The sequence below is a fragment of the Lolium perenne genome, chromosome 7 (assembly GCF_019359855.2).
Source record: "Lolium perenne isolate Kyuss_39 chromosome 7, Kyuss_2.0, whole genome shotgun sequence".
In the NCBI taxonomy this organism is placed as follows: Eukaryota; Viridiplantae; Streptophyta; class Magnoliopsida; order Poales; family Poaceae; genus Lolium; species Lolium perenne.
In genome coordinates this window covers 44,614,331-44,686,419 of record NC_067250.2, presented here as the reverse complement: position 1 = coordinate 44,686,419, position 72,089 = coordinate 44,614,331, and the positions used below count along the sequence as shown (strand labels likewise).

At 42.3% G+C, this 72,089-nt stretch overlaps 2 protein-coding genes across 2 annotated transcripts; one reads left to right on the top strand and one right to left on the bottom strand.

Annotated features, from left to right (window-relative positions):
* The first annotated feature begins 32,371 nt into the window (after positions 1 to 32,371).
* Positions 32,372 to 34,296, top strand: LOC127317657 (monooxygenase 2-like). Its single transcript, XM_051348247.2, has 5 exons — positions 32,372 to 32,603; positions 32,680 to 32,826; positions 32,918 to 32,986; positions 33,082 to 33,491; positions 33,584 to 34,296. Exons 1-5 carry the CDS (start codon positions 32,521 to 32,523, stop codon positions 34,096 to 34,098), a joined length of 1,224 nt encoding a protein of 407 aa, XP_051204207.1. The 5' UTR covers positions 32,372 to 32,520; the 3' UTR covers positions 34,099 to 34,296.
* A 1,015-nt stretch (positions 34,297 to 35,311) lies between these two features.
* LOC127313342 (protein PHOSPHATE-INDUCED 1-like) lies at positions 35,312 to 36,492 on the bottom strand. The gene has a single exon (XM_051343876.2). It carries the CDS (start codon positions 36,457 to 36,459, stop codon positions 35,506 to 35,508), a length of 954 nt encoding a protein of 317 aa, XP_051199836.1. The 5' UTR covers positions 36,460 to 36,492; the 3' UTR covers positions 35,312 to 35,505.
* Positions 36,493 to 72,089: the final 35,597 nt, after the last annotated feature.

The window sequence follows — 72,089 nt, the reverse complement described above, 5'->3', positions numbered from 1 at the left end:
TTGAATAGACAAATTAGATCCATAAGATGCAAGGAAGACACATGGGAGTCAAAGCACAACACATTCATGGCAATAAATAAGACAATTTAAACACAAGAGCCAATGTAAATATGATCAATAAATTTCTACCCAATAATAGATTGCCAATTGTCCTAGGACAAGAGGTATTAGGAAATATTTTCCGGTGGTAGTTTGTAAGTATATGTAAGATCATTTTTACACCAACTAAAGCATATGGTAAAAGATAAGAGTTAACCAACATGCAAAGAGAGTTTCTTGATAGCTTCAATTAGTCATACCAACATGCAAAGCAATTAATAGTATTCATACCAACATGCAAAGCAATTAATAGTACTCATACCAACATGCAAAGCAATTAATAGCATTCATACCAACATGCAAAGCAATTAATAGTATGACTTGAAGCACATGGTTTTCCAAAAATGTATTGAGGGACACATTGTGAAAAACCATGCCAAGAAAAACTTTCACAAATAAGATCCACAAAGATATTAGCAATGAAGCCATTTAAGCAAATTGGAACTTGTTTGAGAAAACATGTCACATATGAGAGACAATTTACAATATCAATTCTATGTGACACAACCTCAAATGTTCACATTTCCTAGGCTTGTAATATGCACAAAGCTTATTACTCCCCCATAATGTGATAAGGAATTTATTTTCACAAGAGGCAAATAAGATCCAACTAGAGATATTAATGGACATTAGAATTTGAATTTCTCATGAAGATGACATACCACATGGAGACTAGATAATCTTGCAATATCAATTCTAAGTGATATTCCTCATGTACACACATTGTTAGGATTGTGAAATTCCTAAAGGCATATCACTCCCCCAAAATGTTATAGTCCATTAATCTCTCGTAAGAGCCATATAAGATACAACAAGATGCAAAGAGGCTCCAACACAAGCACAAATACATGGTGTGCAACCTAACATACATAGACTTGATTTCTCAAGAAAAACAAGTAGGATGCACAACATATACAAACACATGTTAGGAACAAAACTAACACATGCAAAGGGGCGAGTAAGTTTCAATATAAATGAGTTGAGCACATGTTACCGCAAGGAGGAACATTGGGTGTATGATAGAAGTAAGATAACCAAAAGACTTGGCTTGAGATAATATAAATGATGAAGATCCCTTAATTCTTCATGATGTAGCCAAGTCTCCAATGCCCTCCAACAAGCACCTATTGATCAAGTTTTGGATTGTTGGTCCCCAACTAAGTTGGGTCCTAAGAGGTTAGTCACAATAGGCTTGGCAACCCAAATGGTTCTTTTCTTGACACCACTTTGAGCACCAACAAATTTGGCAAACACATTGCCACCCTCATCCTTACGAAGAGAATAAACATCATCAACGGTGATAGAGTTGGATGAGGTACCAATAGTGCAAAAGGAGGAGATGTGGCCCTTCTCGCGGCATATGTAGCAAGTTCTTTTCTTCTCCTTCTTCTCACTAGATTTCTCCACAATGGGAGCATTGGCTTGATTCTTCTTGGGAAGTGACATTTCTTCAACTTGAGGTTGAATATGAGTTTGAGCTTGAGGCCGCTTCCCTTTTTGCTTCTTCTTCAAAGGGCAAGATCTAACATGGTGCCCTTCAATTTTGCACTTGAAGCAAACAATCTTGGCCGGGTCTTTGACTTGTACTTGGCCCTTGTTGTTGTTGTTGGACTTTTTCTTGTTGTTGGATTTGAATCCAAGTCCACTCTTGTCATTGGGGGATTGTTGCACACTTAACATCGTGTCAAGTTTGCATTTCCCTTCATGACTCTTTACCAAGTCGGTCTTCAAAGAAGTGACTTGGGCCTTGAGCTCTTTGATTTCCTCTACATGGTTAGTAACAACACAAGTACTAGAGGAGGTAGAACCTTCATTGTTAGAGCAACAAGGCAAGGAGGATAATTCATCACAAGATTTAGCAATATTATGAGTGGATGAATTACTAGGACTAGCACATGGCAATATAGCATTTTGGGTAGTAGTGCTAGTATCCACATGAGGCTCACAAGGTGTTGCCTTTGATATGATAGCCTCATGAGCTAACTTTAGCCTATCATGAGAAGCTAGAAGATCCTCATGGGAGCTAGAAAGCTTTCCATGATTTTCTTCCAATTTCCCATAATTTCTAGTTAGCAACTCAAGTTGAGCCCTTAGCTCAACATTCTCCTTCAAGATAAATGCTTCACAAGAAGTAGAGTTAGTAGCACAAGCATCATTATCAATAGCAATAGGAGAAGGCAAGTTGGCATGCTCTTTTAGATAAGAAGCTTTAAGTTGCTCATGCGACTCGGTGAGTTTGGTGAGCGCACTCTCAATGACCCTTGAGCCCTTTTTGAGTTGCTCAAAATCCTCAAGGAGTTTAGCATTAACAAACACAAGCTTATCATTTTTTAGCTTTAGTTCATTTGCCATCTCAAGAGCTCTATCATGGTTTTCCTTTTCTCTAGACAATTCTAGAGCAAAAGTCTCCTCAAGAGCTTCCTTAATGGTTTGTTCTTCTTCAAGTTCATTCTTTAATGATGCTACATCATCGGCATACTCTCGTTCAAGAGCACCCTTTTTATCAATGGTGTTCTCATGCATCCAAATAAGTTTTTGGCTCTCAATAGCGGTAGTCAAGATTTCAAAGAAGTGAGAGCTAGCAATTTTATCTTTGTAAAGAACCTTGAATACACTCTTACCCTTATCGCGTAGAGAGACAACCCAATCCTCTTCTTCATATTCATCCTCATCCTTATCACCCCGAGAAATATTAGGTTCCATGGTAGGAGGTACCGTGGAACCCTTGGCCATAAGGCATATATGAGGGCCGTGAGATAAAGATGAGGAGTTACTTGAGGCTCCTTTCAAGATCTTGTCTTCACCAATAGAATTGTTGGTTTCCTCTACATTGTTAGTCACATAACAACTAGAGGAAATAGAAGCATTTTTATCATCGTCACAAGACAAAGAAAGCATATCATCTTGAGATTTATTCAACAAACTTACACATGATATGCAAGGACTAATAACACAAGCATGTAGATGATTTATAGTGCTATATGTGTTTATGTCCATAGATGAAGCATTGCAATGAGATAGAGATGAAGAATCATCAATATTAAGCTCAATATCAACATCGCAATTTTCATCACCACTCACCATATCATTACCTTGTGTCTTGCCACACATTGGTGAAGTGGAAGAAGATGAGACCTCATCACGGCCGGAAGTGGAAGCAATACAATCATCCTTAATAATATTGGACACATCATATTTATCTTGAATTTTTGTCCATAACTCATGAGCGCTCCAAAAAGGCAAGTATGGAAAAAGACCTACATCTCTCAAAGCATTCATAAGAACATAAGAAGCTTGAGAATTGAGATATAAATTTTTCTCATCCTCTAACGATAGATTTTGTGAATCCATAGGAGGAGAAAAACCTATATCTACAATTTTCTCCATATGAGGGTCAATGTCCCGAAAATGACTAAGCATGCAAATTTTCCAAACATCATAATTTGTGCCATCTAATATAAGAGTGTCATCGTGCACTAATCCTCTAGCAGACATCTTTACTCTCAAGGCGGTGAAGCCTAAGAATGAGAGACCTTGCTCTGATACCAATTGAAAGGACACGGATGTCGCCTAGAGGGGGGGTGAATAGGCGATTTAAAACTTTTACGAGATGGGCTTAACAAATGCGGAATAAAACTAGCGTTTACTTTGTCAAGCCCAAAGCCTATAAACTATGGTTCACCTATGTGCACCAACAACTTATTCTAAGCAATGGTTCACCTATGTGTACCAACAACTTATGCTAAGCAAGACAAGCAACTTATGTGATAGCACGATATATATATAACTTCAAGCACGATGGCTATCACAAAGTAAAGTGCATAAGTAAAGAGCTCGGGTATAGGAATAACCGAAGTGACGCGGAGACAACGGTGTAGCCCGAAGTTCACACTCTTGCGAGTGCTACTCTCCGTTGGAGCGGTGTGGAGGACAAGTCACTCCAAATGCACGAGGGCCACCGTATTCTCCTCGAGAATTCCCACCAAAAGGGATGTCCTCGATCCACTATGGGACCTTAGGAAGGTCACCGAACCCGCACAAAGCTTGGGGCTATCTCCACAACTTAATTGGAGGCTCCCAACAAATTGCCACAAAGGCCTTGCCCTTGAAGATTCTCCACAACTTAATTGGAGTCCCCAAGAACACCACAAAGATGCCACAAAGGCCTTGCCCTTGAAGATTCTCCACAACTTAATTGGAGTCCCCAAGAACACCACAAAGATGCCACAAAGGCCTTGCCCTTGAAGACTCTCCACAACTTAATTGGAGTCCCCAAGAACACCACTAAGATGCCACAAAGGCCTAGAATCCGTCTAGGGTTCCAAGAACCCAAGAGTAACAACCTTCTTGCTTTCACCTCCACGAATCACCGTGGAGAACTCAAACCGATGCACCAAATGCAATGGCAAGAACACCACAAAGATGCACAAGTCCTTCTCTCTCAAATTCCAACAAAGCTACAAAAGCTATTGGGGGAATAAGAGAGGAAGAACAAATAAGAGGAGGAACACCAAATTTCTCCAAGATCTAGATCTAGTGGATTCCCCTCACAAAGAGAGGGATTTGATTGGTGAAGATGTAGATCTAGATCTCCTCTATCTTTCTCTCAAATGGATGCAAGAATCATTGGAGGGAGAGGAAGATAGCAAGCTCAAAGAAGGTCAACAATGGAGGCAAAACGAGCTCAAACCGACCAGGAACTTTGGGAAAGAAGACCCCCTTAAATAGGGGCCAAAATATCTGACCGTTATGGCCAAAATCGCGTCCCAGCGGCAGTGCCGGAGTGCTCCCGGCGGCAGTGCCGGAGTGCTCCCAGCGGCACTGCCGGCCTCCCTGTTTATACCCAAACACCCGGTACGAAAACCTCAAGAACTTTTGCATCCGGACTCCGATTTCGATGATCTTGGGCTCGTTGGAATCACAACAACGAGCTCTACAATAATATGCATAGAAACATCATAGTCCAGCAAAGGAGGATAGAAACAAATGAATAAAGGTTTTACCTATCTAAAAAAGTCAAACCGGTAAAACCTCCAATATGGAAAATGCAACAACTTGTGTTAGGAAACTCGGATTTAGGTGAAACCAATTTTGTTGTAAAGAAGATGACAAGAGCTACCCCACAAAGAGTGAAAAGCTTAAGAACAAGTGGGGTAGGTTTTTTATGTATTTTAGAGTGAAACCTCTCAATACGAGAAACCGAGAAAGACTCCAATATCGAAAACGCAACAAGTGATTCATGCGGAATCCGTTTTCGATGAACTAGAGCTTGTCATGAGAATAAGCACAAGTTCTAAAACATCACATGGATAAGATCTAAATAACAACCAAGAAAGATGATGCAAGGATGCAAAGGTTTGAGCTCTCTTCGAATGATACGATCGAGTTACTCACTCGAGAGCCCTCTTGATAGTACGGCAACTAAACTATAAACCGGTCTCCAACTACACTATGAGACCGGTGAGAAAGAAACCCTATCAAGAGCAAACCTTATACTTGCGCATTCCACTTGAGCTTGATGACGACGATCTTGACCTCAACAAGATGGAACGCCTTTCTTGCTTGTGCTTGCTTGACGAAGTCTTGTAGATTGCTCCCCCATAAACCACCATGGGAGAGCTTCTTCTTCGGCGCATCTTCACATAAACATGACCACCATGTGGATTGCTCCCCCATAATCCACCATGGGAGAGCTTCTTCTTCGGCGCATCTTCACATATCCATGATCACCATATGGATGGCAAGACTCAAGCAAAGGATCTCTTCGAGATGGCTCATCTTGAACTTGCACATCATTTCTTCATTCTTCATCATGTTGATGTCTTGAAGTAACTTGAGGGCTCACTTCATCTTCATCTTCAAGACATACTTGACACTTGATATCCTTCATCAATTTCTTCTTATTGCAACCTTGAAGCCAACATATGATTCAAGAATTGCCTATGGACAACTCCTACAAATATAACTCAATGCAAACATTAGTCCATAGGGATTGTCATTAATTACCAAAACCACACATGGGGGCTCCATGCACTTTCAGACACTCTCAACATTGATCACATAACAGAATAAATAAATGCTATACTCTACACTCTCTTGTTGGATGATGAACACCACTAATTGTGTAGGATTACACGAACCCTCAATGCCGGAGTTAACAAGCTCCACAATATTCGATATTCATGTTTAAATAACCTTAGAGTACATGATAGATCAACACAACTACACCAAGTACTAACATAGCATGCACACTGTCACCATCACACTATGAAGGAGGCATAGATCACATCAATACTATCATAGCAATAATTAACTTCATAATCTACAAGAGATTACAATCATAACCTACGCCAAGTACTACACGATGCACACACTGTCACCATTACACCGTGCAGGAGGAATATACTACTTTAATAACATCACTAGAGTAGCACATAGATAAGTAGTGATACAAAACTCATATGAATCTCAATCATGTAAGGCAGCTCATGAGATTATTATATTGAAGTACATAGGAGAGAGATTAACCACATAGCTACCGGTACAACCCTTAGCCTCGATGGAGAACTACTCCCTCCTCATGGGAGACAGCAGCGTTGATGAAGATGGTGGTGGTGTCGATGGAGATGCCTTCCGGGGGCACTTCCCCGTCCCGGCGACGTGCCGGAACAGAGACTCATGTCCCCCAGATCTTGGCTTCGCGATGGCGGCGGCTCTGGATGGTTTCTCGTACCGTGGCTTTTTCGTATCGAAGATTTAGGTCAGGGACCTTTATATAGGCGAAGAGGCGGAGTCGGAGGGCTAACGAGGCGACGACACAACAGGGGGGCGCGGCCCACCCCCTAGCCGCGCCAGCCTGGTGTGTGGGGCCCCCAGGGCTCCCCTCTGGCGGCTCTCGTGTGGTGACCCGGCATACCACTGCATGGTGTAGTATGCAAGTCTGATATAACACCAATGAAACACCGTTCCACTAGTATTACATCGCTCAGAGTGGTACAACAGAAACATATGCGGGTCCAAGGCATGTCTATAGAATTACAACATTGACTCTGTTACATAAGATCATCACAACCTCCTACTTTACAATGAGGTAAATCTGCAAATAAACTCCAGAAGAATGACTCGTAGTCTAATCCTATCACGAACTCTATTTGTAGAGTATTTGACTAGCTATAGAGGCTATGAATAGATTCTAGCTAAGTAGGAGCTACGTTTAGGAAGCGAGTTCCCTTCTATGGCTAAACTAGTTGTTTCTCCTTGTTGTCTGTGTATCTGACTCCTCTGACATGGTCCTGTCTCTTGAAGTAGATGTTGACTCCTCGGTCTTCGAGTTGCACTGTAGATCCTCTTTTGATGCCTCCATATCTAAGCAGGGGATTTAAGAGTGGGATGAGTACGAGCGTACTCAACAAGTTCATTATAGGAAAGAGGTGTTTAATGCACTAGCTACAGCATTAGACCAGAAAGTCTAATACCAATGCAGGTTTTCATAATCATTTCTTCAAGAGATTGCTTTTATTCAGAAGAACTATGTCCGTCAGTCTTCACCGGTTTACTAGAACTTCATGGAGCTCCTTTCCGGCCGCGTTCGCAGTTCCATATCCCGGAACAGGGAGTGACAGGTCACGGTTCTTTACACTCTGCAGAGGTGTGTTGCTTTACCCATAAGAGATCTTAACCTTGGTGCCAACCGAGTCATGTTCTCGTCCACACTTCCTTTGGTGTGAGGCCCGGTATAAGGTCTAGCCAATCATGTTCCTCCGCTACCTCGAACACCCACCCTTTGTTGCATGCCCCGACCCTGGGTCCACGCCGGTCCCATTATTCCTGTAGATTTCAAGGTGGACCCCGACCACGACGTCAGTGCTGGGCTCTACCATACACTCCTACGCCGGTAGCTGCAACCCATCATAGACCGCAATACGGTGGGGACTTAGGACTCCCCAGCCTCACCATCTTGCTCCTTCGGGCGACAAGTGTACTACGGACTATGCCGTGGGGACTTAGGACTCCCCAGCCTCACCAGCTTGCCCCCTTGGATTACAAGTGTACTACGGTAGAGCGCATCCGTTGATGAACGAGAGGTGGAAACACTTTTGACTACTCCGTCCCACTCCGGATCTTATGGTTAACACGGGTATTACGGCACAAGAATCATCAAGACATTTGTTGTTTAATCCTAGATGGATATAAACCCTTGCAATGGAACCTCCACCATATCAACACAATCCATGGTTCCATTGCCCACCACATAGTCATATTCATAGTTATGAAAGTAGTGGTTTTGATTTTTATGCAATAGTGATAACCATAATACTTTGCAAGTAATTTGATAGAAATACTCAAATGACATGAGCAAGTGATGAACTTGCCTTTCTTGACTGCAAGATTATGCAGGCAAGGTCTTCGATACGCAATAACTCCAAATTCTGAAATAGCATCATCGTCCGGTAAGGACGATGTTTAAAAGATTGGCAAGGATGCAATAATGCATAAGAATGAGATGCAATCGCTCTAAGCGTGACCTAACCCCGATGATTTGGGATCAGTGAGTTGTAATGATTGGTTCAGGGTGTGTTGCACTTTTAGAGTGATTCATATACAAGGTTCTTATTCAGTTGTGATTTACTTGGTATTTTAAACAGGTAGATAATAAAGCATAATAATCAATTGAGCACACAAAGAATGACAATTGGCATAATGTTATCAAGTAAAAAACAGTGGTCAGTTTTAGTACTATATGGCATGGTTAATGATTGATTATCATATACTTTAAAAGAATAACTTTTAAAGAACATGTACTTTGATAAAGAACAAGTATGATAATTAGGTTTGTGGGGTTCTATGGTTTTCTATGGTTCTAATTGGTTTCTGGAGTAAGTAGTAGATGGATCACAACATAGTTGGATTCATCAGCAACTAGGCTTGATTGGTTAAGATAAGCCTAGGCATCCTAAGCAATTCATTATACATGGTTGTGGTCAAGGTTGGTTTATTTTGCTAGTGATGGCTGGCTAGGACTTATAGGTTCTTATAAGCAGGGTTGATGATGATTCCTTATTTTCTTCAAAAGAATAACTTTTGAAGAACATACTTCTTAAGTAATAAGAAGTATATCAATTAGAGTTGAGGTTGTCTAGGTTTTTCCTATTGGATATACTAAGTAAGGAATGATTGACTCCTAAATAGGATGGTTGATAATTATCCAACACTAGTGGGGTTTAGTGGAGAATGGTTAGGTAATACAAGATAATAAGCATAGTTGTTATTTGGTTTCCTCACAATGGTGTGATGCTAATCATGGATAGTTAAGGATGGTGATCTAGGAAATAGGAACTAGGGTTTTACACTTGGTTGATCCTACTGGATCAACAAGTTTTATTTAAATAAGAACATAGCATATCAATTAACTAGTAATAGGGTTCTTACATTTTATGTGGCCAAGACAAGTATTTAATTGCTACTACGGTTCTATGATTTGAAAGAAGTAGGTATCATGATCACATGTTCTAACCTAGGGTTTTAGGTTTAGGACAATTTAGGGTTCACATATACTAATGGAACTAGGGTCTAAATGAGTTGAGGGTTTAGTACTACACATGAAATGATGAGTTCCTAGTTTTCTTCCATATGGAACTAGGGTTTACTATTTACCATATAGTTCTATGATTAATAACTTCATTTTGAATTTGAAGTTATTAATAACTTCTAGGTAAAGAACAATATTGAATTTGGCATTTATTGTTTTTAACAATTAATAATTAGGGTAATTATTAATCAGGTTTTAAATTTCCACTAATAAAGATTTAACAAAATAATAAATAAAGAAAATTTAGTTTTAATGTTTTATTTATTTATTTACTGGTTTTTATTTAATTTGGAAAGTTTTCTTAATTATTGAGTTTTAATTGCATTTAGAATTAATAAATAAGGCTTAAATAACAAGTATTAAATAATTGAATTTCTATTAAAAATATAAATTTCATTTTATATTTTTATTGGATAGATTTTTCTTTTATAAGAATTTTGATATGTCATTTGTATTTTTCTGAGCTTTTATGAATTTTCTACAATTATTTGAAGTTGCAGTAATTTATGAATTTGAAAATTAAAACGAAATGACTAGTTATACCGGGCTAGTCTACCCACAGAGGCTGACTGGTGGGGTCATTGACCCAGTCAGTTGCCATGTAGGCAACGACTGGTCAAGGAACGCGGGATGGCCCCACTGCCACGTCGACCACGCCGGTCCACTCGCCGTCGGCGAGTCAACACACGGCGGCGACGCCGTTTTTCGGCCTACTGGGACGCGCGACTAAGATTTTCCGGACCCCCTCTACACGTTGAGTCTGATGGTAGGTTTGGCTGCTCGAATAGACCACCGAAGCATCGCCGGAATTCATGTCTGCGGCGCACAACTCCGGCGAGGTCACGAAATCGGGCTACTGTATGCCAAACGATAAAGATAAATGGGCTATGAGTGCATATTTGTACCCTGGATCGGATGGTGTGGTCGCCGGTGAGGGTTGGGGTCGGATTCGAGCCGAGTTTCGCCGATACCGGCGATCACCGGCGCAGGGAAATCCTCGAATTGGCTCGATAGAGGATGCTTCGATGCGATTCCTTGTATGGGCCGAGCTTGTCGAGGACGGTGAGGAAGGTGGTGTGCTCGATTTGGCTAGGGGAGGCTTCCATCGCTGGCGATTGAAGTCACTGGTGCGGCCAGGGTTCGGTGTGGGGAGGAAATCGAGCGGAGGAGGAAGAAATTGGAGACCAGGGTTCGTCGGGAGCTTTTATAGAGCTCCATGGCCTGCCTCGTCACGTCTACGGTCGCGGAGGAGCTGCCAGCGGCGAGGGAAAGACGGCCACGGCGTCGCGCTGTCCTCCATGCGTGCTGGAGAGGATGAGGACGAGCTCGTCCCGATATTTTGGGACGAAGGGGTAACGGGCTGCCTATGGGCTGTGGTGTTGGGCTGCTAGGCAGGCTGCTGCTGGGCTCATTCGGGCTGCTGTGGCCAGGTAAGTCAGGTAAGTCCTCTCTCATCTCTTTTCTTTTTCTATTTTTTTATTTATTTTCAGTTTTCAATTTCATTTTTGAATTCAAATTTGAATTCCATTCTGCTTGCAAATGTTTTTTGGCTATTTTAATTTCAATTGAGTTGTAGAGTAATGATTATTACACCATGTTTCTATTTGAAACAAGTATTTTACATTTGGTTATATTGCAAACTTTTGGCTTATTCAAAATATCAATTAAGCATGATTATAGGTGTTCATCTTAAGTTCCTTTTTCCTTTGGAATACCACTCTCCTTTGAATGATTAGGGTTGATGATTTCTACTCAAAGTATTTTAAGGATTATTATGAGGTCTTAATTAATTATAAGGATAAGTGGTGGATCCCACACATGGTTTTAATTATAGGATTTAGCTAGTGAGAAATTCTAAGGTTCTAATTATATTCATCTACTAGCAAATGGTTTAACTCTCAATTATGGCCTAGGTTTTAATTGTGATCACCCAAGTGATACACAAACAATAATTGAGATATGGTTAGGGTTTTACTTGTGATCATCAAATAATTCACAAGTTAGTTTGAGATATGGGCATAGGTTCTATATGTGACTTAACACCATATTACTCTGGCTAGTGTTGCTCTTTCTCACCACTTATAATATGAATCAATTCCTAGATCATTTAGATGGATATAGGGCTGAACTATACAAAGATTGTTAATATACAGTTGTCTCTATAATTAACCTTTGTGAAATGGTTTAGATTTGCTAGTAGTTCCCCTATGATTTCCTGTACTGGATGATATCTGCTTAACCCACTAAGTTTTAATTGGTAGTTATATATCTCCAAGGTTTGATCATGAATTAGACATGATCAACTTGTTCTTAATGGCTTCTACTACAAGTTCTTAGGGTTTATGCTCATTACTCAATTTATAATGATCAAGGTTTGGCTTCCTAAGGTATTTTTCATTAAATAGGTTTCTTACTTCCATTGTGTTGATCAACTAGGTATAGTACTTTTAATTTACCTTCTCGAATGGGACTACTATGGTTGCCTCAATAGATTATATCCCAGGAGAATGCCTGAGATATTCTGTTAGGGTTCTACTTAAAGAATGATGATTTAATCATCAGGACATATGGGTAGTTTTTCTCCCTTAGATTTAAGTGTTGCTTCAACTAACTTGAGTGTAGCATCATAGCTTGAGCTCTCTTTCATAGGAATAGTTATTCTAGAGTTTATGGTGTACTCCTAATATTTGTTTAAGTAGCTAAGCTGAAGATTCAATTGTTTAACTTAATTGAATTAGTTTCCTCCTTACTTTATCAATTCATGGATATCATCTTATTCCATGTGGTATTTGGTTATCTCATCATTCCAAGATGAAATGGTTTACCTCCTAATACTTTAGTTCAAAGGTTGTCCTTTATTCTTAAATAGGTAAATCTAAGATTGGTATGAATGGTCTCTCTCATTTGGAAGGACTTTAATACTAACTTAAGGTTAGGCTCCATATGGATTGATGTGATCATCAATATCTATGTTTAAAAATAAATGGTTTCTCTCTCCAGGAATGTCTTGAATAATATCCTAGGGTTAATCTTAAAGATGGTGATTGAATACTTGGATGTATATCCAAGGTTTAGCTCAAGGTTTGTTATTGCTTCTCTAATAATTATAATAGAACTCTCACCTCTCTAGGTTTGATGCTTAACTATTTGGAATAGAGAAGAATATATATTTCTAGAGTTGATCTCCTTGTCTTATTTCCAAGATTAAAGTAGAATGGATATCATAGGGTTTATGATAAGAGCATGGATTAGTTTAAGGCATGGAAAAGATAAGTGAAGAATGGTTTCCCAATTATTGTTACTTGATTTCCAATTAATTGTAGGTTCATATGTTATGGCAGGGAATTCCATATTATGATCTTTTATAAGATCAAGCAATTGATCATTGAGTAAAGTGTTGTTGTGTTGATTATTAGTTCCATTTGATCTAACCCCTTAGATCAAATCATCTCTACCCAAAACAAGGTTTTATCAAAGTCACATTGAGGTTTATAGCGCTTGACTTGATGAGCTACTTCAATTCCACCAAGGTCAAGTGAAACTTCATTTACTGTGACTGTTTTACTTTAAAGCGCGAAAATTCCCCAGATTTTCTATGCATGAATGCAATGCACACATCTATGTCCTATATTTTGTAACTGCATTACCTGGGATATTACAGTCGCTACCCCTTAAACTAAACTTCGTCCTCGAAGTTTGAACTCTCTCACGTTTCCGAAGTGTGGGTCTGACTTGTGCAGACTACGACTTTTCTCGAACTCCGTGGTGATCTCACTGGATATGATTGAATATATCCCTTGTCCAGATTCTTCCTGGAATCCATTATGGTTTATCTCTGAACATTAGTTTCTAACTCCAGTTCTATGATTTTCTTCCGGGAATCTAATAATACCTGTCTCTGAGCCATGGCTTCTAGCTTTAATTCCATTGATTTCTTTCAATATCATAATCTTGTTTCCTTTCTCATTGAAGATTCAATGATTGGGACTTATTCTGGTGCTGCTAGTCTTATCTGAAGACTAATTTGATAATAAACTCCTAATTGATAAATAGGTCTTTGTTTTCCCTTACTACCAAAACTGCAATAATGGTACTTGGTAAGGTACTTACTATGGAATTGATCATGGTGGTTTATTCCTCTAAGAATGGATTAGACTCATTTAGTCCATCCAATCGTGGTTTATAATTGATACCTATAACTATTTTGGGTTATTTAGGTTCCATGAAAGGAATCATTCAACTAGACTTTAGTTTTGGTATGGTCAATCTACTTCAGTCTTTGGCCTCCTTGAGTTGTATTTGGTCTATGGTATTTTCTTCATCCAACTTCTTTATGCTTGACTTACTTGAGCTTTCGTATTTTTGAGTAAATACTACTCACTTTCTCAAGTTAAAGTTCACTTCTTTTTCCTCGAGGTATGAATCTCGGCTTCTGGTCTGACATCTTTCTGAAAGTAATGTTCAACAATCTTATGAAAATAAGATCGAACATCCTCTCAGATCAGACCTTCTTCTTTGATCTAGCTTAAAGTATTGAGTACTTGTATATCCAACTCAACCTTTACTCTACCCCTTAGAGTTTTCTTATGGTCTTCAAATCCTTTTCTTATAACCATTGGACTTATGATTAGAATAATGGTCTAGGTATAGCTTTGGTTTATACTTCTTCTAAGGTCTCATGAAGAATGTTTGTGGTATATCCACTCAGTTGTGGACGTCCAATGTGAATCCTTCGACTAAATGATTATAAATCCTAGTTATTTGGCTAACAAAATTTTATTTGTTCACAACTTCTTGGTACAATTAATCCAATAATGGACTACTTGATACTAATTATGGCTATTTTTTTATCTAAGAATGGATTCTAATATAGGTTCTGATCAACTGATCAGGATATCTTCTACTTTATCTAGCAGTATTGATCCTATATCAACTGTGCTCTTCTGATATCAACTATGGTCTTCTTATATCTTCTATGGTTTCATATATCATCTTCCTTCATTCAGGGTTTATTGTTGCAAGAAAACCACTAGCTAACACTATGATTATAGTATTCGAAGTGATTTCCCATGCATTCCCTCTTCTATATTAACTATGGATCTGCTTGAGCTTCACCATAATCAACATATTTCTCACCTTCATGCTTCTTCCGTACTAAAGTACTCCTATGTTGAGGTAAAGCATGAGTTTTGATTGGTACTTCCTTCAGAGTATTGTGGTTACTTCCCACAACTTTACTTCCTTTTTCTGATGCACCTTCATCTTGTCTTCAGAATCTTCCAGAATTTGTCACTTCCTCACACGTATACTATTACCCTCTAGATCTATAGCATCAAGTAAAAACTTGATATTGCAACATGCATTTGCATATCAAAGTCAAACTTCATGTATGGATCTAGTCAAACAATAAAAATCCATTAAAATCCAAGAAGATTCAGCTTTGTGTTTATAGTACACACCATCATAAGCCTGAATAAAGTAGTTGAGTAAGACATCTCTAAACATCAGGCTCTGATGTGTAGTATATAACACCACATAATATAGGTTTATATTGTGATACTTAGCACATATATATTGGATTCTACTATTTGTCTCAACCTTTACCTTAATTGCACAATTGCAATGAGATAAACTTGAAACAAATTGGTCTAGGATAGTTAAGGTTAACCTAATTTTCTTTGAAAGTACTAACTTAACTTCCATTATGTTGAGGACTACTTCACATGATATGTCTGTTTCTAGCATCATTAATCTAGACACATAACTATTGGAATATACTTGCTATATTTCCAAGTATTTCTACCATAAGACTATGGTCATGATGTGCTTGGCACACTTCCCATAGTGTTGGGAACACAATTCTTGCACTATTGTTTAGCACTTGGCTTCTTATTGTACTCCTCCTAGATACTTTAGATGTTCATCATCCATCACATAACGATTCCCAGGTGAATCATATATGATTAGCAACTCTACTCTGTAAGTAGACATGATTTATTTCCATTTCTCTTCCTTACCTCCCATGATTGACTCATCATGGTCTATATAAACTACCTCATATGATTCATAGTTACCACTTACTATCAATTGTTTCACATGTCTAGATAATTTTACTTACTCATTACTTATCTTGGTCTACATCTTCTATAAGGATATCTTAATTACCTTCATCTTTTGATATTACTCCTATTACAGGTCTGGATAATTTTATTTAATAATAAATGTGTTGGTACACATCTTCCAATAGGATATCTTCCTTATGGTTGTATCCTCTCTTTGGACTACCATGTATTGTATACCAACTGTGATCTACTCATATATTGTTTTAAGGACTTAATGGTATGCTACATACTTGGGATTAGCTAACTAATCTCCCTTAGGAAGGATAGGTAGGAAATGTTGACTCAAGTGTGTCAGGATTATTCTCAAGTGAATATCCATCTCAAGTCATAAGAAGATTTGGTTTAACTAACACAACTTCCTATAGACACTATCAATCCTATAGGTCTCATTTAAAGGGTTTTAATCCTAGGGTCAAAGCATTTGCTCTGATACCAACTGTGGTGACCCGGCATACCACTGCATGGTGTAGTATGCAAGTCTGATATAACACCAATGAAACACCGTTCCACTAGTATTACATCGCTCAGAGTGGTACAACAGAAACATATGCGGGTCCAAGGCATGTCTATAGAATTACAACATTGACTCTGTTACATAAGATCATCACAACCTCCTACTTTACAATGAGGTAAATCTGCAAATAAACTCCAGAAGAATGACTCGTAGTCTAATCCTATCACGAACTCTATTTGTAGAGTATTTGACTAGCTATAGAGGCTATGAATAGATTCTAGCTAAGTAGGAGCTAGGTTTAGGAAGCGAGTTCCATTCTATGGCTAAACTAGTTTTTTCTCCTTGTTGTCTGTGTATCTGACTCCTCTGACATGGTCCTGTCTCTTGAAGTAGATGTTGACTCCTCGGTCTTCGAGTTGCACTGTAGATCCTCTTTTGATGCCTCCATATCTAAGCAGGGGATTTAAGAGTGGGATGAGTACGAGCGTACTCAACAAGTTCATTATATGAAAGAGGTGTTTAATGCACTAGCTACAGCATTAGACCAGAAAGTCTAATACCAATGCAGGTTTTCATAATCATTTCTTCAAGAGATTGCTTTTATTCAGAAGAACTATGTCCGTCAGCCTTCACCGGTTTACTAGAACTTCATGGAGCTCCTTTCCGGCCGCGTTCGCAGTTCCATATCCCGGAACAGGGAGTGACAGGTCACGGTTCTTTACACTCTGCAGAGGTGTGTTGCTTTACCCATAAGAGATCTTAACCTTGGTGCCAACCGAGTCATGTTCTCGTCCACACTTCCTTTGGTGTGAGGCCCGGTATAAGGTCTAGCCAATCATGTTCCTCCGCTACCTCGAACACCCACCCTTTGTTGCATGCCCCGACCCTGGGTCCACGCCGGTCCCATTATTCCTGTAGATTTCAAGGTGGACCCCGACCACGACGTCGATCTTGGGCTCTACCATACACTCCTACGCCGGTAGCTGCAACCCATCATAGACCGCAATACGGTGGGGACTTAGGACTCCCCAGCCTCACCATCTTGCTCCTTCGGGCGACAAGTGTACTACGGACTATGCCGTGGGGACTTAGGACTCCCCAGCCTCACCAGCTTGCCCCCTTGGATTACAAGTGTACTACGGTAGAGCGCATCCGTTGATGAACGAGAGGTGGAAACACTTTTGACTACTCCGTCCCACTCCGGATCTTATGGTTAACACGGGTATTACGGCACAAGAATCATCAAGACATTTGTTGTTTAATCCTAGATGGATATAAACCCTTGCAATGGAACCTCCACCATATCAACACAATCCATGGTTCCATTGCCCACCACATAGTCATATTCATAGTTATGAAAGTAGTGGTTTTGATTTTTATGCAATAGTGATAACCATAATACTTTGCAAGTAATTTGATAGAAATACTCAAATGACATGAGCAAGTGATGAACTTGCCTTTCTTGACTGCAAGATTATGCAGGCAAGGTCTTCGATACGCAATAACTCCAAATTCTGAAATAGCATCATCGTCCGGTAAGGACGATGTTTAAAAGATTGGCAAGGATGCAATAATGCATAAGAATGAGATGCAATCGCTCTAAGCGTGACCTAACCCCGATGATTTGGGATCAGTGAGTTGTAATGATTGGTTCAGGGTGTGTTGCACTTTTAGAGTGATTCATATACAAGGTTCTTATTCAGTTGTGATTTACTTGGTATTTTAAACAGGTAGATAATAAAGCATAATAATCAATTGAGCACACAAAGAATGACAATTGGCATAATGTTATCAAGTAAAAAACAGTGGTCAGTTTTAGTACTATATGGCATGGTTAATGATTGATTATCATATACTTTAAAAGAATAACTTTTAAAGAACATGTACTTTGATAAAGAACAAGTATGATAATTAGGTTTGTGGGGTTCTATGGTTTTCTATGGTTCTAATTGGTTTCTGGAGTAAGTAGTAGATGGATCACAACATAGTTGGATTCATCAGCAACTAGGCTTGATTGGTTAAGATAAGCCTAGGCATCCTAAGCAATTCATTATACATGGTTGTGGTCAAGGTTGGTTTATTTTGCTAGTGATGGCTGGCTAGGACTTATAGGTTCTTATAAGGTGGTTGATGATGATTCCTTATTTTCTTCAAAAGAATAACTTTTGAAGAACATACTTCTTAAGTAATAAGAAGTATATCAATTAGAGTTGAGGTTGTCTAGGTTTTTCCTATTGGATATACTAAGTAAGGAATGATTGACTCCTAAATAGGATGGTTGATAATTATCCAACACTAGTGGGGTTTAGTGGAGAATGGTTAGGTAATACAAGATAATAAGCATAGTTGTTATTTGGTTTCCTCACAATGGTGTGATGCTAATCATGGATAGTTAAGGATGGTGATCTAGGAAATAGGAACTAGGGTTTTACACTTGGTTGATCCTACTGGATCAACAAGTTTTATTTAAATAAGAACATAGCATATCAATTAACTAGTAATAGGGTTCTTACATTTTATGTGGCCAAGACAAGTATTTAATTGCTACTATGGTTCTATGATTTGAAAGAAGTAGGTATCATGATCACATGTTCTAACCTAGGGTTTTAGGTTTAGGACAATTTAGGGTTCACATATACTAATGGAACTAGGGTCTAAATGAGTTGAGGGTTTAGTACTACACATGAAATGATGAGTTCCTAGTTTTCTTCCATATGGAACTAGGGTTTACTATTTACCATATAGTTCTATGATTAATAACTTCATTTTGAATTTGAAGTTATTAATAACTTCTAGGTAAAGAACAATATTGAATTTGGCATTTATTGTTTTTAACAATTAATAATTAGGGTAATTATTAATCAGGTTTTAAATTTCCACTAATAAAGATTTAACAAAATAATAAATAAAGAAAATTTAGTTTTAATGTTTTATTTATTTATTTACTGGTTTTTATTTAATTTGGAAAGTTTTCTTAATTATTGAGTTTTAATTGCATTTAGAATTAATAAATAAGGCTTAAATAACAAGTATTAAATAATTGAATTTCTATTAAAAATATAAATTTCATTTTATATTTTTATTGGATAGATTTTTCTTTTATAAGAATTTTGATATGTCATTTGTATTTTTCTGAGCTTTTATGAATTTTCTACAATTATTTGAAGTTGCAGTAATTTATGAATTTGAAAATTAAAACGAAATGACTAGTTATACCGGGCTAGTCTACCCACAGAGGCTGACTGGTGGGGTCATTGACCCAGTCAGTTGCCATGTAGGCAACGACTGGTCAAGGAACGCGGGATGGCCCCACTGCCACATCGACCACGCCGGTCCACTCGCCGTCGGCGAGTCAACACACGGCGGCGACGCCGTTTTTCGGCCTACTGGGACGCGCGACTAACATTTTCCGGACCCCCTCTACACGTTGAGTCTGATGGTAGGTTTGGCTGCTCGAATAGACCACCGGAGCATCGCCGGAATTCATGTATGCGGCGCACAACTCCGGCGAGGTCACAAAATCGGGCTACTGTATGCCAAACGATAAAGATAAATGGGCTATGAGTGCGTATTTGTACCCTGGATCGGATGGTGTGGTCGCCGGTGAGGGTTGGGGTCGGATTCGAGCCGAGTTTCGTCGATACCGGCGATCACCGGCGCAGGGAAATCCTCGAATTGGCTCGATAGAGGATGCTTCGATGCGATTCCTTGTATGGGCCGAGCTTGTCGAGGACGGTGAGGAAGGTGGTGTGCTCGATTTGGCTAGGGGAGGCTTCCATCGCCGGCGATTGAAGTCACCGGTGCGGCCAGGGTTCGGTGTGGGGAGGAAATCGAGCGGAGGAGGAAGAAATTGGAGACCAGGGTTCGTCGGGAGCTTTTATAGAGCTCCATGGCCTGCCTCGTCACGTCTACGGTCGCGGAGGAGCTGCCAGCGGCGAGGGAAAGACGGCCACGACGTCGCGCTGTCCTCCATGCGTGCTGGAGAGGATGAGGACGAGCTCGTCCCGATATTTTGGGACGAAGGGGTAACGGGCTGCCTATGGGCTGTGGTGTTGGGCTGCTAGGCAGGCTGCTGCTGGGCTCATTCGGGCTGCTGTGGCCAGGTAAGTCAGGTAAGTCCTCTCTCATCTCTTTTCTTTTTCTGTTTTTTTATTTATTTTCAGTTTTCAATTTCATTTTTGAATTCAAATTTGAATTCCATTCTGCTTGCAAATGTTTTTTGGCTATTTTAATTTCAATTGAGTTGTAGAGTAATGATTATTACACCATGTTTCTATTTGAAACAAGTATTTTACATTTGGTTATATTGCATACTTTTGGCTTATTCAAAATATCAATTAAGCATGATTATAGGTGTTCATCTTAAGTTCCTTTTTCCTTTGGAATACCACTCTCCTTTGAATGATTAGGGTTGATGATTTCTACTCAAAGTATTTTAAGGATTATTATGAGGTCTTAATTAATTATAAGGATAAGTGGTGGATCCCACACATGGTTTTAATTATAGGATTTAGCTAGTGAGAAATTCTAAGGTTCTAATTATATTCATCTACTAGCAAATGGTTTAACTCTCAATTATGGCCTAGGTTTTAATTGTGATCACCCAAGTGATACACAAACAATAATTGAGATATGGTTAGGGTTTTACTTGTGATCATCAAATAATTCACAAGTTAGTTTGAGATATGGGCATAGGTTCTATATGTGACTTAACACCATATTACTCTGGCTAGTGTTGCTCTTTCTCACCACTTATAATATGAATCAATTCCTAGATCATTTAGATGGATATAGGGCTGAACTATACAAAGATTGTTAATATACAGTTGTCTCTATAATTAACCTTTGTGAAATGGTTTAGATTTGCTAGTAGTTCCCCTATGATTTCCTGTACTGGATGATATCTGCTTAACCCACTAACTTTTAATTGGTAGTTATATATCTCCAAGGTTTGATCATGGATTAGACATGATCAACTTGTTCTTAATGGCTTCTACTACAAGTTCTTAGGGTTTATGCTCATTATTCAATTTATAATGATCAAGGTTTGGCTTCCTAAGGTATTTTTCATTAAATAGGTTTCTTACTTCCATTGTGTTGATCAACTAGGTATAGTACTTTTAATTTACCTTCTCGAATGGGACTACTATGGTTGCCTCAATAGATTATATCCCAGGAGAATGCCTGAGATATTCTGTTAGGGTTCTACTTAAAGAATGATGATTTAATCATCAGGACATATGGGTAGTTTTTCTCCCTTAGATTTAAGTGTTGCTTCAACTAACTTGAGTGTAGCATCATAGCTTGAGCTCTCTTTCATAGGAATAGTTATTCTAGAGTTTATGGTGTACTCCTAATATTTGTTTAGTAGCTAAGCTGAAGATTCAATTGTTTAACTTAATTGAATTAGTTTCCTCCTTACTTTATCAATTCATGGATATCATCTTATTCCATGTGGTATTTGGTTATCTCATCATTCCAAGATGAAATGGTTTACCTCCTAATACTTTAGTTCAAAGGTTGTCCTTTATTCTTAAATAGGTAAATCTAAGATTGGTATGAATGGTCTCTCTCATTTGGAAGGACTTTAATACTAACTTAAGGTTAGGCTCCATATGGATTGATGTGATCATCAATATCTATGTTTAAAAATAAATGGTTTCTCTCTCCAGGAATGTCTTGAATAATATCCTAGGGTTAATCTTAAAGATGGTGATTGAATACTTGGATGTATATCCAAGGTTTAGCTCAAGGTTTGTTATTGCTTCTCTAATAATTATAATAGAACTCTCACCTCTCTAGGTTTGATGCTTAACTATTTGGAATAGAGAAGAATATATATTTCTAGAGTTGATCTCCTTGTCTTATTTCCAAGATTAAAGTAGAATGGATATCATAGGGTTTATGATAAGAGCATGGATTAGTTTAAGGCATGGAAAAGATAAGTGAAGAATGGTTTCCCAATTATTGTTACTTGATTTCCAATTAATTGTAGGTTCATATGTTATGGCAGGGAATTCCATATTATGATCTTTTATAAGATCAAGCAATTGATCATTGAGTAAAGTGTTGTTGTGTTGATTAGTAGTTCCATTTGATCTAACCCCTTAGATCAAATCATCTCTACCCAAAACAAGGTTTTATCAAAGTCACATTGAGGTTTATAGCGCTTGACTTGATGAGCTACTTCAATTCCACCAAGGTCAAGTGAAACTTCATTTACTGTGACTATTTTACTTTAAAGCGCGAAAATTCCCCAGATTTTCTATGCATGAATGCAATGCACACATCTATTTCCTATATTTTGTAACCCCATTACTTGGGATATTACATCTCGGGTGTTCTGGAAGCTTCGTGGGATTTTAAGATCTTGGGCGTTGATTTCGTCCAATTCCGAGAATATTTCCTTACTAGGATTTCTGAAACCAAAAACAGCAGAAAACAGGAACTGGCACTTTGGCATCTCGTCAATAGGTTAGTTCCGGAAAATGCATAAAAACGATATAAAGTGTGAACAAAACATGGAGGTATTGTCATAAAACAAGCATGGAACATAAGAAATTATCGATACGTCGGAGACGTATCACTCCGCTCGTCAGAAGTTAGCCTCTTCTTGGAATTTGGATCACAATATAACAGAAGGGAACAAAAATAATTATATCAGTGTTTCTTCAATTATTTTTTCATAAGAAAGGGAGATAATGCCTAAATACTAAACGACAGTAGAAACTCAAAGCCTAATAAATTTAATTATCTCTTCTATTTCATGGACCCAAGAATGCCACTATTAGCATGAATCATACCAAAATGTAACTAGGTATTCAAACGAATATTCAGAGTCGGCTTAGTTCTGACTATTAGTTTTTGGCAAAGTGAGCAATAAAAAGACCATATGGGTTGGCAAAGTGAGCAATAGTAATATTTTTATGTCACTACTCCTGATTGTCAAACAACCCAATCGATCTTTCTACTATCACAGGCATAATTTGAACATGTATTTGTTTCTTGTCGTTTCCGAGATCTGTGTGGAGTTGTTCATTTCACATTTAACATAACTCCATCTGGTAATATTATTAATGGGGTCTCGCTCCGCTCGTCAGAAGTTAGCCTCTTCTTGTAATTTGGATCACAATATAACAAAGTCCACCTTGAGATAAATTCCTTGTAGCATGAACTTCAACAATCACCTGAATCAACAAAGAAAACACTTGCTGGCGTCAATAGCCACTTCGGCTAAACAGTTATACCAACCAAGCTTGAGAAAAGCTCAAACTTGGACACAAGGACAGGCTTAGTCATCATATCAGCAGGATTATCATGAGTACTAATCTTGCATACCTTCATTTTACCTTTTGCAACCACATATCTGATTGCGTGGTACTTAATATCAATGTGCTTTGTCCTCTCATGGAACATCTGATCTTTAGGAAGATAAATAGCACTTTGACTGTCACTGAAAAACTTAATGCAAGAATTATCTCCACAAAGCTCAGCATATAAACCTTTCAGCCAAACAGCCTCTTTACCTGCCTCAGCAATAGCCATGTACTCAGCCTCAGTAGTAGATTGTGCAACAGCATCCTGCAAAGTAGCCTTCCAGCTAACAGCACATCCACCAACAGTAAACACATAACCTGTGAGGGACCTTCTCTTATCCAAATCGCCAGCATAATCTGAATCCACATATCCGGCGAGCCCCTCACCAATCCTGCCAAACCTTAAGCAAGCTTTTGATATGCCGCGAAGGTACCTGAAAATCCACTGAACAGCTTTCCAATGTTCTTTACCAGGATTAGCCATGTATCGACCGACCAAACTCATAGCATATGACAGATCAGGACGTGAACAAACCATGGCATACATCAAGGAACCAACAACACTAGAATAGAGAACTCGAGACATGTACTCAATATCATCTTCAGAGCTAGGACATTGCAAAGCTGACAACTTGAAATGAGAAGCAATAGGAGTAGTAACTGACTTTGCATCATGCATATTAAAACGATGAAGAACTTTCTCAATGTACTTTTCCTGACTAAGAAACAACAAACTAGACTTTTTGTCCCTTTTAATTTCCATGCCTAGTATTTTCTTAGCAGGACCAAGAACCTTCATCTCAAACTCACTACTTAATTGATTCTTTAAAATAGTGATCGCTTTCATGCTCTTGGCAGCAATCAACATATCATCAACATATAGCAGTAGATAAATAGGTGATCCATTAACAAACTTGATATACACACAATTATCATACTGAGATCTCTCAAAACCATGTGTAAGCATAAATGAATCAAACCTTTTATACCATTGTCGTGGCGACTGTTTCAGACCATAAAGGGACCTCTTTAATTTGCAAACAAGATCCTCCTTACCAGGCACAACATAACCTTTAGGTTGGTCCATATATATCTCCTCCTCCAACTCACCATGCAGAAAAGCAGTCTTTACATCTAGCTGCTCAAGCTCAAGATCATGCATAGCAACAATACCAAAGAAAGCACGAATAGAACTATGCTTCACAACCGGGGAGAATACATCATTATAATCAACACCTGGCATTTTACTGAAACCTTTTGCTACTAACCTTGCCTTAAACCGTGGAGGCTCATTAGGAGACAAACCTTCCTTTCTTTTAAATATCCACTTGCAGCGGACAACCTTCTTTTGTTTAGGCAAGTGCACAACATCCCATGTGCCATTCTACTCAAGCGATTGCATCTCTTCTTGCATCACACCTACCCACTTCTCTTTATCAACCGAAGCAATGGCTTCAGTATATGTAGCTGGTTCAATATCATGCTCCACCTGTTCAGCACAACTCAAAGCATAATCAATAATATCACATTCTTGAATTAATCGGGTAGGAGGTGCAATATTTCTCTTAGGGCGGTCAGCAGCAATAGATCGTCCTTGTCGCTGAACAATAGGTGGTGAAGGTGGAACACCATTATCATCATTGTTGGTTTCAGGAACCACATTTTCATTCTCCTTTGTGTGCTCCACCTGCACGCCAATTCTGTGCTGCTCATCATCAGAAACATCAGGAGAATCAATAGCATCAGAAATATCAGTAGACGGACTATCATTAAACATAACCGCCTAATTAAAAACGACATTCCTGCTCAACACAATTTTCTTAGTTTCAGGATTCCATAATCTATATGCCTTAACTCCTGAACCATAACCAAGGAAGATGCACTTAACAGCCCTTGGCTCCAACTTTCCATTATCAACATGAGCGTAAGCAGTGCAACCAAAAACTCTCAGATCTGAATAATCAGCAGGCGAACCAGACCACACCTCAATTGGAGTTCTCTTATCAAGTGGAACAGAAGGTGACCTGTTGATGAGATAACATGCGGTGGAGGCTGCTTCATCCCAAAAACTTCTATGCATCTTTGCATTAGACAACATGCAGCGAGCCCTCGAAATAATGGTCCTGTTCATGCGTTCAGCCACGCCATTCTGTTGAGGGGTGTACGGAATGGTATGATGTCTTACCATCCCATCATTGCTGCAAAACTCATCAAATTCATTTGAACAAAATTCCATACCATTGTCAGTACGGAGTATCTTAACCTTCTTTTCAGTTTGGATTTCTACCATAACTTTCCACTTCTTAAAAGCATTAAAAACATCAGATTTATGTTTCAGGAAATATGGCCACACTTTCTTTGGGTAATCATCAATAATAGTAAGCATGTAATTAGCACCACCATTACAAGTTCTACGGGACGGACCCCAAACATAAGCATGTACATAATCTAAAATGCCTTTGGTGGTATGAACGGAAGCATTAAATTTTACTCTTTTATGCTTACCAAAGATGCAGTGCTCACAGAACTCAAGCTTACCTAAATCGCAGCCATCAATTAGCTCTCTCTTTGCCAATTCTGCCATGCCAAGCTCACTCATATGTCCAAGACGCTTATGCCAAAGGTTAGTCTTACTAGATTCATCAGAACTAACAGCAGCAGCAATACCAGGCAAAGTGCTACCTCTAAGGATATATAATTTCGCAGAATTCATATCACCAATCATAATAATGAGAGAACCTGATGATACCTTCAAAAGTTTGTTCCCACCTTTGTACTTGTACCCGTCACAATCAAGGGTACTCAAAGAGATCAAATTCCTCGCCATGGAGGGTATGTGTTTCACTCCTGTCAACGTGCGTGTCATCCCATCATGGGTCTTGATCAGAACAGAACCAATGCCAACAATGCTGCACTGGTTGTCATTCCCCACACGCCCAAAATCTCCACTCTGCACAGACTCATAAGAACTGAACCAATCTTTGTTACAGCAAATATGAAACGAACATGCAGTATCAAGAATCCATTCATCATCACGTGAAACACATGCAGCCAAGACAGCTAAGCAATCTCCATCAGAACTATCACTACCATCATTACCAGCAACAACAGCAGCCTCACCCTTACCGGTGCCAACGACAGCCTTACCATTACCATCATTATTTTTCGGTTGGTAAGTTCCGTTCCTTTTCTCCTTGTTCTGCAGCTTCCAACAATCATCAATATTGTGGTTAGATTTCTTACAATACCTGCAGAACTTATCACGTCCTTTGGACTTTGAGCGACCTCTGTCGCCCTTGCTCTTATCTCTGTTGTTGTGGTAGTAGTTATCTCGCTGCTCAGGCCTGCCACGGACCTCTAATGCCTCCGCCTTGGAGGACGAACTTTCAGCCTGCACCATAGATTTCATTTTCTCCTTTTGTTGGAGAGCATCATAGACTTCCGCGAGAGTTAGTTTGTCGCGGCTCAATAATATGGTGTCACGAAAATTACTGAAAGAATTAGGCAGCGAGCATAAAAGAAGAAGACCTAAATCCTCATCCTCATACTTAACTTCTATAGACTGCAAATCAGAAACAATCTCTTTCCAGGAAGATAGGTGATTCATTACCGAACCTCCCTCTTGCAACTTATGCGAGAATAGCTTCATCTTCACGTGCAATCTGCCCGTGAGATCCTTGGACAAACAGATCTCCTCTAGTTTGACCCATAACTCGGTGGTGGTTTTCTCCTGCAGCACTTCCTGCAGAATATTATTGGACAGATGGGGTTGAATCAACGATAAAGCCTTACGGTCTTTCCGCTTCTCCGCATCGGTCCAGGTATCCTTCGCTTTCTCGCCGAAAGCATCGATCGCTTCATCCAGATCTGAAGATTGGGCGAGAATCGCCCTCATCTTCACTTGCCACAAAGCAAATCTCGTGGTGTAGTCCAGCTGCGGTAGATCGAACTTCAGTGACGACATCTCGTAAACCCTAGATCCAAAGAACACGGGCTCTGATACCACTTGTTATAATCGAGATGCACAATAAACGAAGAACGAAAAGTAAAACACTGCAGGGGACACGAGATTTTATCGTGGAAAACCCTTTCAACACACAAGGGAAAAACCACGGGCGCCAGCCAGTAAAACTTCACTATTTTGGTGGTGTTTACAAACGCCGTGGATGTACAATGATGCGAGAAAACCCTAGTGGCGGCTTACAGAGAAAATATATAGACGGTGGCAACGATCCGTACAAGCCTACCGGCGACGGGCCTCGCTCCGCTCGTCAGAAGTTAGCCTCTTCTTGGAATTTGGATCACAATATAACAGAAGGGAACACAAATAATTATATCAGTGTTTCTTCAATTATTTTTTCATAAGAAAGGGAGATACTGCCTAAATACTAAACGAGAGTAGAAACTCAAAGCCTAATAAATTTAATTATCTCTTCTATTTCATGGACCCAAGAATGCCACTATTAGCATGAATCATACCAAAATGTAACTAGGTATTCAAACGAATATTCAGAGTCGGCTTAGTTCTGACTATTAGTTTTTGGCAAAGTGAGCAATAAAAAGACCATATGGGTTGGCAAAGTGAGCAACAGTAATATTTTTTATGTCACTACTCCTGATTGTCAAACAACCCAATCGATCTTTCTACTATCACAGGCATCATTTGAACATGTATTTGTTTCTTGTCGTTTCCGAGATCTGTGTGGAGTTGTTCATTTCACATTTAACATAACTCCATCTGGTAATATTATTAATATGTTTGGAAATTGGTTGAATGATATTGAACACTTATCCATTCATGCTATATCTATTTGTTGGTTGGATAAGGCAACATATCCTATGCATCTCGGGTTTATGTGTATCCGTGCATCCATCCATCCATCCACCACTCTCCGATTTAAATCGCACGCAGGACATGGGTATTGTGATTATTTTACACTTACACGCCCGCTAGACCCGTAAGCTACTAAAATCTTTGTAAATAAACCCATCCAATCGTTTAGGTCAGAGCTAGACCGTACAGTTCCGCGACGGGGGCGGTAGCAGCGGCGGAGAACTTCGGTGGTCGCCACCGCTCTCCACACCACCTGCTTTCCGTGGCCACCCCGGGCCGCTCAAGCGGGGCTGTCTGGTTGCCGAATGCCGACTCGTCGTCATCCTCCCCGTTGACCGTTGTGTGGTCATGGATCAATCGACATTTGTGCTACCAGCAGTTGCCATCCTGTGATCTAGAACTCGTATTGCAGCGACAGGCCGGAACCCAGAATATGGTATACGCGCATGTGCTAGGCATGAGCAGCTGTATGTACAAGCACGTAAGGTTGCATCCATGCATGTTGCAAGCCCTTCATGGTCATGGAGCCGTTGATGGTCGCCACCGGCCGTATGTCGTCGTCGCCGGCACGACCGCTGCAGACTGCCGCATTGGGAACTTCAGTGGTCTCCAGTCGCCACCGCTCTCCGCGCTATCTGCTTTCCCCTGCCACCGCCGGCTGCTGCAAGCTGCGCTGTGTGGTGGCCGACTCGCCGTCAGACTGTTCAATCTACGAAGGACAACCGATCCAGGGGTTTATTTGGAATGATACGCTAACATAGTTTCTAGGCAGGCGTGTAAATGCAAATTTAGTCACGTTTAGCAGTTGCGCGTGTGATTTGGATCAGACGGCCAGGCATGGATGGATGCACGGATGCACAAGAGGCCCGGGTGCATAGGATAGATAATTGTTTCCTTCCAACAACTTAAAAAAAATATTTTTTACACTAAGTAGGTAACTATTTACCTTAACTTCTTTGTAGTATCATTCAATTTGAAAAATAGACAGGCCTGGCAAGAGAGACTAACTGAAGATTGATCTAAACATATCAATGTGTCTTGTCTATTTACTGTAAATGTCCCAGCTACAGTTGAAGAAGATTGTTCTATCCCTTTAGGCATCCCTAAATTACCTAGGAAATTAACTGGCCATTGCTCAGTAAGCAATGATCATGTATGTTCCAGGAGTTAAAACGATCATCTACATCAAACTAATTTTTATCAGTGGACATTTACAAATTTACTGATATGAACTTCTTATGGAGCAGGGAACAGGTGGTGGCTGGCTAATGCAGTTGTGAGGGCAACAACAAGGTTCATCTTGTCCCCGCACCATATCGATGGCATGGCTGCTTCGGCGGAGGCGCAGCTGACGACGTGGTCAACCCTCTCCAGCCAGATCGATAGTGAATGGCGTGGCCCTATGGCTGCTACGCTTAATGGTGGTCAGGCGGTCCGCCAGTGAGAGCCAGGCTCCGATGCTGTCCGAGCCGATGATGGTCGTTGTTGTGGTAATTTTTTGTGTATAAAATTCACATTGCCTATCTGTTGTACATGTCTAGTGAGCGGCCGGAGATGTCACGAAGGTGCAAAATTTTTCAGGTAATATTTCATTTATATCTCTATTCTTGATTTAATTTTGTGGTATCTAATTATGAGAAAAAGACTTTGTTTACATTCCATGCGTCTATGTTTCATGTCGAATCAGGTGGTTAACTATGTTCCATACTATGTTTTTGTTGGAATCTGCTTGTGACTGTATAATTTTATAATACAAAAATTCATACAAGTGACTCACAGGATAATAGGCCAGCCACTGGAAAACCAAATATGTTTGCGGCCTTTTATCAATGGTAGTGACATAAATCTCTTATGTATGTCACAAGATACACCTACTATCCTGCCCGTCACTAGACACTATACATACTAGGGATGGGCTAGATGCTCGTCGTTAATGAGAAAAATGTGCTTGTCACTAGTAAGGATTTCTGCAGCAGTGCTTGCTCTTCGAACAAAAACCAATTGGGAACACGTGGGGATCCTCCTCTCGTGGTGTTGTTCTCGTCTCCCTCGCTATTTTTCTCATTGCCATACATGAGCTCGACCACTTGGTTTCCGGCAGATACATGCAAGGGCTTGAGCTTGTCCACAAAAGGCCAACTCACATGGGAGGGTAGCAAGCTCAAGCCCTTGCGTGCATCTCGGGTTGTACAACCAGTACCATCTCAAGCGCTGTGCTTGAGGAGTATATGTCTCCTAGCTCGAGTAGGTGGTGGCCGGCGCCCACGACTCGCGAGGTCAGTGCGGCGTAAGTTGCTTATCGATTTTAATTAACTTACTCACTGCTACTTTGTTAAGTTGCTTTATGGTAATGTTTAACATGGCTAAGAATTGATGCTAAGTTGCTTTCTAGGTAATATTAAAGTTGTCTTAACATTGATGCTAAGTTGTTTACCGAGTAATGTTTAAGTTGTGGAAACATTCATAAATATTTGATATGTACGCATTGTATAATTTGCATAGGAATTGATGATAAGTTGTCTGAAGGATAATGTCTAAGTTGTATCAACTAGCTATTCATGAAGTTGATGATCTAGATATATTTTCCATACCACAAGACATCTTTATCTTTTCTTTGGCCTATATATTGGACAAGAGACATAAACAAGTTAGTAATGACAACTTTGTAATTTTCTTGCTTGCTTTGGTGGGAAGGACTATCCCCGGTTGTTTTTCTTGGTGAAAATCTTCGGTTGTAGAGCATATGATGGTGGAGACCAAGATCAAGGAGGCCTGAAGATAGGGGTGAACTTATCATCAAAATTGTTGCAAGGGGTTGTTTGTTCTCTATGCCAATGATTTGGGGTTTTATTTGAATTGTGTACCTAAGTTCATGCAGATCTGCACTTTGTTGCATTCATGTGGGATCTTAATTTGGATCCAATAAAGTACGTTGTTGCAAGGATTGTTTGTTTTTCGATGCAGAAGATCTATGGCATCTTTGTATTTTGCACCTATGTTCATGCATGCTTGCACTTCATTGCATTCACCTGTGATCTTTGGATTCTATAAAGTTTCTGAAAGGTGTAGTTCTTCTTCTTGCCAAGGGTTTAGGGTTTCTCTGAATTACTCCCTCCGGTCCTAAATATAAGCCATATAGTGTTTTGAGAAAAATTCCATAATATAAGGTTTACGACGTTGCTCCACTTATATGGACAATATTTTTAGTGATTCAATTATGTTTTCTTAGCTTATACAAAGTCCTCTAGTAGCTCACATTAATTTCCTATGGTTAATCACAGCTAAACATGGTGTAATTTTCTCTAAATGTGTGTTTCTTAATTTCCGTGCCAAAAACTATATGGCTTATATTTAGGATCGGAGGGAGTATTAAGTTCAGAATTGCAGCATTCACCTGGATCTTAGGATCCAACAAAGGTTAGTTTGGGACCAACTTTGGGCGATTTACTTTTTATTTCATTGGGAGCATTGGGAAATTGCCTTTATTTTTTCGATTGTCATCAGTCAATCAACCACGAGGCCATGACGATCCTAGAGAAGGGAGAGATGCGGTACTGGATATGGACTGGATATGGGTACGTATGTGGTGGGGCGATGTTTTCTTCCCGCCCTTCACAAAAAAGGAGCGTTGGATGGGATTCACTTGCCTATTTTGGGTGGAGGTTAGGTTGGACTAACTAGCCCCCGTTTGATCACCCAAAAATTTATTTTGAATTATTTTGACACTTACAAATTTAAAATTTGAGAAGTGGTATCATGTATATATTTTCCTCTCCAAAAGCATTGGACAAGGTACGAGTATGATACTATACAAAGTTGCCAAGTTGACAATTGTTCTACTATCCCCATGCCCAAGCAAGTTGCCAAGTTGACCATTGTTTTACCACAGCCACTGGGGTTATCAGCCAGGCAGCGTCGTCAGCAATGATGTCAAAGTCAGTTTCTCCGCTGCTTCTGTTTCTTGAAGAAAACTCTGGTGCTGCTGCTCACTCCACTCCAAAAAGCTGCAGGCATATATACAATCATTCGGTAATCGGCTTAGCCATCGGATTAATTCAAGCTCACGATCAAGCACACCATAGTTCTCAGAGATCAGTACATAGAAAATGCAACCGCAGGACGCCACCGAGGACATCGTCATTGCCGGCGCCGGCTTGGCCGGCCTCGGCGTTGCCCTGGGCCTCCACAGGTATGCCTCGAATCAGTTGAATTCCTCATGTTTAATTTTTCCATGCATGCTGTCTGAATTTTTTTCATGAATGCAGGAAAGGCGTTCGGAGCGTGGTGCTGGAGTCGTCGCCGTCGCTTCGGACATCTGGGTTCGCGTTCATGACATGGACGAACGCCTTCCGCGCGCTTGATGCCCTTGGGGTAGGAGACAAGATGAGGAGCCAGCATGTGCAGGTTCAAGGGTACATCTCGATCTAGCTAGTCACTCAACCTTTCTGTTCGTTCTTCAGCCGTGATGCATGACTGTCTGATCTCTGATGTCGTCCTTGACAGGGTGCGTGTCATGTCTTCGATTACCGGCGAAGTAGTGCGAGAAATTGACATACGGGTTCAGGGAAAATGGTGAGAACGACCTTAATCCGAGCTTCCTTTACACATGAACACTGAACAACTCTGTTCTTCCGTGAAGAAACTGATTCTTGTACTCCCTGATGCAGCGGGCCGCACGAAGCCCGGTGCGTGCAGCGCAATGTTCTGTTGCAGGCACTTGAAGAGGAGCTGCCGAGAGACACCATCCGCTACTCCTCCAAGATTGTTTCCATCGACCAAGACACCGGCAGCGATGCCAAGATCCTCCACCTCGCCGACGGCTCGACTCTCAGGGCGAAGGTTGTGATCGGGTGCGACGGCATCAACTCGGTGGTGGCGAACTGGCTGGGGCTCGCCAAGCCGTGCGACTCAGGGCGCAGGGTCACGCGGGGACATGTCAAGTACCCTGACGGCCATGGTTTCCAGCCCAAGTTCATGCAGTTCACCGGCAAAGGCTTCCGTGCTGGTCTGGTGCCCTGCGGCGAGACAGACGTCTACTGGTTTTTGACATGGTCTCCTTCCTGTCCAGATGCAGATGGTTAGTAGGAGTGCACTTCCCAGTGCAGGCACTTGACATGAATCTAATCTAATCAAAGATTGGATCTGAATCTTAATATGTCCATTGTCCAGGCAAGGATGACGTCGAGCAGAGTGCGGCGGCGATGAAGCAGTTCGTGCTGACCAAGCTGACGAGCATCAACGCCCCTCCCCAGGTGCTGGACGCTGTGGAGAGGAGCCAGATGAACGACGTGCTCGTGGCGCCGCTGCGCTACCGGCCGCCGCTTTCGCTCCTGCTCGCGAGCATCACCAAGGGCAACGTGTGCGTGGCCGGCGACGCGCTCCACCCCACGACGCCGGACCTTGCGCAGGGCGCGTGCGCGGCGCTCGAGGACGCCGTCGTCCTCGCGCGGTGCCTCGGCGACGCCATCGTCGGAGACGGGAGCGAGAGCGTCGAGGCGGCGCTGCTCAAGTACGCAGGGATCAGGCGGTGGAGGAGCGCCCAGCTGATCGCGGCGTCCTACATGGTCGGGTTCGTGCAGCAGAGCGATCACGCGATCGTGAGGTTTGTGCGGGACAAGTTGCTGTCCGGGGTGCTCGCCAAGGGGCTCCTCATGATGCCCGACTACGACTGCGGAACGCTCTGATCCATCGCCCATTTCAGTGGGTGACTCGGTATCAGACTATACCATCAGTTGTTCAAAGTGTACAATATTTTCGTCACGTCAGAGACAAAGATTGGCCCAGCGTTTTCGGAAAACTAATTCTCCATGTGCCAGTTCAGTTTATGTAAAGTTGTGTAGGCCACTTCTTTTTGAGTTCAATTATTAATGTTCATAGATAAACTGGCTCATGGACTCCGGTGGGGAGAAACTACAAGCTATCCCTCCTCTTTTCTTGGACGTGTCTAGGGAGCAATTTTATTTTAAAAAAAAGGTCTATGGAGCAAATGTTGGCTCGTTAGTCAATTCCAACCCCCGTTAAAATATGGCAAGTTTCACTTGATGTCGAGTGGACAATTAAAAGTCATGTATCGTGTAGTCGTACTTGATAATTATATAAGGGCATCACCAGTGGGCTGACGCAAAACGATGCCCAACTTAACCATCTGCATCGGCTGAAGTAGTCGAATTCGACCGCATATCCATTTGCGCATAGAGGTGGCCCGGCGCAACTTTTTTTAATTTTTTTTGCATTCAAGAGAAACATGAACTCCGGTTGGAGAAACTCCAAGAAGCTATCCCTCCTTTTTTTTCCTTTTCCGGCGTGTCTAGGGAGCAAATCTTGCCTCGTTAGTTAATTCCACCCTTGTTAAACTATAGGAATTTTCCCTTATTCCACCACACCAGTAGGAACGGCCATCTACTAAAACGGCCAGTAGCCAACTAGATGTGGTGGGACGATGTCGAGTGAGATTCAAAGTCGCATGTCATGTATCGTGTAGTTGTAGTTGATAATCATGCATACACGGAGAAACCTACAGAATCGATAGTGCATTAGGTAAGCATCTTGCATGTTTTAAAATGTCTAGTAGTCATATGGGTGATGGCTTAACGCATCTGGTGCTCTTGACGGCTCGGATCAATTGCTTGCTCCTAGGCAAAAACAACGCTAACCTACTCAAGCTTGAGTGAACATGGTATATTCTGGGTAGCTCGATCTGTGTTGCGAAGGCCTTGTCCAGTCAAACTCTAGCTTGTGAAAGGATACCCACCGCGTGCATCGGGATTTTTCTCCACGCCGCAGGAATGGAAATCAGCCAGTAGAGCGCAACGGATACGATTTCCGGGCCGGTAGATTCGATCCACGGATCTTACCTTCATATCGAGTGAGTCTCATTGTCACAAATAAGGTAAGCTCTCATGCAATTTCATATTTTTGTGATGTGCAACTTACATGACTTGCAATTACAATATTTCCGTTGGGAAAAGCAAATCATTACATTAACCATCATGTAAGACATCGTACAACACACACACTTTTGAAGATAGTTTCCAGATTCCATTCCCCCAGGTAGGTTCGTACTTCGTACTGAAAAGAATCACGCGTTCTCTTCAAACCAGCGTGGCACACCCGGACGTCAAGGGGTCGAACAGCGCAGGCAGCAGGCACTTCCTCCCGCGCGCCCCGTTGGCGTTGTAGCTCGCTCCGGTCACCTTATCAATCAATAGCTTGCCGGCGTTCCCGGGGTACGCGCCGGTACCGTATACCCCCTGGCACGCCGTCGCGGCCTCCAGCGGCGCCTGGCGTTCTCCCTGGTAGAACCCGTCGCCGAACGGGTTGGTCACCGCGCCAGCGAGCATGCTGGCCACGTTGATCACGAGGCCGTCCATGCCCAGGTCGCCGTTCGGCGGCACCACCGCCGGATCCTCCTCCTTGAACGGCCACGCGCACTGGGCGGGGCACTGCGCCGCCGAGTTGCCGACCCACACGTAGGTGGTGCCGGCCTTGGCGTCCGACCCGTGCATGCCGCACCGGCTCATGCAGAACCCTTCCACGGCCACGTCCTGCGCCGTGAGCACCAGCGCGACGCCGCCTTTCGCGGGCTTCGCCGCTGACGCCAGCGCCGGGAGCTGGGACAGTGTCAGGCTCCGTCCCAGCGAGCACCCCTCGTCGGAGAAGTTGCCGGAGAGGAACACCCGCGTCTTCTCGGCTCCCTTCTTGCCGACGGCCTTCACCTTGGAGTGGTACAGTTGGACGATACTGCTCCACCACTGCGGCACGGAAGGGGAGGGGTACGCTCCCGGCGCGGCGGCGAGAGAGAAAAGGAAGTCGGAGACGATGTCCTTCTGCGCCGCCGTGAAGTTCCCGTACCAGAGGATGGACACGGGGATGTCGCCGCTCAGCACGGTGCCGTTGTGGTACGTGAGGCGCTCGCTGGATTCGGGCTCGTACAGCTCCATGAGCCTCCTTGCTCCCATGGAGTGGTGTGCCAAGCTCAGTAGAGCTAGCACGAACACAACCAGAACATGGTCTCGGAGATTGAAGCCGCTCGGAGCTGACTCCATCTATCTATGGACCTGTCTCTTAGATGAATGAAATCCAAGTAAGATGTGTGATGATAAACATGCGACGAGCAGGCTATTTCTAGTGTGTTAAAAACTTAAAATTGACTTTATTTGCGATCAGAGTCAGATGATCAGATCGAGCAGCATCCTTGTAGGCGAAGCAGCGGGCAATCTTTACTCTAGTGGTTTTGTGCATTGCAAGTACGAGATGGCTGCATTGGCACATAAAGATCGATGCAAGGTTAATTTCACTCAAGAATCTTCTGTGTCTTCTGATGTCCGGAACGGAAGTTGCAGTCTAGCGGTGGCCAGCGATTTTGCCGGAATGTCAGTTAACCTATAGTTTTCTTTTAAGATTGGATTTGTGAGTTGTGACCCAGCACGTATGACGTAGATGGAGTTCTACCTTCTAAAATCTAACGTGATGTAAGAAGACCAGAGCATCTGCTTGCAAAGTGGGCAAGTGTGGAAAAATATTCGGGCTTTCACGACCTAACATAAAGGTGGTGGCAGTAGATTTTCTTGGGACAAAATCATACATCTTTTCGTTGGAAATCAATGTACTCCATCACTTAGCATCAGAGGAACACTGACACAGGGGTTCATCGATCCATAAAGAAGTTGCAGTAGTAGAATGTTCCTCATCTATTTTCTTTTATTTATTTTTTGAACAAAATCATCTATTTTCTTTTAGAAGTTGTTCCTTACCTTTCTTACTGTCTGTTCACATAGGTTTACTTTCTTTCTTGTGTTCCTTTGGCCCATGATGATCATCGTGAGCCGAGTAAAATCTGAGGCAGATCCTTTAACAGAAATCTTTCTTGTGTTCCTTTGGCCCATGATGATTTGCATTGTTTGCACTCAGGCAATCAAGCCGGATTTGGGCGCCGCATTTTCTCTGTGGCCTACTACTGTGGGCCGCAGGTCTTTGAAGTTCATGGTGGTCTTCATTTTGTTGGGCTACCCTTGCACAAGCTGCTTTCGTGAGAAACATTGGACACTTCTGTTTTGGTTATAGTTTTTCTAAACAAAGTTGTTAATTCTCATTTCCATGTTTTTTTTCCTAAGTAACAGTCACCAAAATTGTATGTTGGTAGCATAAAGTTGCACATTCGAAATTGATCCACAATTCATATATGAAATCGATCCATAATATCACAAGAAATATCCCTAGTGTGATATTTCCATCGAGAGAGCACATGTATCCAAGAATCTACCACATCTGGCTGACTGATACACATTACACATTGCTTTCTGAATTTGAAAATTCAAAATAAAAATACATCCTAATTGTTAATCCAAGTAGGTGACCTTACTCAAAAGTGTTTCCAACAACTAAGAGATGATATGATGCCACCAGATTACTATCATGCAACGCTTGCACTATTGAATAATGATGTTTAGGGATCTCAAAACAATGTTATGATAATCTGAAAGCCCAGCAATACCTCTTAAGTATCATAACTTTTTTTAGGTACATATGTATCTAGATACATCCGTCACCGGCACCCCCCTCCCAACCGAGATGGACTTTGGGGTCCGTGCAAAATAGAGACCATGCACTACTAGGAAAACCATTAAAGATACGAATGTATTCTGTGGCGCACCTAAAAGTGTGTGCTCCACAAAAATATTTCTGTGGATAGATACATATGCTCCACGGAACTTTCAAATTTCTGTGGCGCATAAAATATTGGTGCACCACAGAATTGTGGCTTTCTGTGGCGCATGTGAAGTGATGCGCCGTAGAAACTCTATGGGGCCCACGCGGGGTCCAGTACTGCACATGTGCGAAACATGCGCCACAGGAAGTTGTACTTCGGTGGCGCATGTTGGCGTATGCGCCACATAATTCCTTGTGGAACACCCACTCATGACAGTACGAGGCCACATTTTTGTGGCGCATGCCAATATGCGCCACAAAAGTCTAACTTTCTGTAGTGCATATTGGCCTTTGCGCCATAGAATGTGCACACTAGATCGTCTTTTTTAGCTCCGTAAAATACAAAAGAAATTAATAGAAATTTCAAAAAATAAAATCCTTCGAGGTGTCCATGTATTATGTCACTGAGAAATAATAAACATGAATTTCAACTATTTTTGCAAAATTGTGTTGCAAAATCAACAAAATGGATTTGTGGTTGCATACGAACTCGAAAAAACGCATAATATATCAAAATGACCAGGAGAAGATTCTACATCCGAATTCACCCGGGGTTACTCGGTTAGCCAATTTTTAGAATCGGCAAATTCAAAAAGAGTAAAAGTTACGAAAAATAAAATAAAAATCCTGGAAAAATAAAAAATTTGAAAAAGAAAATCTATGGCGCACCAAAATGCGCCACATAATTCTTTAGCTGAATTTTGAATTTCGGGGGCGTCCTCCTCCTCCTCCCCACTTCTCCTCCACTTCTCCTTCTTCTCCCTTCTCCTCCTCCACTTCTCCTCCTTCTTCCTTTTTCTCCCTTCTTCTCTTTCTCCTCCCTTCTTCTCCATTCCCCTCCTTCTCCTCCCTTCTCCTCCCTTCTTCTCCCTCCTCCTCCACCCACACCTGACAACCTCCTCCTTCTCCGGCGACCACTTCCTCCTCCTCCAGCGACCCGCTCCTCCTCCGGTGACCACCACCACAACTTCATCCTCCAGCAACCACCACCTCCTCCTCCTCCTCCTCCGGCGACCACCACCACCACCACCACCTCATCCACCTCCACCTCCTTCTCGTCCTCGTCCTCCTCCACCCACCCACCACCTCCTCCTCCTCCACCAACAACCTCCGGCTGGCCTCTTCTTCCTCCTCCTCCACCACCCACCCAACCCACCCAAGTCCCAACCACCCACCTCCGACCGGAAAATTTCAAAAAAAAAAATCGGCGAAATTCTGTAGGCCCCAGATCTAGATCTAGATATGGCTGCCATTTTTTTAAATTCAAAAAAATAATTCTATGGCGCACCACTACTGGGTGCGGCACAGAAGTTTCATGCGCATTCCTGCCTGGCGCATACCTGCCGCTTGACTTCTGTGGCACATTGCATATGCGCCACATATGCCGAAAAATGTGCGCCACAGAAGAGGGATTTCCAAGTAGTGATGTCAGTATCCTGCAAATGATGTCAGTATCGTGTCAGCCCCTGTATAGAGGGAAGCTGGTGGGAGTGCCAACAACGAGTCTAGCTCAACCTCAACTCGTTGACCCACCTATCTCCCTCTCAATTCCCACTTACCCACTCCTTTTCACTTTCCACTCGCGGTTCCCACTTACCTTCTGCATACCACATGCTCGTGGAGGAGCTTGCGGTTCTCCGCGTGGTCGATGAATGATACGTCTCCAACGTATCTATAATTTCTTATGTTCCATGCTACTTTTATGATGATATAAACATGTTTTATACACACTTTATGTCATATTTATGCGTTTTCCGGAACTAACCTATTGACGAGATGCCGAAGTGCCAGTTCCTGTTTTCTGCTGTTTTTGGTTTCAGAAATCCTAGTAAGGAAATATTCTCGGAATTGGACGAAATCAACGCCCAGAACCTTATTTTTTCCGGAAGCTTCCAGAGAGCCAGAGTGGGACCAGAGGGGAGCCCTGAGGGCCCCACACATGGTGGCGGCGCGGCCAGAGAGGGGGGGCGCGCCCCCCTACTATGAGGGGGCCACAGACCCCTTCCGACTCCGACTCTTCGCCTATATAAGCCTCCCTGACCTAAATCTTCGATACGAATAAGCCATGGTACGAGAAACCTTCCAGAGCTGCCGCCATCGCGAAGCCAAGATCTGGGGGACAGGAGTCTCTGTTCCGGCACGCCGCCGGGACGGGGAAGTGCCCCCGGAAGGCATCTCCATCGACACCACCGCCATCTCCATCAACGCTGCTGTCTCCCATGAGGAGGGAGTAGTTCTCCATCGAGGCTAACGGCTGTACCGGTAGCTATGTGGTTAATCTCTCTCTCTCTCTCATGTACTTCAATACAATGATCTCATGAGCTGCCTTACATGATTGAGATCCATATGATGAGCTTTGTAATCTAGATGTCGTTATGCTATTCAAGTGGATTTTACTTATGTGATCTCCGGAGACTCCTTGTCCCACGCGTGTAAAGGTGAAAGTGTGTGCACCGTGTGGGTCTCTTAGGCTATATTTCACAGAATACTTATTCACTGAGTTATGATTTGAGTTGGATGTCTCTATGAAATTATGGTGTGTTAGTACCTCCTATGAATGCTCACAGTGACAGCGTGGGGTGTTTATTAGTACTTGGGAATACATCTTTAAGGTTTGCCTACATGATGAATTAGAGTTCGTTATCTTGCCAAAGAGTAATTCAGAATAGCATAGTGAAGTGCTTATTTATATTCCTTTATGATTGCTATGTTGAGAGTGTCCACTAGTGAAAGTATGATCCCTAGGCCTTGTTTCTAAGCATTGAAACACCGTTTCCAACAAGTTCTGTTGCATGTTTACTCGCTGCCATATTTATTTCAGATTGCTATTACCACTCATATTCATCCATACAACTTGTATTTCACTATCTCTTCGCCGAACTAGTGCACCTATACATCTGACAAGTGTATTGGGTGTGTTGGGGACACAAGAGACTTCTTGTATCGTGATTGCAGAGTTGCTTGAGAGGGATATCTTTGACCTCTTCCTCCCTGAGTTCGATAAACCTTGGGTGATCCACTTAAGGGAAAACTTGCTGCTGTTCTACAAACCTCTGCTCTTGGAGGCCCAACACTGTCTACAGGAAAAGAAGCCAACAGTAGATAGCAAGCTATTTTCTGGCGCCATTGCCGGGAAGGAAAGGTAAAAGGCATTCACACTCCGGTCCCAGGTAACTAAGTTATTTTCTGGTGCCGTTGTAAGTGCTCAAAGCTATTTTCTTTAGATCCTGCAATTGCATCTTTTTGTTTTTTGTTTTATTTCACTAGTTAGGCATAATGGAAAGCAACATGGAGCTTTTTAATCTATTTCCTGAGTTAGGACATGGATGGTTTGATGCGAAAATTAAAAAACCTATGGAACATATTAGTATGAACGCTTTGAACATCATTGTTTCTAATGATATGGAAAATTCTAAGCTTGGGGAAGCTGGTTTTGATGAGCATGATATTTTTAGTCCCCCAAGAATTGAGGAGAAAATTTTCTTTGATGATACTTTACCTCCCATATATGATAATTATAATGATAGTGGTCTTTTGGTGCCACCTACTATGGAGAGTAAATTTTATTATGATTATACTATGCCTCCTACACTTGATGAGAATAATAATGATAGCTACTTTGTTGAATTTGCTCCCACTATTACTAATAAAATTGATTATGCTTATGTGGAGAGTAATAATTTTATGCATGAGACTCATGATAAGAATGCTTCATGTGATAGTTATATTATTGAGTTTGTTCATGATGCTACTGAAAATCTTTATGAGAGAGGAAAATATGGTTGTAGAAATTTTCATGTTACTAAAACACCTCTCTATATGCTTAAAATCTTGAAGTTACACTTGTTTAATCTTTCCATGCTTGTTGCATTATGCTTCATGAATTTTTTTATTTACAAGATTCATTTTCATAGGAAGTGGGTTAGGCTTAAATTTGTTTCTTATTTGCTTTTTGATGATCTCTTTTGCTTCAACTCTTATTTCTTGCGAGTGCATCATTAAAACTGCTGAGCCCATCTTAATGGCTATAAAGAAAGCACTTCTTGGGAGATAACCCATGTGTTTATTTTACTACAGTACCTTTGTTTTATATTTGAGTCTTGGAAGTTGTTACTACTATAGCAACCTCTCCTTACCTTTATTTTATTGCATTGTTGTGCCAAGTAAAGTCTTTGATAGTAGAGTTGATACTAGATTTGGATTACTGCGCAGAAATAGATTTCTGTCTGTCACGAATTTGGGCAGGGTTCTCTGTAGGTAACTCAGGAAAATCTGCCAATTTACGTGCGTGATCCTCAGATATGTACGCAACTTTCATTAAATTTGAGCATTTTCATCTGAGCAAGTTTAGTGCCCCTGAAAAATTCATCTTTACGGACTGTTCTGTTTTGACAGATTCTGCCTTTTATTTCGCATTGCCTCTTTTGCTGTGTTGAATGGATTTCTTTGTTCCATTAACTTCCAGTAGCTTTGGGCAATGTCCAGAAGTGTTAAGAATGATTGTGTCACCTCTGAACATGTGAATTTTTGATTATGCACTAACCCTCTAATGAGTTTGTTTTGTGTTTGGTGTGGAGGAAGTTTTCAAGGGTCAAGAGAAGAGGATGATATATGATTAAGAAGAGTGAAAAGTCTAAGCTTGGGGATGCCCCCGTGGTTCATCCCTGCATATTTCAAGAAGTCTCAAGCGTCTAAGCTTGGGGATGCCCAAGGCATCCCCTTCTTCATCAACAATTTATCAGGTTTCTTCTATTGAAACTATATTTTTATTCCGTCACATCTTATGTACTTTACTTGGAGCGTCTGTGTGCTTTTATTTTCGTTTTGTTATTTTCATTCTCTGAATAAATGCTTGTGTGGGAGAGAGACACGCTCTGCTGGTTCATATGAACACCTGTGTTCTTAGCTTTTAGTGTTCATGGCGGAGGTTGAAACTGCTTCGTTAATTGTTATATGGTTGGAAACAGAAAATGCTACATGTGGTAATTGGTATAATGTCTTGAATAATTTGATACTTGGCAATTGTTGTGCTCATATAGATCATGTTTAAGCTCTTGCATCATATACTTTGCACCTATTAGTGAAGAAATACATAGAGCTTGCTAAAATTTGGTTTGCATGATTGGTCTCTCTAAGGTCTAGATATTTTCTAGTAAGGGTTTGAACAACAAGGAAGACAGTGTAGAGTCTTATAATGCTTGCAATATGTTCTTATGTGAGTTTTCTGTACCGGTTCATACTTGTGTTTGCTTCAAATAACCTTGCTAGCCTAAGCCTTGTATTGAGAGGGATTACTTCTCGTGCATCCAAATCCTTGAGCCAAAAACTATGCCATTCGTGTCCACCATACCTACCTACTACATGTTATTTCTCTGCCATTCCAAAGTAAATTGCTTGAGTGCTACCTTTAAAATTCTATTCTTTGTCTTTGCAATATATAGCTCATGGGAAAAATAGCTTAAAAACTATTGTGGTATTGAATATGTACTTATGTATCTTATTTCTTATTAAGTTGCTTGTTGTGCGATAACCATGTTCCTGGGGACGCCATCAACTATCTTTGTTGAATATCATGTGAGTTGCTATGCATGTTCGTCTTGTCTGAAGTAAGGGTGATTTATCATGAGTTGAATGGTTTGAGCATGCATATTGTTAGAGAAGAACATTGGTCCGCTAACTAAAGCCATGATCCATGGTGGAAGTTTTAGTTTTGGACAACAATCCTCAATCTCTTATGAGAATATTATTTGTTGTTGAATGCTTATGCATTAAAGAGGAGTCCATTATCTGTTGTCTATGTTGTCCCGGTATGGATGTCTAAGTTGAGAATAATCAAAAGCGAGAAATCCAATGCGAGCTTTCTCCTTAGACCTTTGTACAGGCGGCATAGAGGTACCCCTTTGTGATACTTGGTTAAAACATATGTTATGCGATGATAATCCATGTAAATCCAAGCTAATTAGGACAAGGTGCGGGCACTATTGGTAATTTATGCATGAGGCTTGCAACTTGTAGGATATCTTATACATAACACATATGCTTTATCACTACCGTTGACAAAATTGTTTCTTGTTTTCAAAATAAAAAGCTCTAGCACAAATATAGCAATCCATGCTTCCCTCTAGGAAGGGCCATTCTTCTACTTTTATGTTGAGTCAGTTTACCTATTTCCTTCCATCTTAGAAGCAAACACTTGTGTTAACTGTGCATTGACTCTTACATACTTGCATATTTGCATTCATCATATTACTTTATGTTGACAACTATCCATGAGATATACATGTTACAAGTTGAAATCAACCGCTGAAACTTATATCTTCCTTTGTGTTGCTTCAATGCCTTTACTTTGAATCTATTGCTTTATGAGTTAACTCTGATGCAAGACTTATTGATGCTTGTCTTGAAAGTACTATTCACGAAAAGTCTTTGCTATATGATTCAGTTGTTTAATCATTATCTTTATCATTGCTTTGAATCGCTGCATTCATCTCATATGCTTTACATTAGTATGATCAAGATTATGTAAGTAGCATGTCACTTCAGAAATTATCTTTGTTATCGTTTACCTACTCGAGGACGAGTAGGAACTAAGCTTGGGGATGCTGATACGTCTCCAACGTATCTATAATTTCTTATGTTCCATGCTACTTTTATGATGATGTACACATGTTTTATACACATTTTATGTCATATTCATGCGTTTTCCGGAACTAACCTATTGACGAGGTGCCGAAGTGCCAGTTCCTGTTTTCTGGTGTTTTTGGTTTCAGAAATCCTAGTAAGGAAATATTCTCGGAATTGGACGAAATCAACGCCCAGAACCTTATTTTTCCCGGAAGCTTCCAGAGAGCCAGAGTGGGACCAGAGGGGAGCCCTGAGGGCCCCACACATGGTGGCGGCGCGGCCAGAGGGGGGGCGCGCCCCCCTACTGTGAGGGGGCCCCAGACCCCTTCCGACTCCGACTCTTCACCTATATAAGCCTCCCTGACCTAAATCTTCGATACAAATAAGCCACGGTACGAGAAACCTTCCAAAGCCGCCGCCATCGCGAAGCCAAGATCTGGGGGACAGGAGTCTCTGTTCCGGCATGCTGCCGGGACGGGGAAGTGCCCCCGGAAGGCATCTCCATCGACACCACCGCCATGTCCATCAACGCTGCTGTCTCCCATGAGGAGGGAGTAGTTCTCCATCGAGGCTAAGGGCTGTACCGGTAGCTATGTGGTTAATCCCTCTCTCCCATGTACTTCAATACAATGATCTCATGAGCTGCCTTACATGATTGAGATCCATATGATGAGCTTTGTAATCTAGATGTCGTTATGCTATTCAAGTGGATTTTACTTATGTGATCTCCGGAGACTCCTTGTCCCACGTGTGTAAAGGTGACAGTGTGTGCACTGTGTGGGTCTCTTAGGCTATATTTCATAGAATACTTATTCACTGAGTTATGATTTGAGTTGGATGTCTCTATGAAATTATGGTGTGTTAGTACCTCCTATGAATGCTCACAGTGACAACGTGGGGTGTTTATTAGTACTTGGGAATACATCTTTAAGGTTTGCGTACATGATGAATTAGAGTTCGTTATCTTGCCAAAGAGTAATTTAGAATAGCATAGTGAAGTGCTTATTTATATTCCTTTATGATTGCAATGTTGAGAGTGTCCACTAGTGAAAGTATGATCCCTAGGCCTTGTTTCTAAGCATTGAAACACCGTTTCCAACAAGTTCTGTTGCATGTTTACTCGCTGCCATATTTATTTCAGATTGCTATTACCACTCATATTCATCCATACTACTTGTATTTCACTATCTCTTCGCCGAACTAGTGCACCTATACATCTGACAAGTGTATTGGGTGTGTTGGGGACACAAGAGACTTCTTGTATCGTGATTGCAGAGTTGCTTGAGAGGGATATCTTTGACCTCTTCCTCCCTGAGTTCGATAAACCTTGGGTGATCCACTTAAGGGAAAACTTGCTGTTGTTCTACAAACCTCTGCTCTTGGAGGCCCAACAATGTCTACAGGAAAAGAAGCCAACAGTAGACAGCAATGAACTCGCATGCGAGGCGCCGACAAACAAGACGCTCACCATCCTTGCTGGCGGGGATGAAGCTGCAGTGGATGGACTCACGCCGCTCGCCATGGGGTCAGAGCAGAGTAGAAAATTGCCAACCACATCACGGTCGCTAGCGCGGTGGTCAGCCTTTGCCGTTGCCGTTGGACTCGACCCGCGGTTCCAAGTCATGGTCAAGAAGCGCGCGGCAGGATACATTCATGGTGGCCTAGCTCGTGCGCGTCCTCGAGGAGTACCGCCTCGTCACGAATGATGCCACGTCCCTCCTCCACAATGTTTGTGCCACCATGCGTCCGTCCTAGAGATGCTCTGTGCGTCCTCGAGGAGCACCGCTTTGCCGCAGACGGCCTCCTCCTCGACGACCTCATAGATCTTTGAAAGTTTTTCAAAGGGTTAAAAGTGGTTACAATATTGATTAAAGATCATTTAGGACGAAGAAGTCTCTCCATTCATCATTCGTTCATGGAGTAGCGCCCTTTGGAGGCCATCATACTGGGCGCGTTTGGTAGCCTGCATGGATTTCCTGCACCGCTGCGCCAGCGAGATGGGCCTCCCTACGCGTTGTGAACGGACGATGAGCCATAAAACACGGGTCGTTTGGTAGCCTGTGCGGCTTTTTCTGCACCGGAGAGCGAAGCCAGGCCCCATTGTTTGGGTGCCTGCACAGACTACTTTCTTCCCTGCTCGTGCAACCCACACACCGTTTGGTTGCAAAGGGGAGAGCTGTGGTAACCCCTCCTCTTAGAGTGGTGAGGTTACCCAACACTTCTAATAACAGAGGGCTGGTCATACAGAACTACTACTTAGCGGGTGATGTATCACGAGTGAAGCAACTATATTTCGTGATGCATCGCATGTTCATCACACAAGGGGTTAGTATATACCACCTCGAACAAGTTCATCATTACAGACCGGGGATCAGTTTGAAGCAAGTCCTCGCTAATGGAGGGATACGAGACCACCACCCAGAGCAGATCATGACCAAGGATGCAGAAGCACTAAGCAGGAAACTAGTTGCGAAGCTTGGTCCTAAGCCAACTCCTCTTCTCCGCTAGCAGTAGGTTACGGTACTCGGCATACTCTTCTTCGTTCTCTGCTATGAAGTCGATAGCCCTGACCAGCAACTTAGGCTGGAATAGCTGCGCCCTGCAGACAAACCGGGGCGTGAAGATCGTCTTCATTTGAGCATAGTTCGTGATCGGGGTCCCGACGTACTGACGATGCCTCAGGTTGTGCCGCAATCCACAAGGAACAACTGTTAGTGCGGACGACATTCACATATACAAATCTATGAAGGAACTCAATGAGAATTACTACCTGAATGTACTCGTCCGCCGTATTTTCATCAGCAGCATAGAAGCAGGAACCATCTTCGCTCCAGTCCAGATTGCCATCGGTTTTCATCTTCAGTATGACGCTCCACTTGGTCTTCCAGTCTCTGATATGGTTGTAGAGCTGAAGAGTGGTCACATGTATGCCAGCGAATGCAAGACCATCAACAACTACCTTCTTCATTTGCTGCTCTTTGAATCCCATGTTGAAACAGACGCCGCTACGGATGAGCTGAACCAACCGGTTCAACACAAACTCTGATAGCTCAGGTTTCCAAACAATGGATGGTTTGCTTGAAATCAGAGATTGCTAAGCATTGACAGTAGGAGCAGAAAGATCAGGGGGGGCAATGGTATGATGCCTACATGACAAACACTACTAGATCAATGAACTACCACTACCACATCCACGTCCTTAAGCAGTACCACTAGCAGATCAATGAACTACCACTACCACATCCACATCCTTAAGCACTACCACTACCACATCCACATCCTTAAGCAGTACCACATAAATGAAGAGCAAGAAAAGTAAGATCGGCGTTACAGAAAGAGGAGCCACACGCAGCACCGAGGTTGGGGAAGACGGGGACCCTGTCGAACATGCAGGCAACACCAGCGTCCCAGTGGTAGAGTCAGATGCAACCTGGACAACCTCCACAACCTCGACCGGGGACGAAGGAATGTCCTACAATGGATCCGATCACACCACCCCTGTGTATCCACAAGATCAAGATCTAAGGCTAGGGTTTGCAGAAGCTTACCACAACCGAAGTCATCGACGCAGAGGAAGAAGACGACCATCCGCGGCCAGTAGCCGCTGCCACAGCCACCGTCGCCGCCGCAATATCGGGAAGGGTGGATGAGCTTGAAAAGGGGGGAAATAGGGGATTTGGATTTGGCGGGGAGAAAGCTGCCTCTATATATGGTGGAGAAATTTCAAACGCGGTGACCTAATTCATCCCGTCGAGATTTCACCATCCCGCGCGAGCTCGCGCCATCTCTCGCCGTGGCTCTGCGGGAACGCGGTGTTCTCGAGTTCTGCCAAAACGGATGTGGCTCGCTAGAAACGGCCGAACCGGGCGTTCCTCCAGGTCTGGTCCGAGGGTGCTTTGAGAAGCGGTTCATGCTTAGGCCAGATAACCAAACGGGCCATAAATGCTAGACCGATACGAGACAAAGATCGCTCAGGCTACCAAACGCGTGCGCCCACTATCTCTTCGTGGATGCATGCATCTCCATTGTAGCTGTAGCTGTAGCTGGTAAAGACCGTACGTAGAGGAATACATGAACCCAGGCCAAAGATTTTTAAGCCATCATGAACGATCGACCGCACCTTAGGGTTTTGGGCCGTGTTTGCATCCGCGAAGGTCGAAAATGTGTCTGGTACCTGCTCCGGCGGGACGACTTATAGTGACCGGGTGTCTGCAGCGACGCAAACTTGGTCCAAAAATGCAGCAGATTTGCATCTCTGCGGACGCAGATATCATCCGCCGGGTCCTCGCACGGGTCCGTCTGGCAGCGGCACAAATGATTCGTCTTCCGCGGCATAACTTACGATCGGCGCGATGCAACTTTTCAGGGCCGCGTTATTGGCGCGCCTTGGCTTCCGCGAGCGTGTGCTGGTGGGAAGCGTCGCAGTGGCCGGACAATGAAGGCGAGATGGCGTCCAAGCCTCTTAAAGGTTCGTTGACGGCGCCCATTTTCCCGATCACACCATTGCCAGAGTCAACCCTATCCACCCGACTGACGGCATGGCACTGGCCAATAGCGAGCTCGACGAGCTCAACGAGCTTGCTATGTGTGACGGGCTCGCAATCCAGCTTCGCGAGTCGGCGCTCGCGCAGGGGAGGCCGGCGACTCCTCCGGCCACGCCGGCGCGTTCCAACAACCGTGCGCCGGTTGCTTCTCCTTTAACGGCCAGGGATCCGTGGCCACCTTCACCACAGCCTCCTGCGGCACCGACGGCCTAGCCGCAGTTGCCGCAGTATGCCTTCCTCCTCCACCACCGGCGTACCAGCTTCCATGGCCGACGCCGGAGTTCATCGACCTCGTCTCTGACGACGAGCAATAACCATTAGCTAGGTTTTAGCATTCCTTTATGACCTTTTTAAAGTCTTTTTTATTATTTTATTAATGTAAATTATGGCTTTTATCAAAGGGGAAAATTTATGCATCGTGTCACTGGAGTTACCCCACGTCGCAAAAGGACGCGTGGTCGATTTCGACTATTTACGCCGGCGGAAACGGATGCGACTCCGAGATGGGTTGCCCGCTCGAGATGCCCTTATCCTGCCCACGAGTACGAGCCATGCTGGTGGTCCCATCCATCGTTGAGGGGAAGCGTGAAGGTACCAACCCTCGCTGACCCGTACGACCCAGCCGGCTAGCCCGTGAGCTCCGCGACGATACAATGCATGGTGGCCGAGAGGCCGAGACCGAATCATGCCGTGTCGCCGCCCTTGGAGCAGTGGCTGGTTTGTGTCGTGAGATAAAAGAAGTGGTTTAGGGTTTTGCGTGGGGTAAACAGCCCTCACGTCTTTCCACTATATATAAGGATCAGTACATGTACTATACACCTATACATACATTTGTACAATAGGTTAGACTACTTAACACTCCCCCTCAATCTAAACCTCTGCTAACTAGGTTGAGATTGTTCTTAAATCTGTCTAGCATTTGTCTTGTGGCCGGTTTAGTAAACACATCGGCCAGCTGATCATTAGTGGAAATAAACCTGACATCCAATAGGCCTGCTGCAACTCGTTCACGCACAAAGTGAAAGTCTACCTCAATGTGTTTCATGCGAGCATGGAAAACTGGATTAACTGTCAGATATGTAGCCCCAAGATTATCGCACCATAATATGGGAGGACGCTGCTGAGTTACACCAAGCTCTCTAAGAAGTGAATCAACCCACAATGCTTTAGCAGCGCCATTTGCCAAGGCTTTGTACTCTGCCTCGGTGCTGGACCTCGAAACTGTTGGTTGTTTCTTCGAACTCTACGATATAATGTTCGAACCAACAAACACGGCGAATCCGCTCGTGCTACGGCGATCATCCACACAGCCAGCCCAATCTGCATCAGTAAAAATACTAATGATGGATGATGGAGATCTCCGAATCTGCAAGCCAACTTGGAGAGTCCCTTTGACATATCGCAAAATTCGCTTCACTGCTTCCCAATGAGCGTCAGTAGGCTGAGAGAGATACTGACACACCTTATTCACAGCAAATGAAATATCTGGGCGTGTCAAGGTCAGATACTGTAAGCCTCCCACAACACTGCGGTACCTGAAAGCATCATTAGTACTAAGAGCAATACCTGTATCACGAGCTAGCCTCTCTGATGTCATCAGAGGAGTAAAAGCTGAATTACAATTCTCCATATTGACTCGATGAAGAAGGTTAAGTGCATACTTCCGCTGAGTCAATGTCATGCCCCCTGAATTGTAAGATGCTTCTAATCCAAGAAAATAATCCAGCTTGCCCATATCCTTAATGGGAAACGAAGCAGCAAGAGCATGTACCAAGCGATCCACCGCCTCAGATGTAGAGCCAGAGATAACAATGTCGTCAACATAAACCAACATGTAAATCTCAACACCATCTCGAGTGAAGATAAACAGAGATGTGTCAGCCTTGGACGCCGAAAAACCAAGCTCATACAGATGCTGACTCAGACGAGCGTACCAGGCGCGTGGCGACTGCTTCAGACCATAAATAGACCGCTGGAGCTTGCATACATGTGAAGGGTATCGTGCATCCTCAAAACCTAGGGGCTGCTGCATATAAACATCTTCATTCAGAAAACCATGAAGAAAGGCATTGCTAACATCAACTTGACGCAGACACCAGCCACGAGATACTGCAAGAGAGAGCACAAGTCGGACTATCGCGGGCTTCACAACCGGACTAAATGTGTCACCATAGTCGATGCCATGCTGCTGAGTGAAACCTCGCGCGACCAAACGAGCCTTGTGTTTGTCAATGCTACCATCAGGACGGTGTTTAGTTTTAAAAATCCACTTACTGCCAACAATGTTAACTCTAGGAGGGCGCGGGACCAATTTCCACGTGCCTGTCTGTGTGAGGGCAGCGAACTCATCTGCCATGGCGGAGGACCAGGCAGGCTCCTCCAATGCTTCCCGGTGAGATGATGGTTGATACGTCTCCGACGTATCGATAATTTCTTATGTTCCATGCCACATTATTGATGATATCTACATGTTTTGTTTACACTTTATATCATTATTATGCGTTTTCCGGAACTAACCTATTGACGAGATGCCGAAAGGCCAGTTGTTGTTTTCTGCTGTTTTTGGTTCCAGAAAGGCTGTTCGGGCAATATTCTCGGAATTGGATGAAATCAACGCTAAACCTCCTATTTTTCCCGGAAGGCTCCAGAACACCGAAGGAGAGTTGGAGGAGAGCCAGGGGGCCCCACACCATAGGGCCGCGCGGGCCAGACCCTGGCCGCGCCGGCCTAGGGTGAGGCCACCCTGTCAGCCCTCCTGCGTCGCCTCTTCGCCTATAAAACCCCTTTCGACCTAAAAACGCAGTACCAATTGACGAAACTCCAGAAAGACTCCAGGGGCACCGCCACCGTTGCGAAACTCCAATTCGGGGGACAGAACTCTCTGTTCCGGCACCCTGCCGGGACGGGGAATTGCCCCCGGAGCCATCTCCACCGCCATCTTCACCGCCATCGCTGCCTCCATGATGAGGAGGGAGTAATCCACCCCCGAGGCTGAGGGCTCCGCTGTAGCTATGTGGTTCATCTCTCTCCCATGTACCTCAATACAATAATCTCATGAGCTGCTTTACATGATTGAGATTCATATGAGTTTTGTATCACTACTACTCTATGTGCTACTCTAGTGATGTTATTAAAGTAGTTTTATTCCTCCTGCAAGGTGTAATGGTGACAGTGTGTGCATCCGTGTTAGTACTTGGCGTAGGCTATGATTATGATCTCTTGTAGATTATGAAGTTAACTATTGCTATGATGGTATTGATGTCATCTATTCCTCCTACATAGTGTGATGGTGACAGTGTGCATGCTATGTTAGTTCTTGGTGTAATTGTGTTGATCTATCTTACACTCTAAGGTTATTTAAATATGAACATTGAATATTGTGGAGCTTGTTAACTCCGGCATTGAGGGTTCGTGTAATCCTACACAGTTAGCGGTGTTCATCATCCAACAAAAGAGTGTAGAGTAGTCCTATTATGTGATCATTGTTGAGAGTGTCCACTAGTGAAAGCAGGATCCCTGGGCCTTGCTTCCAAGCATCGAATCTCTGTTTGTTTACTGTTTTACTGCGTTACTACTGCTTGTTTACTGTCCTGGGCAAAGCACTTTTTTGGTGCCGTTGCTACTGCTTATATATATTCATACCACTTGTATTTCACTATCTCTTCGCCGAACTAGTGCACCTATTAGGTGTGTTGGGGACACAAGAGACTTCTTGCTTTGTGGTTGCAGGGTTGCATGAGAGGGATATCTTTGACCTCTTCCTCCCTGAGTTCGATAAACCTTGGGTGATCCACTTAAGGGAAACTTGCTGCTGTTCTACAAACCTCTGCTCTTGGAGGCCCAACACGGTCTACAAGAATAGAAGCTCCCGTAGACATCAAGCTATTTTCTGGTGCCGTTGCCGGGGAGGAAAGGTAAAAGGCACTCATACTCCGGTTCCAGGTAACAGTACTTTTCTGGCGCCATTGTGTGTGTGCTCGAAGCTATTTCCTTTAGATCCTGCAATTACATCTTTTTGTTTCTTGTTTTACACTATTTAGGCATAATGGAATATAACTATGAGCTTCTTAATTTATTTCCTAAGCTAAGACATGAATTGTGTGATGCGAAAATGAAAGAACCTATGGAACCTCATTTGCATGCTAGTAGCAATATTATTGGTATGAACGCAATCACTGCTAATGCTATGAATAAGTCTAAGCTTGGGGAAGCTAGTTTCTGTGATCTTTTTGGCTTCCCATCTTTAGGGGAGAAAATTTGTTCTGATAATGCTTTATCTCCCATATGTGATAACTCTAATGATGCTTCTGATATTTTGAATCCACCTGCTGAAAGTATTCCGTATAACCTATGAAAATTATTGAACGCGTTATGGATAACCGCTATAAAGGGGATGGAACTGTCCATCCTGGAGATCATTTACTGTTTTTGCATGAATTATGCGGGTTATTCAAGTGTGCAGGTATCTCTATGGATGATGTGAAGAAGAAGCTATTCTCCGTTTCGCTGTCTGGTAAAGCGGCGCATTGGTATAAATTGTTGGAGAATAGCCAGTCTCTGGGTTGGGAGGAAATTGTACCTCTCTTTTATTCTAAATTTTATCCTCCTCATGAAGTGCATATTGATAGGAATTATATTTATAACTTTTATCCTCGTGATGGAGAGAGTATTTCTCAAGCATGGGGGAGATTAAAGTCACTAATGCTCAAATGTCCCATTCATGAGCTCCCCCGTAATGTTATTGTTAATAATTTTTATGCGAGGCTTTCAGGACAACACAAGGACTATCTGGATGCCTGTTCGGAGGGATCTTTCACAAGCAAGGAGGTTGAAGCTAGGTGGGATCTTCTTGATCGGATTGAGGAGAACGCTGAAGGATGGGAGAACGACAAAGGTAAAGAGTCAGGTATAAATTATGATTATGAATGCATTGAAGCTTTTATGGATACCGATAAATTTCGAAATATGAGTGCTACTTATGGTCTTGACTCTCAAGTTGCTGCAAATCTTTATAAAGCCTTTGCTTCTCATTTTGAATTGCCTACAAAGAATTTTGATAAGTATCATGAACCTTTTAAAGAGGCTTGCATGAAGAATGAAATTGTTGTTAATTATTGCAATAAGCATGCTCAAACTCCTAAGAATGCTATTTCTTATAAGCATGTTAATTTTTGTGGAATACATAGACCTTGTGGAATTAATCAAATCAAAGATGAATATTGTATCCATCATGCTAATGAAAAAACTAGAAAGTGGTTTAGGGCTTTAGATGATCTTGGTAAAAAAGTTTGTGCCCTCTATCCTTTTATTTGTGAAGTTTGCCATGAAGTGGGTCATTTTAATTTTCAATGCTCCTCCAATGATAATTTGAACCCAATGAGTGCTGCAAATTTGTATTGTGATGATGAAATTACTCCTAATCAGCATGATGAACTTACTTTATTTTTGGGGTGTGAAGAACTGTCGAGAAAAATCTCTTTGTTACATATGAGTGATCTTGATATTGATGATATCCTGCATGGGTGTTTTTCTTATTGCATTGATAATAGCCATACAAATACTTACATACAAAATATTTTAGAAGATGACACCTTGCCAAAATATGATAGGACCGCTGTGTGTTTTCAACTAATTAATGAAAAGGAGGGATCCTGCCAAGTTTCTTCTATTGTTTCTGAAAGTAAATCAGGTTATGCGGACAAGCCACCCTTCAAGCCTCTTCCTCCTAAAAAAGGGAACGAGGAGAAGGAAGAGAAGAAGAAGAAAAAGGGAACGAAGAAGAAGAAGAAGGAGAATAAAAGAAAGAGGTAACGGCGTATCCCCGCGTGAATGAGATAACGCTAGGTAACCGTAAGTATGTTGCTCCTAATGATTATTGTGATAATGAATCTAAATACGATGATCTTCCTATGCCCTTTACATACATTAGCAATCATGATTTGAATGAGCACACTACTTTTGATATTGCAAATCTCTGGGAAACTAATTCTGAAAATGATGATGATAATAATTGCCATAGTGTCAGTGCTATCCATGCTTCCTCCCATAATGATATAGAAAGCTCTAAGCTTGGGGAAGAGGTGTTTGAAAATCCTTTAGCTACTGGTCATTATGTTCTTGATACATCTCCTTCTAATAACAATGATGGTGTGGACACAGATAAACCGACTGTGAAAGATAACTATTCTATTTCTTATGATGACACTGTGCCTCCGACCTTTGATGATTATTATAAAGAATGCTATGATATAGGTTATAACTATCCTTATGAAACTTGTCATAGTCATGATTGGATTACCAAAAACAATTTTTTTAATATGCAACTTGTTTACCATGTTCAAATTCTTGATAATAATCTTGCTCCAATTATTATTAATGAGAATAACTCTTCTTATGCCAAAATTAATGATACTTCTATGCATATGAACCATGATAAGAATGTTTTAAGTGATGGGTATATTGTGGATTTCATCAATGATGCTACTGAAAGTTATTATGAGAGAGGGAAATATGGTTATATGCACCTTAATAATATTAAGTTTTCCCTCTTTATGTTGAGAATCTTGAAGTTACTCGTGTTTTATCCTCTTATGCTTGTCACTTTGTTCTTCATGAATTCATTTGTGTACAAGACTCCTCTTCATAGGAAGCATGTTAGACTTAAATGTGTTTTGGATTTGCTTCTTGATGCTCTCTTTTTGCTCCAAATACTATTTCCTGCGAGTGCAACATTAAAACTGCTGAGCCCATCTTAATGGCTATAAAGAAAGAACTTCTTGGGAGATAACCCATGTGTTATTTTGCTACAGTACTTTGTTTTATATTTGTGTCTTGGAAGTTGTTTACTACTGTAGCAACCTCTCCTTACCTTAGTTTTGTGTTTTGTTGTGCCAAGTAAAGTCGTTGATAGTAAAGTTGATACTAGATTTGGATTACTGCACAGAAACAGATTTCTTTGCTGTCACGAATCTGGGCAAAATTCTCTGTAGGTAACTCAGAAAATTATGCCAATTTACGTGAGTGATCCTCAGATATGTACGCAACTTTCATTCAATTTGAGAATTTTCATTTGAGCAAGTCTGGTGCCTCAATAAAATTCGTCTTTACGGACTGTTCTGTTTTGACAGATTCTGCCTTTTATTTCGCATTGCTTCTTTTGCTATGTGGGATGGATTTCTTTGTTCCATTGACTTCCAGTAGCTTTAGGCAATGTCCAGAAGTGTTAAGAATGATTGTGTCACCTCTGAACATGTGAGTTTTTGATTATGCACTAACCCTCTAATGAGTTTGTTTCGAGTTTGGTGTGGAGGAAGTTTTCAAGGGTCAAGAGAGGAGGATGATATACTATGATCAAGAAGAGTGAAAAGTCTAAGCTTGGGGATGCCCCGGTGGTTCATCCCTGCATATTTCAAGAAGACTCAAGCATCTAAGCTTGGGGATGCCCAAGGCATCCCCTTCTTCATCGACAAATTATCAGGTTCCTCTCTTGAAACTATATTTTTATTCGGTCACATCTTATGTACTTTACTTGGAGCGTCTATTTGTTTTTGTTTTTGTTTGAATAAATGCTTGTATGGGAGAGAGACACGCTCTGCTGGTTCGTATGAACACATGTGTTCTTAGCTTTTAATGTTCATGGCGAAGGTTGAAACTGCTTCGTTAATTGTTATATGGTTGGAAACGGAAAATGCTGCATGTAGTAATTGGTATGATGTCTTGGATAATGTGATACTTGGCAATTGTTGTGCTCATGTTTAAGTTCTTGCATCATATACTTTGCACCCATTAGTGAAGAAATACATAGAGCTTGTTAAAATTTGGTTTGCATGAGTGGTTTCTCTAGAGTCTAGATATTTTCTAGTGAGGTGTTTGAACAACAAGGAAGACGATGTATAGTCTTATAATGCTTGTAATATGTCTTTTATGTAAGTTTTGATGTACTAGTTCGTGCTTGTGTTTGCTTCAAACAACCTTGCTAGCCTAAAACCTTGTATCGAGAGGGAATACTTCTCATGCATCCAAATCCTTGAGCCAAACAACACTATGCCATTTGTGTCCACCATACCTACCTACTACATGGTATTTCCTGCCATTCCAAAGTAAATTGCTTGAGTGCTACCTTTAAACAATTCAAAATTTATCACCTCTGATTTGTGTCAATGTTTTATAGCTCATGAGGAAGTATGTGGTGTTTATCTTTCAATCTTGTTGGGCAACTTTCACCAATGGACTAGTGGCTTCATCCGCTTATCCAATAATCTTGCAAAAAGAGCTGGCAATGGGATTCCCAGTCCCAAATTAATTAACAAAAATAGACACTCCTCCATGGTATGTGATTGTTGGACGGCACCCGAAGGATTCGGTTAGCCATGGCTTGTGTAAGCAAAGGTTGGGAGGAGTGTCATCATAATAAAACTAAAATAAAAAGGCACTCCTTCATGGTATGAGATTGTTGGCAGGCACCCGAGGATTCGGTTAGCCATGGTTTGTGAAAGAAAGGTTGGAAGGAGTGCCACCCAAAAATAAAATAAAATGGGAGCCGCTCTTTGAAGGTTTGCCTGGCAAGGGGGTTAGAGTACCCGCTACCATTCGTTGACAACAACATACACCTCTCAAAACTTTATTTTTATGCTCTCTTTATGTTTTCAAAATAGAAGCTCTAGCACAAATATAGCAATCGATGCTTTCCTCTTTGAAGGACCATTCTTTTACTTTTATTGTTGAGTCAGTTCACCTATTTCTCTCCATCTCAAGAAGCAAACACTTGTGTGAACTGTGCATTGATTCCTACATATTTGCATATTGCATTTGTTATATTGCTTTGCATTGACAACTATCCATGAGATATACATATTACAAGTTGAAAGCAACCGCTGAAACTTAATCTTCCATTGTGTTGCTTCAATACCTTTACTAAGAATTTATTGCTTTATGAGTAACTCTTATGCAAGACTTATTGATGCTTGTCTTGAAGTACTATTCATGAAAAGTCTTTGCTATATGATTCATTTGTTTACTCATGTCATTTACATTGTTTTGATCGCTGCATTCATTACATATGCTTACAATAGTATGATCAAGTTTATGATGGCATGTCACTCCAGAAATTATCTTTGTTATCGTTTACCTGCTCGGGACGAGCAGAAACTAAGCTTGGGGATGCTGATACGTCTCCGACGTATCGATAATTTCTTATGTTCCATGCCACATTATTGATGATATCTACATGTTTTGTTCACACTTTATGTCATTATTATGCGTTTTCCGGAACTAACCTATTGACGAGATGCCGAAAGGCCAGTTGTTGTTTTCTGCTGTTTTTGGTTCCAGAAAGGCTGTTCGGGCAATATTCTCGGAATTGGACGAAATCAACGCCAAACCTCCTATTTTTCCCGGAAGGCTCCAGAACACCGAAGGAGAGTCGGAGGAGAGCCAGGGGGGCCCCACACCATAGGGCCGCGCCGGCCTAGGGTGAGGCCACCCTGTCAGCCCTCCTGCGCCGCCTCTTCGCCTATAAAACCCCTTTCGACCTAAAAACGCAGTACCAATTGACGAAACTCCAGAAAGACTCCAGGGGCGCCGCCACCGTCGCGAAACTCCAATTCGGGGGACAGAACTCTCTGTTCCGGCACCCTGCCGAGACGGGGAATTGCCCCCCGGAGCCATCTCCACCGCCGTCTTCACCGCCATCTTCACCGCCATCGTTGCCTCCATGATGAGGAGGGAGTAATCCACCCCCGAGGCTGAGGGCTCCGCTGTAGCTATGTGGTTCATCTCTCTCCCATGTACCTCAATACAATAATCTCATGAGCTGCTTTACATGATTGAGATTCATATGAGTTTTGTATCACTACTACTCTATGTGCTACTCTAGTGATGTTATTAAAGTAGTTTTATTCCTCCTGCACGGTGTAATGGTGACAGTGTGTGCATCCGTGTTAGTACTTGGCGTAGGCTATGATTATGATCTCTTGTAGATTATGAAGTTAACTATTGCTATGATGGTATTGATGTGATCTATTCCTCCTACATAGTGTGATGGTGACAGTGTGCATGCTATGTTAGTTCTTGGTGTAATTGTGTTGATCTATCTTACACTCTAAGGTTATTTAAATATGAACATTGAATATTGTGGTGCTTGTTAACTCCGGCATTGAGGGTTCGTGTAATCCTACACAGTTAGCGGTGTTCATCATCCAACAAAAGAGTGTAGAGTAGTCCTATTATGTGATCATTGTTGAGAGTGTCCACTAGTGAAAGCAGGATCCCTGGGCCTTGCTTCCAAGCATCGAATCTCCGTTTGTTTACTGTTTTACTGCGTTACTACTGCTGTGTTACTACTGCTTGTTTACTGTCCTGGGCAAAGCACTTTTTTGGTGCCGTTGCTACTGCTTATATATATTCATACCACCTGTATTTCACTATCTCTTCGCCGAACTAGTGCACCTATTAGGTGTGTTGGGGACACAAGAGACTTCTTGCTTTGTGGTTGCAGGGTTGCATGAGAGGGATATCTTTGACCTCTTCCTCCCTGAGTTCGATAAACCTTGGGTGATCCACTTAAGGGAAACTTGCTGCTGTTCTACAAACCTCTGCTCTTGGAGGCCCAACACTGTCTACAAGAATAGAAGCTCCCGTAGACATCAATGGTGCAGCAAAAAATGCTTGTCGACGTGGATCATAACGAACCGTCCCATCGGTGTAAACCTTCTCTGTCCTGGTGTGATCGCGCGCATGTGTCACCATAGCATGCGTGGAACCAGTGGGAGGGGCAGCCGAAGGTGCCGCGGCCAGTGTATCGGCAGTAGGCGGCACATACTGCACCGGTGCCGTCGGCGGTGCAGGGGCGATGGGGGCCGTGTCGGCCCCAGGCGGGGGCGAAGCAGAAGCCGCGCGTGGCGTGCCTTGCATGGCCGTGCCATGCACGTCGATCGGCAACGCTGGCGAGGCGGCTCTCGGCGATGCAGGAGTGACGTCGACTACAGGACCTGGCACCTGAGAACAAATGGCATCTGAAACAGGAGCATTAGTGGACAAAAGGGTTAAGTCATAATTTCGAATTGGCGTACTCGTAACCGGTTCATCGGAGGGGAATGTGATGGATTGCTCTAAAGTGGAAACATCAACAAAGACTCCGGGTGTGGCGAAAGGAAACACCGATTCATCAAACACTACATCACGAGAAATATAGATGCGCCCCGTCGATTTATCCAAGCACTTGTACCCTTTGTGCATCGGGCTGTACCCGAGAAAGACACACATCCTAGATCGAAAATCTAGTTTGTGGGAGTTGTATTTGCGGAGACTTGGCCAACATGCGCATCCAAAGATGCGAAGAGAAGAATAGGTTGGCTGAACTTGGAGGAGTCGGAACATGGGCGTCTCATTCTTAAGAACGGGTGTAGGCATACGATTTATAAGGTAGCACGCCGTAAGGAAGGCTTCATCCCAATACTGCAGAGGAAGTGAAGAATGGGCGAGCAGGGCAAGGCCTGTTTCGACTAGATGACGGTGTTTACGCTCTGCAATACCGTTCTGCTGAGATGTGTGGGGACAGGAAACACGGTGAGAGATCCCCGTGCGCTGAAAATACTGGTGAAGGCGATGGTACTCACCTCCCCAATCAGATTGTACAGCTTTAATTTTGGCATTCAAAAGACGCTCAACATGAGCCTGGAAAGCATAAAAAATCTGCTCAACATCAGACTTGTTTTTAAGAAGATAAATCCAGCAGAATCGTGAATAGTCATCGACAAAGCTAACATAATACTTGTACCCCCCTGAAGAAGCACGCGCTGGACCCCAAACATCAGTGTGTATCAACTCAGAGGCATAGTAGTAACATGAGATGACAAATAATAAGGCAACTGATGACTTTGAGCATGCTGACAAGCATCACACACAAGAGATAGATTGTCTGACGATGAACAGGGGAGTTCATTTGTTCTAATGATGGATTGAACTACATTATTGGATGGATGACTGAGGCGTTGGTGCCACTGTGATGGGGTGACCTTGACACTAGCGAAGGCATGGCGAGTGGAGGTTGACGTCGCTTTGGGAATGGAATAGGATAGAGCCCCCCGTGACTTCTACCTTGCAGGACGATTCTCCTCGTGACCTTGTCCTTTACAAAGAAAGCATGACGGTGAAATTCAACGAACACGTCATTATTGGAAACAAGGCGAAAAATGGAAAGGAGATTTTTGCTAATGTAAGGGACATGGAGAATGTTTTTAAGATGAAGTGATGAACCAGCTAGATTCGAATAGCCAATATGCGAAATTGACAAACCTGAGCCATTTGCCACTTGCACTTGATCCTTGCCACCATATCGTTCATAGAACTGAAGGCGCTCAAGTTCACTTGTCAGGTGATCCGTCGCGCCGCTGTCCAGGTGCCACTGAGGATTACCGCCACCACTAGTCGAGGCTGCGTTGCCGGAGCGCTGGTTGATGAAGTTTTTGTTGGCGCGCTGGTCTTCCGCAGCACGACGGCAATCGGCGGCAAGGTGCCCCCAATAGCCGCAGTAGTCACATCGTGGACGCCAGCGCTGGCGTCCTCCTCCTCCGTTGCGTCCACCTCCGCCGCGACCACCGGCGCGACCGTTGCGGCCACCGCCGCCATTTCCGTCTCCACGATTGTCGAAGGCGTTGCCGCCTCCATAGGCGTTGTTACCCCCGTAGGGGTTGCCACCTCCACCACCGTACTGGTTGCCCCCGCCATTGGGGCGATATACACCCGGAGCGGGCGGTGCATAGTAGTCGGGCGCACGAGGGCGATGATCGGCCGGAGGTGTTGGTCGGGAGGCGACGTTGGCCGACGAGGTCCATCCTTCGACTTGGGCCTACTGCGCCTGGAGTGCCTCGAAGGAGAGGATGTGAGCATAGAAATCAACATAGGGGACAGACTTGTTACCAACGGTGAGTGATGCTGCGATGCCGTTGTACGCGGAGCCAAGCCCGGTGATTATGTAATCGACGAGGTCATCGTCGGAGATGTGTTGGAGATATGCCCAAGAGGCAATAATAAAATGGTTATTATAATATATCTTTGTGTTTATGATAATGTTTACATACCATGCTATAATTGTATTAACCGAAACATTGATACATGTGTGTTATGTGAACAACAAAGAGTCCCTAGTATGCCTCTTAACTAGCTTGTTGATTAATGGATGATTAGTTTCATAATCATGAACATTGGATGTTATTAATAACAAGGTTATATCATTGTATGAATGATGTAATGGACACACCCAATTAAGCGTAGCATAATATCACGTCATTAAGTTATTTGCTATAAGCTTTCGATACATAGTTACCTAGTCCTTATGACCATGAGATCATGTAAATCACTTATACCGGAAAGGTACTTTGATTACATCAAACGCCACTGCGTAAATGGGTGGTTATAAAGGTGGGATTAAGTATCTGGAAAGTATGAGTTGAGGCATATGGATCAACAGTGGGATTTGTCCATCCCGATGACGGATAGATATACTCTAGGCCCTCTCGGTGGAATGTCGTCTAATGTCTTGCAAGCATATGAATAAGTTCATAAGAGACCACATACCACGGTACGAGTAAAGAGTACTTGTCAGGAGACAAGGTTGAACAAGGTATAGAGTGATACCGATGATCAAACCTCGGACAAGTAAAATATCGCGTGACAAAGGGAATTGGTATCGTATGTGTATGGTTCATTCGATCACTAAAGTCATCGTTGAATATGTGGGAGCCATTATGGATCTCCAGATCCCGCTATTGGTTATTGGTCGGAGAGAAGTCTCAACCATGTCTACATAGTTCGCGAACCGTAGGGTGACACACTTAAGGTTTGATGTCGTTTAAGTAGATATGGAATATGGAATGGAGTACGAAGTTTTGTTCGGAGTCTCGGATGGGATCCAGGACATCACGAGGAGTTCCGGAATGGTCCGGAGAATAAGATTCATATATAGGAAGTCACTTTCCAAGTTTGGAAATGATCCGGTGAATTTATGGAAGGTGGTTTCTAGAATTATCCGGAAATAAATCACTATGGAAGGAGGAGTCCCGGAGGGACTCCACAAACCCTAACCAGCCAACCAAGTGGGAGGGTGGCGTCCATGGTGGACTCCACCTCCTTGGCCGACCAAGAAAATGGGGAAGGGGAGAGTCCCTGTCCCTCTAGGTTTCGTCCATAAGGCAGTTTTTCTGTTGGGGTCTTATTCGAAGACTTTGGGCAAACCCTTGGGGTTCCACCTATATAATGAGGAGGAGAGGGAGGGGGCAGCCCATGGCTTGGCCGCACCACCCCTGCCCCCTTGAGGCCGGCGCCCATGGCACCCCCTCTCCCCAAACCCTAGCACCCCTCCTCCACTACTTCTCCCGCATATGCTTAGCGAAGCTCCGCCGGAGATCTCCATCGACACCGCCACCACGCCGTCGTGCTGCCGGGATTCCGAGGAGGATCTACTACTTCCGCTGCCCGCTGGAACGGGGAGAAGGACGTCGTCATCAACACCGAACGTGTGACCGAGTACGGAGGTGCTGCCCGATCGTGGCACCGTGATCAAGATCTTCTACGCGCTTTTGCAAGCGGCAAGTAATCATCTACCGCAGCAATAAGAGCCTACTCTTATAGGCTTTGGAAATCTTCAAGGGTTAGTATCGTTCATCCCCTCGTTGCTCCCGTCTTCTAGATTGCATCTTGGCTTGGATTGCGTTCTCGCGGTAGGAAATTTTTTGTTTTCTATGCAACGAATCCCTACAGTGGTATCAGAGCCGTGTCTATGCATAGATGGTTGCACGAGTAGAACACAATGGTTTTGTGGGTGTTGATGCTCTTGTTGTCTTTAGTTTGAGTACTTTGCATCTTTGTGGCATAGTGGGATGAAGCGGCTCGGACTAACTTTACATGACCGCGTTCATGAGACTTGTTCCTCGTTCGACATGCAACTTGTATTGCATAAGAGGCTTTGCGGGTGTTTGTCTCTCCTACTATAGTGAAGATTCAATTTACTCTTCTATTGACAACATTAGTATCACCGTTGTGGTTCATGTTCGTAGGTAGATTAGATCTTACTCGAAAACCCTAAACCACGTAAAATATGCAAACCAAATTAGAGACGTCTAACTTGTTTTTGCAGGGTTTGGTGATGTGATATGGCCATAATGTGATGATGAATATGTATGAGATGATCATTATTGTATTGTGGCAACCGGCAGGAGCCTTATGGTTGTCTTTAAATTTCATGTTGAGTAGTATTTCAAAGTAGTTGTAATAGTTGCTACATGAGGTGAACAACCATGAAGACGGCGCCATGGACCTTGACGCTACGCCGACGATGATGGAGATCATGCCCGTTGATGATGGAGATCATGTCCGTGATTTGGAGATGAAGATCGAAGGCGCAAAGACAAAAGGGCCATATCATATCACATATGAATTGCATGTGATGTTAATCCTTTATGCATCTTATTTTGCTTAGAACGCGACGGTAGCATTATAAGATGATCCCTCACATTAATATCAAGATAATAAAGTGTTCTCCCCTCGTATGCACCGTTGCCAAAGTTCGTCGTTTCAAAGCATCTCGTGATGATCGGATGTGATAGATTCAACGTTCATATACAACGGGTGTAAGCCATGTTGCACACGCGGAATACTTGGGTTTGCTTGATGAGCCTAGCATGTACAGACATGGCCTCGGGACAACAGAAACCGAAAGGTTGAACACGAGTCATATGGATGATATGATCAACATGTTGATGTTCACCATTGAAGCTACATCATCTCACGTGATGATCAGTTTTGGTGTAGTGGATTTGGATCGTGTACCACTTAACAACTATGAGGGATGTTGTATTAAGTGGGAGTTCATTAGTAATTAGATTAAATCATGAACTAATTATCATAAACATAGTCTGAGTAGTATTTTGAATTAATTTTGTAGTATTGGCATCCGTTTACTACTATGCGCTAGTCTTGTAATTGAGATAGAAATACTGTTAAAATCTGACAAGAAACTTTACGGATTGGTACCGTATTGTTAAGAATCAAGAATTGTTTAAGTCCTATTGCAAACTTTTAGTAAACCTCACATTGTTGATTCAAAGAGCTATGTTTTCAATTAGTATCTAAAGTTATCTTGTCTCCGTTCAAATCTGTTTGAAAAGTAAGGAGCTGAAAATTTAGTTTTCAGAAATAATCAAGGTATGAGATATGTGTGATATCTAAGACCATATTGCAAGATGATAGAATATAATTTGGTGAGACTACATAAACTCATAAGTTTTATGGGAATGTATGAAGGTTGAAGACGCCAGGCGTCACAATCCTCCAATTATTGGGGCACTAATAATATTCGCATATCCATGAAGTTATCATCCTTAGTATGCACCGTTGCTAAGACTCGTCGTATCGAAGCATCACGTGATGATCGGGTGTTATAGATTCTACGTGTGCATACAACGGATGCAAGCCAGATTTGCACATGCGAATACTGAGGTTAAAACTTTACGAGTCTAGCATGTACAGACATGGTCTCGGAAAGTCGCCATGATATGATGGATAAAATTATGAGTGAAATTGTTCATCATATTACAAAGTTACTAATAGTGAAATCTGAAACACTTGCCATATGATGATCAATTTCAAAGTAAGAACCTCAAGGTTATTGGTATTTGACCAACAAACCTAGAAGTTAATGATGTTAAAGTGTTTTTCTGAATAATGAGGAAAGCTAAAAGAGAAACTGCAAAAGATATTTTGGCAGAAATAAAAGAAAAGACTAGAAAGTCTAGCTCAGATGTATATAAATAATATACTTGTTATGGTTGTATTCCTAGTTAGTTCACACAATGAAATTCTTGGGTATTAGTACCATATTGGTTGGTATGAAGTGTCATACAAAAACAACGCAATACAAGAATACAATGGCCTAAGTGACTGACAAGAAATATGATAGGAATGCACGTCTGGAACAAAAATAAAGTGTTATTATGTTCGTCGTTGGCATTCTATCTAGCCCTTAGAATTTATAATAAAGAACTTAATAATTGTTATTTTGCTCTGGTCAAATGAAAACAATGAGTTGTTCAAATTATGACATTACTCCATGTACGATGGATAAGTTATTATAAATTTTAACGGTGAAACACACATACATAACACTGATGCTAAAATGCCGTAAGGCAAATGATTTGAATTCCACTTATTTGTGGAACCGCCATTTAGGTCATGTTGGAAAGGAACACATGAAGAAACTCCATGCAAATGGATTATTGGAGTCATTTGATTTATGAATCATTTGGCGCTTGCAAATCTCTTCTAAAAGGAATGACTGAAATTCCGTTCATAGGCCAAATTTTTGAACGGGCAACTAACTTAGTGGAAACATACATGATGATGTATATGGTTCACTAGGCATAGTTGTGTGCGGGAGATTCTTCTACTTCATGAAAACTTCAAACAATGAATTGAGTATATATATGTGGATATATTCGATAAGGAAGAAGTTTGAAACATTTGAATGGATTCAAATAAATTTCAGCATGAAGTGGAAATCATCGTAATAGAAAAGTCAAATATTTATGATTAGATCATTGGGAAATATTTGAATTACGAGTTTTAGCGAACATCTAAGAGAGTTATGAAATTGTTCTACAACTCACATTTCTTGAAGTATCATAGTGATGATGAAGTATCCAAGAGATGTATCCAAACCTTTTTGGGTCAATGATGAGATAAAATATTAATGCCATTATAATTTTTGTGGATTATGCTTTAGAGACTACCGCTTTTACACTAAATAGAGCATCATCATGATCCGTTGAAATGACACCTTACAAGTTATGGCATGGGTATAAACCCTAATAGTCCTTTCTTTAAATTTTTGGTCTAAGAGTTTACAACCAAAAACGGATAAATGTCTTTGTTGGTTATCCCAGAAATTTGATTGGGAATTCTTCCCACAAGACAAAGACAAAAGTGTTTGTCAATGTTTCTTATTTCCGAGAAATTGTTTTCTAGCGAAGTATTTGAGTGGGAGGACAATAGAACTTGATAAGGTTTATGAACCTGAGCATAATTATCAGAGTAGCGCAGCATCGGAAATGGTTCCGGAAGCGGCCACAACGATCATGGCTTCCATGACTACAAAGTGTTTTAGCCATGGAGATCGAAGTACATATTGAACCTTGTAGGTATGGTTTACTTTGTGATCAAATAAATGATTTGTGGACAAAGGATTGATTTTGAACAATGATAAACCAACTACAAACAAAGAAGTTATGATGGGCCCTGACTCCATTAAAATGGCTATACGCCATGAAATCCAAGATAGATGAATACTTTTTGAAAGTAAATGGATCTATAAAATTGATGGACTTGGATGGAATATCCTTGAATAAGCTCGACTTGTCGAAAAATTGTTTACGACAAAGTTCAAAGAGTTGACTACGATAAGATTAGATCTTCCGTAGCAATGCTTATAGTCTATATGGATTATTCTAGTAATCACTACATATTTCTTTTATGAGATATGCTAGTAGGATGGCAAAATACATTACTTAACAGAAGTATGTATTAAAGGTGTATATAAGATACAACCAAGAGTTTTGCTGGTCCATAGAATACTAGATAGGTATACAAACTTCAATTGGATGAAGTGAGTATCGCGGAGTTGGAATCTTCACCAGATGAAATAGTCAAAGAGTTTTTGATTTCATCAGAGACGATGAAGAGGCTTGCATTTGCAAGAAATTAAGTGGGAGCGCTGAGACATATTTATAATACTTTATGTAGATGACATATAGTTGGTTATAAATGATGTAATTATATACTTGATTAAAAGGTTTCATTGAGAAATTAACTTCAATGAAAGGATATGGACTGAAACATATCTAGTGTCAAGATCTATGAAGATAGATTGAAACACAAAATAAATTTAAGTCAAAGTACATAAAATGGATATTGAAATAGTTCAATATATAAATATTAAGAAAATGTTCTTGTCATGTGAAGTTTTAACAAGACTTGAGTGTATCTGACACTCAATGAGTAAAAACACATGAGTGATTATAGATCACAAATAATATGTACACAATCAGATGTCATGTGCTCTTAAAAATGTTATGAGCATGTACCAGAATGATTCATGTGATGATCATTGAAAAACAGTAAGAATATTCTTGAGTACTTAAGAAGAACCAAGGATATATATATAGTTTTGTATGGAGAAATGACAAACAAATCACTGTAAGGTGTTACACCGATATTTGTTTTTGTCACATATGAAAATAAAATTTCAATCTCAAATTAGACTAAGTGTTGTTTAAAAGGTAGCACAATGAGCTAGAAGTTGTCTATGCTAGATTTAGAAGAGTTCTAAATATTACGACAGATTCTACAAAAGAAGGCAGAGTATGTCATTGTTTTTGACAGTGACAAAGGATGTTAAGTCAAGAGGTTCTAAAAGAACTTGGTGTAGTTTCGACAGAGTCGGAACTTTGAAGCTATATTGTGTGTGACAATATTAGTGACATATTTCAGACCACGGAATTAAGGTTCCACCAGAAGACCAAACATATTTAATGCCGACTCATTTGGAAATGAGTGATGCATTGAGACGCAAATGAATTACAAAATACATACGTTTCTGAGCGTGTTAGATCCGTTGACTAAAACCTCTCCCGTGAGCAAAACATGATAAAGTACCGGAAGGCCAAGGTGTTATATCTCTACAAATGTAAACTAGATTATTGACTCTAGTGCAAGTGGGAGACTGTTGGAGATATGCCCAAGAGGCAATAATAAAATGGTTATTATAATATATCTTTATGTTTATGATAATGTTTACATACCATGCTATAATTGTATTAACCGAAACATTGATACATGTGTGTTATGTGAACAACAAAGAGTCCCTAGTATGCCTCTTAACTAGCTTGTTGGTTAATGGATGATTAGTATCATAATCATGAACATTGGATGTTATTAATAACAAGGTTATATCATTGTATGAATGATGTAATGGACACACCCAATTAAGCGTAGCATAAGATCACGTCATTAAGTTATTTGCTATAAGCTTTCGATACATAGTTACCTAGTCCTTATGACCATGAGATCATGTAAATCACTTATACCGGAAAGGTACTTTGATTACATCAAACGCCACTGCGTAAATGGGTGGTTATAAAGGTGGGATTAAGTATCTGGAAAGTATGAGTTGAGGCATATGGATCAACAGTGGGATTTGTCCATCCCGATGACGGATAGATATACTCTGGGCCCTCTCGGTGGAATGTCGTCTAATGTCTTGCAAGCATATGAATAAGTTCATAAGAGACCACATACCACGGTACGAGTAAAGAGTACTTGTCAGGAGACGAGGTTGAACAAGGTATAGAGTGATACCGATGATCAAACCTCGGACAAGTAAAATATCGCGTGACAAAGGGAATTGGTATCGTATGTGTATGGTTCATTCGATCACTAAAGTCATCGTTGAATATGTGGGAGCCATTATGGATCTCCAGATCCCGCTATTGGTTATTGGTCGGAGAGAAGTCTCAACCATGTCTACATAGTTTGCGAACCATAGGGTGACACACTTAAGGTTTGATGTCGTTTAAGTAGATATGGAATATGGAATGGAGTTCGAAGTTTTGTTCGGAGTCTCGGATGGGATCCAGGATATCACGAGGAGTTCCGGAATGGTCCAGAGAATAAGATTCATATATAGGAAGTCACTTTCCAAGTTTGGAAATAATCCGGTGAATTTATGGAAGGTGGTTTCTAGAATTATCCGGAAATAAATCACTATGGAAGGAGGAGTCCCGGAGGGACTCCACAAACCCTAACCAGCAAACCAAGTGGGAGGGTGGAGTCCATGGTGGACTCCACCTCCTTGGCCGGCCAAGAAAAGGGGGAAGGGGAGAGTGCCTGTCCCTCTAGGTTTCGTCCATAAGGCAGTTTTTCTGTTGGGGTCTTATTCGAAGACTTTGGGCAAACCCTTGGGGTTCCACCTATATAATGAGGAGGAGAGGGAGGGGGCAGCCCATGTCTTGGCCGCACCACCCCTGCCCCCTTGAGGCCGGCGCCCATGGCACCCCCTCTCCCCAAACCCTAGCACCCCTCCTCCACTACTTCTCCCGCATATGCTTAGCGAAGCTCCGCCGGAGATCTCCATCGACACCGCCACCACGCCGTCGTGCTGCCGGGATTCCGAGGAGGATCTACTACTTCTGCTGCCCGCTGGAACGGGGAGAAGGACGTCGTCATCAACACCGAACGTGTGACCGAGTACGGAGGTGCTGCCCGATCATGGCACCGTGATCAAGATCTTCTACGCGCTTTTGCAAGCGGCAAGTGATCGTCTACCGCAGCAATAAGAGCCTACTCTTATAGGCTTTGGAAATCTTCAAGGGTTAGTATCGTTCATCCCCTCGTTGCTCCCGTCTTCTAGATTGCAACTTGGCTTGGATTGCGTTCTCGCGGTAGGAAAATTTTTGTTTTCTATGCAACGAATCCCTACAAGATGGGCGATCCGGCGGCGGCCATGGAGTCTGCCAGAGACTTCATCATGTGCATGTAATCAGCTGCGGATCGATCCTCCTTCCGCAGGCTCTGAAGTTGACATCGGATATTCTGGACGTTGGCGCGGCTGTGGGCGCCGAACATGGCGTGAACGGATGTCCATGCTGCGGCCGCTGTCTTGCAGCCAATCAACTGGCACGAGATGGATGGCTCCATAGCTCCGAGAAGAAAACCCAGAACCTTCTGATCCTGAGTCCACCAGTGGTGGTAAGCGGAGTTAGGGATGGTCATCGCCTTGTCTCCCTCCCCCGTGGTGATCTCCGTCGCCGGCGCGGGCTTGGTGACATAGGCATCCCCAATGGGCCTTCCGAAGATGGTACCCGGGGTTTACTGAAGGCCCATGACCCGAAGGATAAGAAGAATCGGAAGCCCAAATTATTATTAAGGAAAGCTAGAGTTGTATTAGGAAGCAATACTTGTAATCTTGCGGGATGAGTTGGAAACCCTCCCGGACTCTGTAACTTGTGTATTACGAATCCCTCGGCTCCGCCTCCTATATAAGGGGGGGTCGAGGGACAAAGCAAGCATCGATTCATTGTCTCACTAACCCTAGTTTTCATATCGTCGAGCACTTTTCGGCTGAAACCTTCGAGATCTACTTGCCCTCTACTTCCAACTAAAACCCTAGTCTACAACCCGTAGGCATTGACAAGTTAATCCCTTGTCAATTGGCGCCGACCGTGGGGATTAGAGGCGTCAAGGATCTGATCTCGATGGCATGTTCAAGATCGTCGACTTCGTCAACAGCAAGCAACGCGATGGATCGAGGTAAACAGATCGAAACTGGTCTAGTCGATTTTGTTCCTCACCCGCCCTCCCGTTTGGATGCATATGCGTATCTGGAGGAGCCCATGGAGATGACGTTCGGAAAGTTCCACTTCCGCGTCGAGAAAGGAGGAGCGTATCGTCTCGAAATTCCGATCTCGTCAGGATTATCGGCGGTCGATTCCGATTTTTCGAGCTCCACATCGTCAACCGAGTCAGGCGACGAGGAGACTTCATCGCCACGCTTCATCAGCACCAGGGCAAGCGAAAAGCTTGCCAAGATCTTCAGCGACATGTCCTTCGAGTCATCTGCGGACTCCGATATAAGCGATGACTCGAGCAGCTTCGACAGCTTCAACTTCATCGACAGATCCACTACCGTTGGCAAGGTCTTCACCAATCTTTATGATGGTGTCACCAAACCCAGCAAGGTTCAAAATTCAAAA

What these genes read in the sequence shown, in the direction of transcription:
- LOC127317657 (XM_051348247.2), top strand. Translation starts at nt 32,521, where the DNA reads ATGCAACCGCAGGACGCCACCGAGGACATCGTCATTGCCGGCGCCGGC. An exon ending in CAGCATGTGCAGGTTCAAGG is followed by an intron (nt 32,827 to 32,917) that starts GTACATCTCGAT and finishes CGTCCTTGACAG; the next exon opens with GGTGCGTGTCATGTCTTCGA. An exon ending in ATACGGGTTCAGGGAAAATG is followed by an intron (nt 32,987 to 33,081) that starts GTGAGAACGACC and finishes TCCCTGATGCAG; the next exon opens with CGGGCCGCACGAAGCCCGGT.
- LOC127313342 (XM_051343876.2), bottom strand. Translation starts at nt 36,459, where the DNA reads ATGGAGTCAGCTCCGAGCGGCTTCAATCTCCGAGACCATGTTCTGGTT.